The 72,089-nt window shown below is 45.9% G+C and overlaps 2 protein-coding genes and 2 pseudogenes across 2 annotated transcripts; 2 read left to right on the top strand and 2 right to left on the bottom strand.

The window, feature by feature from the left end:
• The first annotated feature begins 39,623 nt into the window (after positions 1 to 39,623).
• LOC123398691 (basic blue protein-like) lies at positions 39,624 to 40,570 on the top strand. The gene is made up of 2 exons (XM_045093142.1): positions 39,624 to 39,923; positions 40,024 to 40,570. The coding sequence occupies exons 1-2, from the start codon at positions 39,758 to 39,760 to the stop codon at positions 40,377 to 40,379; spliced, it is 522 nt and encodes a 173-aa protein (XP_044949077.1). The 5' UTR covers positions 39,624 to 39,757; the 3' UTR covers positions 40,380 to 40,570.
• Positions 40,571 to 42,214: 1,644 nt separating this feature from the next.
• LOC123399016 lies at positions 42,215 to 46,079 on the bottom strand. The gene is made up of 6 exons (XM_045093451.1): positions 45,891 to 46,079; positions 45,438 to 45,564; positions 44,716 to 44,888; positions 44,208 to 44,514; positions 42,621 to 42,793; positions 42,215 to 42,534 (listed from the first exon to the last, which is right to left on the bottom strand). Exons 1-6 carry the CDS (start codon positions 45,919 to 45,921, stop codon positions 42,383 to 42,385), a joined length of 963 nt encoding a protein of 320 aa, XP_044949386.1. The 5' UTR covers positions 45,922 to 46,079; the 3' UTR covers positions 42,215 to 42,382.
• A 589-nt stretch (positions 46,080 to 46,668) lies between these two features.
• On the bottom strand, positions 46,669 to 47,528 carry LOC123397645 (annotated as a pseudogene).
• Positions 47,529 to 52,566: 5,038 nt separating this feature from the next.
• Positions 52,567 to 54,140, top strand: LOC123397055 (annotated as a pseudogene).
• Positions 54,141 to 72,089: the final 17,949 nt, after the last annotated feature.

The following is a 72,089-nucleotide window of genomic DNA, read 5'->3' as shown; positions in this document are numbered from 1 at the left end:
AAAGTTTCATTCAAGTTGATCTTGGGAGGAGCGCATCTAACTTTCAAAGCATTAATATCACAAGACATCCTATCAACGCTCTTAGCCAAATCGTCTATTTTGAGTAGTTTTTCCTCTATGGATGCATTGAAAATCTTTTGAGAGTTCATGAACTCTTTGGTATTACTCTCTAAATAAGAGGGTAATTTGTTATGATTTCCATAAGTGTTGCCGTAGGAATTGCCATAATTGTCAGAGGAGTTACTAGGAAAAGGCCTAGGAACATAGTTTCCTCTAAAAGCATTGTTGTTGCCAAAATGTTCCTACCAACAAAATTCATGTCCAAACTAGCGTTGCTACTCTCAATCAAAGAATATAGTGGCATGTCATTAGGATCTACGGTAGCATTTCTACTAGCAACCAAATTCATCAACTCGTCCATCTTAGCACTAAGCGAGTTAATTTCTTCTATAGCGTGCACCTTTTTGCTAGTAGGCGACCGTTCTGTGTGCCACTGAGAGTAGTTGGTCATGATATTGTCTAGGAGTTTTTTAGTGTCTCCTAACGTGATTTCCATGAACGTTCCACCTAAGGCGGAGTCCAAGATATTGCGAGAAGCAAAATTCAAGCCAGCGTAAAAGATTTGTATAATCATCCACAAACTCAAGCCATGAGCGGGACAATTTCTAATCATAAGCTTCATCCTCTCCCAAGATTGTGCAACGTGTTCATGATCAAGTTGCTTGAAATTCATGGTATCGTTACGTAAGGAGATGATCTTAGCTGGCAGAAAATACTTGGATTTGTAAGCATCTTTGCATCTATCCCAAGAATCGATACTATTTTTAGGCAAAGAAGAAAACCAAGTTTTTGCGCGATCTCGCAACAAGAAAGGAAAAAGTTTCAACTTAATCACGTCATTATCCACATCTCTTTTCTTTTGCATATCACAAAGCTCAATGAAGGTATTGAGATGGGATGCGGCATCTTCACTAGGAAGGACAGAGAATTGCTCTTTCATAACAAGATTCAGCAAAGCTGCGTTGATTTCATATGATTCCGCACTAGTGGCGGGAGCAATCGGAGTACTAATAAAATCATTATTATTAATGCTCGAGAAGTTGCAAAGTTTGTTGTTTTCAGACATGATGTCTTCAACAAACAAACAAGCACACAAGCAACCAAGAAACCGGCAAAGGAAAACGGGAAGGGCAAGAGAAAACGGCGAAGGAGAAAGGCGAATGAAAATGGCAAATGTGAAGTGGGGGAGAGGAAAATGAGAGGCAACTGGCAACAAAAGTAAATGCAAGAGAAGAGTTTGTGAGACCTACTTGGATAGATCTTGATTTCTCTTCCCCGGCAACGGCGCCAGAAATACTTCTGCTACTGCAACAAAAGACCTTCCAACGGCGCCAGAAATACTTCTGACGTTTGCTGGGTATCCCTGGCAATGGCGCCAGAAATAGGCACGTCGACAGGAGAGTAGTTGGCTTGATCTTTCTGTTGCGGCTACGCCTTAAGGGACTTCCTAGGGAAGTATGCAAAGGATTTCCCCCGTGGCCTTGGAGCCTTGCGTTGGTGTTCCCTCGAAGCGGAAAGGGTGATGTAGCGTAGCGGTAGTAAGTATTTCCCTCAGTTTGAGAACCAAGGTATCAATCCGGCGGAAGAGTATCTCAAGATCCTGCACAAACACAAAAGCTTGCACCCAACGCTATGAAGGGGTTGTCAATCTCTTATAGATTGTTTGCCAAGTGAGAATTGAAAGCAACAAAGTAACAAAGCAAAGTAAAAGCGGAGTTGTAAATGATGGATGTGAATAAACCCCGGGGCCGTAGTGTTTACCAGTGGCTTCTCTCATGAAAGCAAGTAGACGGTGGGTGAACAAATTACTGTCGAGCAATTGATAGAACTCTGCAGAGTCGTGACGATATCTATGCAATGATTATTTCTATAGGCATCACGTCCGAAACAAGTAGACCGATACTGTCTGCATCTACTACTATTACTCCACATGCCGACCGCTATCCAGCATACATCTAGTGTATTAAGTCCATAAGAACAGAGTAACGCCTTAAGCAAGATGACATGATGTAGAGGGATAATCTCAAACCAATGATAAAACCCCCATCTTTTTACCCTTGATGGCAACTGCTTGATGTGTGCCTTGCTGCCCCTACTGTCACTGGGAAAGGTCACCACATGGCAAAACCCAAAACTAAGCACTTCTCCCATTGCAAGAATCATAGATCTAGTTGGCCAAACAAAACCCAAGACTCGGAGAGACTTACAAGGATATCAAATCATGCATACAAGAAATCAGCAAAGACTCAAATATATATCAGAGATAATCTAATCACAAGTCCACAATTCATCGGATCTCAACAAACACACCGCCAAAGAAGATTACATCGGATAGATCTCCATGAAGATCATGGAGAACTTTGTATTCAAGATCCAAGAGAGAGAAGAAGCCATCTAGTTACTAACTACGGACCCGTAGGTCTGAAGTGAACTACTCACGAGTCATTGGAGGGGCGATGATGATGATGAAGAAGCCCTCCACCTCCAAAGTCCCCTCCGGCAGGGCGCCGGGAAGGGTCTCCAGATGAGATCTCGCGGAAGCGGAAGCTTGCGGCGGCGGAAAAGTATTTTCGAGGCTCCCTTTATTTTTTGCGGAATATTTGGGAATATATAGGCGCAACTAGGTCAGGAGGCGGCCAGGATGGCCACAAGCTTGCCCACCGCCGCCTCCCCCTGGTGGAGGGGTGGGAGCTTGTGGGCTCCCTGGGGCCCACCTGGCCTGGCCCAAAGGCTCCCTGGACTTCTTCCGTTCGGGAAAAAATCATTTCGGGGTTTTTCTTCCGTTTGGACTCCGTTCCAAAATCAGATCTGAAAAGAGTCAAAAACACGGAAAAACACGAACTGGCACTTGGCACTGAAGCAATAAGTTAGTCCCAAAAAAAGATATAAAAAGGTACATAAAACATACAAAGAAGACAAGATAACAACGTGAAGCCATCAAAAATTATAGATAGGTTTGATACATATCAATAGTGACGTTGGCAACCACAACAGGCACATCCTCGCAAATGCCGATAGGGAAAGCAGTTGATTTGTCGGCCATTTGCAGAGAGATTTCAGTGGGTGTCAACTTATCCAGTTCAAGCCTATGATAAAGAGATAGAGTCATAACACTAACACCGGCTCCAAGGTCGCATAACGCAGTTCTAACGTAGTTGCCTTTAATGGAGCAAGGTATAGTGTGGGCACTCCGGGATCACCTAGTTTCTTGGGAGTTCCACCCTTGAAGGTATAGTTAGCAAGCATGGTGGAAATCTCAACCTCAGCTATCCTCCTCTTATTAGTCACAATATCCTTCATGTACCTAGTATACGGAGACATTTTGAGCATATCTGTCAAACACATTTGCAAAAAGATAGGTTTGATCATTTCAACAAAGCGCTCAAAATCCTCATCATCCTTTTTCTTGGATGGTTTGGGAGGAAAGGGCATGGGTTTTTGACCCATGGTTCTCTTTCTTTACCATGCTCCCTAGCAGCGAAGTCATGCTTATCGTATCTCTTGTTCTTAGGTTGTGGGTTATCAAGATCAACAGGTTCAATCTCCACATCATTTTCATTGCTAGGTTGAGCATCATCATGAACATCACTATTGACATTATCATTAGGCTCATGTTCATCACCAGATTGTGTTTTAGCATCAGAGACAGAGAAATCGTTTGGACTCTCAGGTGTAGCAGCAACAGGGTTGCTAGCGTGCAGGTTCCTATCATCTCTCTTCTTCTCTCTAGGATGACTAGGTGCATCAGTGCTAACTCCTTGAGAATCTTGTTCAATTCTCTTAGGATGAACCTCGGGATACAAAGGTTCCTGAGTCATTCTACCGCCTCTAGTGACGACTCTGATAGAATTTTCATTCAACTCATTGAGCAAGTCATTTTGAGCTTTAAGTACTTGTTCTACCTGAGTAGTAACCATAAAGGCATGTTTACTCAGAAGTTTAAGATCATTGACATTTCTGTCCACACAAGCACTTAAATGACTAAGCATACGAGCATTTTGTTCCAATTGTCTGCTAACATAATCATTGAAACTTTGTTGTTTGCAAACAAAGTTATCAAATTCATCCAGGCATAAGCTAGCGGGTTTATCAAAAGGAATATCACTCTCATCGAATTTACTTCTACTACCTGTATCGGGTTATCAAGACCATGGATCTCTTCGATAGGTGGTAGATTTTTGACATCTTTAGATTTAATGCCTTTCTCTTGCATAGATTTTTTAGCTTCTTGCATATCTTCAGGACTGAGGAATAGAATACCTCTTTTCTTCGGGGTTAGCTTAGGAGGTGGTTTGGGAATAGTCCAAGCATTCTCATTGCACAAGATGTTATTCAATAGAATCTCAGCTTGTTCTACAGTTCGTTCCCTAAAAACACTACCGGCACAACTATCTAGGTGGTCTTTGGAAGCATCGGTAAGTCCATTATAGAAGATATCAAGTATTTCATTCTTCTCAAGAGGGTGATCAGGCAAAGCATTCAGTAGCTGGACGAGCCTCCCCCAAGCTTGTGGGAGACTCTCTTCTTCAGCTTGAGCAAAATTGTATATTTCCTGCAAGGCAACTTGCTTCTTATGGGCAGGGAAATATTTTCCTGCAAGGCACCCTATTCTCTAGTGAGTAGACCATATCCTGGGGGCTACGCACACAACCAGGAGCAAGAGAAGTGAACCAGGTCTTAGCATCATCCTTTAGCGACAAAGGAAACAGCTTGAGGATATAGTAGTGGCGGATCTTTTCCTCACTAGAGAATAGGGTGGCTATATCGTGCAGTTTGGTAAGATGGGATACAACCGTTTCAGACTCCTAACCGTGAAAAGTTTCAGATTCGACCAGAGTGATTAGCTTAGGGTCGACAGAGAATTCATAATCCTTATCGGTCACAAAGATAGACGAAGTGGCAAACTTCGGGTCATATTTCATCCTAGCGTTCAGAGATTTGTTTCTTTCCACTTGCGCAGTAAGTTCTCAACATCATAGCTATCCTTACACGCAAGAAAGTCCTCAGCTATCTCTCCCTCCATAACATAACGTGTATCAGGCGTATCAGGCAATTCAGGCATAGGAGAGCTAGTTCTAGCAGGCAAAATAGCAGGTTCTACTTCAATAGTATCAACAGTTTCAGAAGTATCATCACATCTAGCAACAACTCTAGCAATTTGTGCATCAAGGAATGCACCTAGTGGAAAAGCAGTATCAAGCATAGCATCATCAGGCAAAGTAGTATCAAGCATAGCATCATCAGGCATAGTATCAACATAACATCATCATAAGCATCATGGGCAGCAGAAGTAGCATCATCAAGCACATGCGACATATCAAGATTTCTAGCAAGAGGTGGTGTCACAAACTTACTCATAACTGAAGGTGATTCAAGTGCAGAGCTAGATGGCAGTTCCTTACCTGTCCTCGTAGTTGAGGGCAAGACTTTAGTTCTTGGATCTCTCAGATTCTTCATAGTGACCAGCAGGCGTAAATCCCAAGTGACTCAGAGAATATAGCCGTGCTTCCTCGACAACGGCGTCAGAAAATAGTCTTGATGACCCACAAGTATAGGGGATCGCAACAGTTTTCGAGGGTAGAGTATTCAACCCAAATTTATTGATTCGACTCAAGGGGAAGGGAAAGAATATTCTCAAGTATTAGCAGCTGAGTTGTCAATTCAACCACACCTGAAAGATTAGTATCTGCAAGCAAAGTATCAGTAGCAAAGTGGTATGATAGCAAAGGTGCCAGAAAAAGGTCTGTTGACGGCAGACTATTCCTGACTTGATGTATCAATGGCGCCAGAAAAGTCTTGCAGAAGGTAATAGCAAAGTAACAAGTAACAGGAGTAGTGACAGCAGTAGCAAGGAACAGCAGTAGTGACAACAGTAGCAAATAACAACAGTAGCAAGTAACAGCAGTAAAATACTCGTAGGCATTGGATCGGTGATGGATGATTATACCGGATGTGATTCATCATGTAACAGTTATAACACGGAGAGATATGTAACTAGCTCCCATTCGTCAATCTAATGTAGGCATGTATTCCGATGTAGTCATACGTGCTTAAGGAAAAGAACTTGCATCACATCTATTGTCCATCCCTCCCGTGCCAGCGGGGTCCTAATGGAAACTACGGGATATTAAGGTTCTCCTTTTAATAAAGAACCGAACCAACGCATTAACACTTGGTGAATACATGAACTCCTCATACTATGGTCATCTCCGGGAGTGGTTCCGGCTATTGTCACTCCGGGGTTGCCGAGTCATAACACATAGTAGGTGACTACAACGCAAGATAGGATCTAAAACACACATATATTGGCGACAACATAATAGGTTCAAATCTAAAATCATGGCACTTGGGCCCTAGTGACAAGCATTAAGCATGGCAAAGTAGTAGCAACATCAATCTCAGAACATAGTGGATACTAGGGATCAATCCCCGTCAAAACTAACTCGATTACATGATAGATATCATCCAACTCATCACCGTCCAGCAAGCCTACGACCAGATTACTCACGAACGGTGAAGAGCATCATGGAATTGGCGATGAAGGAAGGTTGTTGATGATGATGGCGATGATTTCCCCTCTCCGGAGCCCAAAATGGACTCCAGATCTGCCCTCTAGATGAAGAACAGGAGGTGGCGGCGCCTCCATATCATAAAACGCGATGAACTCTTCTCCTTGATTTTAATTCGGGCGAGACGGACTAAATAGAGCTGAATTTAGAGGCGGTGGCGCAACATGGGCCCCACAAGCCTGGTAGGTGCGGCCTGGGGGGTGGCCGCGCCTCCTGGGCTTGTGGCCCACTGGCTCACCTCCTCCGGTGGATCTTTCGCAGATATTTTTCATTAATTCCAGAAAAATTCTCCGTAAATTTTCAGGTCATTTCGAGAACTTTTATTTTTGCACAAAAACAACACCATGGCAATTCTGCTGAAAACAGCGTTAATCCGGGTTAATTCCATTCAAATCATGCAAATTAGAGTCCAAAACAAGGGGAAAAGAGTTCGGAAAAGTAGATACGATGAAGACGTATCACCGCGCGGCGGATATCGTTATTTTCTCACCTTCACTCACGATTTGAGTAGATATGGCTATGTCTACTTGATGAAGCACAAGTCTGAAACGTTTGAAAAGTTCAAGCAATTTCACAGTGAAGTTGAAAATCATCGTAACAAGAGGATCAAGTTCCTACGGTCTGATCGTGGGGGTCAATATCTGAGTTTCGAGTTTGGTGCTCACTTAAGACAATGTGGAATTGTTTCACACTTGACACCGCCTCGAACACCATAGCGTAATGGTGTGTCCGAACGTCATAATCGTACTTTATTAGAGATGATGTGATCTATGATGTCTCTTACCGATTTGCCGTTATCGTTTTGGGGTTATGCATTAGAGACAGCTGCATTCACTTTAAATAGGGCACCATCAAAATCCGTTGAGACGACACCATACGAACTGTGGTATGGCAAAAGACCAAAGTTGTCGTTTCTTAAAGTTTGGGGATGTGATGCTTATGTCAAAAAGCTTCAGCCTGAAAAGCTGGAACCCAAAGCGGAAAAGTGCGTCTTCATAGGTTACCCAAAAGAGACAGCTGGGTATACCTTCTATCTCAAATCCGAGGGCAAAGTGTTTGTTGCTAAAAACGGAGCTTTTTTTGAGAAGGAGTTTCTCTTGAAAGAATTGAGTGGGAGGAAGATAGAACTTGATGAGATTGTCAAACCTCTAATTCCTCTAGATGGTGGCGCAGGGCAAGGGGAAACCCATGTTGCTGCGGCGCCGGTTGAGGAGCAAGTTGATGATGATGATCATGCAACTTCGGATCAAGTTGCTATCGGACCTCGCAGGTCGACAAGATCACGTACTGCTCGTGAGTGGTATGGTAATCCTGTCTTAACGATTATGTTGTTGGACAACAATGAACCTGCGAATTATGAAGAAGCAATGGTGGGCCCGGATTCCAACAAATGGCTGGAGGCCATGAAGTCCAAGATAGGATCCATGTACGAGAACAAAGTGTGGACTTTGGAAGTACTACCTGAAGGCCGCAAGGCTATTCAGAACAAATGGATCTATAAGAAGAAAACGGACGCAGACGGTAATGTGACCGTTTATAAAGCTCGACTTGTGGCAAATGGTTTTTCACAAGTTCAAGGATTTGACTACGATGAGACTTTCTCACCGGTAGCGATGCTTAAGTCCTTCCGAATCATGTTAGCAATAGCTGCCTTTTACGATTATGAAATCTGGCAGATGGATGTCAAAACGGTGTTCCTTAACGGATTTCTGAAGGAAGAGTTGTATATGATGAAACCGGAAGGTTTTGTCGATCCAAAGAATGCTAACAAAGTATGCAAGCTCCAGCAATCCATTTATGGATTGGTGCAAGCATCTCGTAGTTGGAATAAGCGCTTTGATGAGGTGATCAAAGCATTTGGGTTTATACAAGTGGTTGGAGAATATTGTATTTACAAGAAAGTGAGTGGGAGCTCTGTGGAGTTTCTAATATTATATGTGGATGACATATTGCTGATTGGAAACAATGTGGAGCTTTTGGGGAGCATAAAGGATTACTTGAATAAAAGTTTCTCTATGAAGGACCTAGGAGAAGCTGCTTACATTCTAGGCATTAAGATGTATAGGGATAGATCAAAACGCCTGATAGGACTTTCACAAAGCACATGCCTTGATAAAGTTTTGAAGAAGTTCAATATGGATCAGTCCAAGAAAGGGTTCTTGCCAGTATTACAAGGTATAAAATTGAGTAAGACTCAGTGCCCGGCAACTACGGAAGATAGAGAACAAATGAGTTCCGTCCCCTACGCTTCAGCCGTAGGTTCTATCATGTACGCAATGTTGTGCACTAGACTACACGTCAGCTTAGCCATAAGTATGGCAGGCAGGTTTCAAAGTAATCCAGGAGTGGATCAGTGGACGGCGGTCAAGAATATTCTGAAGTACCTGAAAAGGACTAAGGAAATGTTTCTCGTTTATGGAGGTAACAAAGAGCTTGTCGTAAAAGGTTACGTCGACGCAAGTTTTGACACCGATCCGGATGACTCTAAGTCTCAAACCGGATACGTATTTATTCTTAATGGGGGTGCGGTAAGCTGGTGCAGTTCCAAGCAGAGTGTCGTAGCAGATTCTACATGTGAAGCGGAGTACATAGCTGCCTCGGAGGCAGCAAAGGAGGGTGTCTGGATGAAGCAGTTCATGACAGATCTCGGAGTTGTGCCGAGCGCACTAGATCCATTAACTCTGTTATGTGACAACACTGGTGCCATTGCCTTAGCAAAGGAACCAAGGTTTCACAAGAAGACCAGACACATCAAATGATGCTTCACCTCATCTGCGACTACGTCAAAGGAGAGGACGTGAATATTTGCAAAGTGCACATGGATCTGAATGTAGAAGATGTTGGGGAATGTCGCATGGGAAACAAAAAATTTCCTACGCGCACGAAGACCTATCATGGTGATGTCCATCTACGAGAGGGGATGTGTGATCTACGTACCCTTGTAGACCGTACAGCAGAAGCGTTAGTGAATGCGGTTGATGTTGGGTAACGTAGCATAAATTCAAAAAATTTCCTACGCATGTTCAGATCTTCCTATGGAGAGACCAGCAACGAGAGAGGGGTAAGAGCATCTTCGTACCTTTGAAGATCGCTAAGCGGAAGCGTTGCTAGAACGCGGTTGATGGAGTCGTACTCGCAGCGATTCCGATCTAGTGCCGAACAACGGCACCTCCGCGTTCAACACACGTGCAGCCCGGTGACGTCTCCCGCACCTTGATCCAGCAAGGAGGAGGGAGAGGTTGGGGAAGAAGACCAGCAACACGACGGCGTGGTGTTGGTGGAGAGACGAGGTCTCCCGGCAGGGCTTCGCCAAGCGCCGGCAGAGAGGAGGAGGGAGAGGAACAGGGCTGCGCCGAGAGAGAGAGATTAAACCGTGTCTCAAACAGCCCCGAACCTCATCTATATATAGGGGAAGGGGGAGGGGGCGCAGCCCTTAGGGTTCCCACCCCTAAGGGGTGCGGCAGCCCTTAGATGGGAAAGGGGTGGCGGCCAGGGCAAGGGGGAGGGGTGGCGCACCCCTCTGGTGGGCCTAAGGCCCACCTAAGTTAGGGTTCCCCCCTCTTTTTCTTTCCCCTGCGCCATGGGCTGATTGGGGAGGCGCACCAGCCCAACTAGGGGCTGGTTCCCACCCCCACTTAGCCCATCTTACCTCTTGGGGTCGCAGCCCCCCTTCGGTGGTCCCGGTGGTCCCGGTACGTTACCGGTGATGCCCGAAACACTTCCGGTGTCCGAAACCATCCGTCCTATATATCAATCTTTACCTCCGGATCATTCCGGAGCTCCTCGTGATGTCCGGGATCTCATCCGGGACTCCGAACAACTTTCGGTAATCTCATATAACAATTCCCTATAACCCTAGCGCCATCGAACCTTAAGTGTGTAGACCCTACGGGTTCGGGAGACAGGCAGACATGACCGAGACACCTCTCTGGCCAATAACCATCAGCGGGGTCTGGATACCCATGGTGGCTCCCACTAGCTCCACGATGATCTCATCGAATGAACCACGATGTCAAGGATTCAATCAATCCCGTATACGATTCCCTTTGTCTGTCGGTATAGAACTTGCCCGAGATTCGATCGTCGGTATACCTATACCTTGTTCAATCTCGTTACCGGTAAGTCTCTTTACTCGTTCCGTAGCACGTCATCGTGTGACTAACTCCTTAGTCACATTGAGCTCATGATGATGTTCTACCGAGTGGGCCCAGAGATACCTCTCCGTCACACGGAGTGACAAATCCCGATCTCGATTCGTGCCAACCCAACAGACACTTTCGGAGGTACACGTAGTGCACCTTTATAGTCACCCAGTTACGTTGTGACGTTTGATACACCCAAAGCACTCCTACGGTATCCGGGAGTTGCACAATCTCACGGTCGAAGGAAAAGATACTTGACATTAGAAAAGCATTAGCATACGAACAATACGATCTAGTGCTAGGCTTAGGATTGGGTCTTGTCCACCACATCATTCTCCCAATGATGTGATCCCGTTATCAATGACATCCAATGTCCATGATCAGGAAACCATGATCATCTATTGACTAACGAGCTAGCTAACTAGAGGCTTGCTAGGGACACATTGTGATCTATTCATTCACACATGTATTAGTGTTTCCTGTTAATACAATTATAGCATGAACGATAGACGATTATCATGAACAAGGAAATATGATAATAACCATTTTATTATTGCCTCTAGGGCATATTTCCAACAGTTGATGTAGTGGAACGTCCTCACGTCCCTCGATCCGCCCCGCGAACCGTCCCGCGATCAGTCCCACGATCTATTACCGAACAGACGGCACCTCCGCGTTCAGCACACGTACAGCTCGACGATGATCTCGGCCTTCTTGATCCAGCAAGAGATACGGAGAGGTAGATGAGTTCTCCGGCAGAGTGACGGCGCTCCGGAGGTTGGTGGTGATCTAATCTCAGCAGGGCTCCGCCCGAGCTCCGCAGAAACGCGATCTAGAGGTAAAACCGTGGAGATATGTGGTCGGGCTGCAGTGGCAAAGTTGTCTCAAATCAGCCCTAAATCCTCCGTATATATGGGGGGAAGAGGGGGAGCCTTTCCTTGGGTCTCAAGAGGCCCCAAGGGGGTCGGCCGAGCCAAGGGGGGAAGGTCTCCCCTTCCAAACCGAATCCAGCTTGGTTTGGAAGGTGGAGTCCTTCTTCCCTTTCCCACCTCCTCCTTTTTTTTCTCTTTGATTTTCTTCCTATGGCGCATAGGGCCTTCTTGGGCTGTCCCACCAGCCCACTAAGGGCTGGTGCGCCACCCCCAAGGCCTATGGGCTTCCCCGGGGTGGGTTGCCCTCCCCCGGTGAACACCCGGAACCCATTCGTCATTCCCGGTACATTCCCGGTAACTCCGAAAACCTTCCGGTAATCAAATGAGGTCATCCTATATATCAATCTTCGTTTCCGGACCATTCCGGAAACCCTTGTGACGTATGTGATCTCATCCGGGACTCCGAACAACATTCGGTAACCAACCATATAACTCAAATACGCATATAACAACGTCGAACCTTAAGTGTGCAGACCCTGCGGGTTCGAGAACTATGTAGACATGACCCGAGTGACTCCTCGGTCAATATCCAATAGCGGGACCTGGATGCCCATATTGGATCCCACATATTCTACGAAGATCTTATCGTTTGAACCTCAGTGCCAAGGATTCATATAATCCCGTATGTCATTCCCTTTGTCCTTCGGTATGTTACTTGCCCGAGACTCGATCGTCAGTATCCGCATACCTATTTCAATCTCGTTTACCGGCAAGTCTCTTTACTCGTTCCGTAATACAAGATCCCGCAACTTACACTAAGTCACATTGCTTGCAAGGCTTGTGTGTGATGTTGTATTACCGAGTGGGCCCCGAGATACCTCTCCGTCACACGGAGTGACAAATCCCAGTCTTGATCCATACTAACTCAACTAACACCTTCGGAGATACCTGTAGAGCATCTTTATAGTCACCCAGTTACGTTGCGACGTTTGATACACATAAAGCATTCCTCCGGTGTCAGTGAGTTATATGATCTCATGGTCATAGGAACAAATACTTGACACGCAGAAAACAGTAGCAACAAAATGACACGATCAACATGCTACGTCTATTAGTTTGGGTCTAGTCCATCACATGATTCTCCTAATGATGTGATCCCGTTATCTAGTAACAACACTTGCCTATGGCCAGGAAACCTTGGCCATCTTTGATCAACGAGCTAGTCAACTAGAGGCTTACTAGGGACAATGTTTTGTCTATGTATCCACACAAGTATTGTGTTTCCAATCAATACAATTATAGCATGGATAATAAACGATTATCATGAACAAAGAAATATAATAATAACTAATTTATTATTGCCTCTAGGGCATATTTCCAACAGCAGACCCACTGACTAAACCTCTTCCACGGGCAAAACATGATCACCAGAACTGTATGGGTGTTCGATTTGTTACAATGTAAATCGCATGGCGATGTGTGGACTAGATTATTGACACTAGTGCAAGTGGGAGACTATTGGAAATATGCCCTAGAGGCAATGATAAATAGTTATTATTATATTTCCTGTTTAAAGATAATCATTTATTATCCATGCTATAATTGTATTGAATGAAAACATAGATACATGTGTGGATACATAGACAAAACAATGGCCCTAGCAAGCCTCTAGTTGGCTAGCCAGTTGATCAAGGATAGTCAAGGTTTTCTGACTATGTGCAAAGTGTTGTTGCTTGATAACTGGATCACATCATTAGGAGGATCATGTGATGGACTAGACCCAAACTATGAATGTAGCATATTGATCGTGTCGTTTTATTGCTATAGTTTTCTGCGTGTCAAGTATTTGTTCCTATGACCATGAGATCGTATAACTCACTGGCACCGGAGGACTACCTTGTGTGCATCAAACGTCACAACGTAACTGGGTGACTATAAAGGTGCTCTACAGGTATCTCCGAAGGTGTCCATTGAGTTAGTATGGATCAAGACTGGGATTTGTCACTCCGTGTGACGGAGAGGTATCTCGGGGCCCACTCGGTAATCAAACATCACACACAAGCCTTAAAAGCAATGTGACTAAGTGTAAGTCATGGGATTTTGTATTACAGAACGAGTAAAGAGACTTGCCGGTAACGAGATTGAAATAGGTATGCGGATACCAACGATGGAATCTCGGGCAAGTAACATACCGAAGGACAAAGGGAATGAGATACAGGATTATATGAATCCTTGACACTGAGGTTCAACCGATAAGATCTTCAGAGAATATGTAGGATCCAATATGGGCATCCAAGTCCCGCTTATGGATATTGACCGAGGAGTACCTCGGGGCATGTCTACGTAGTTCTCGAACCCGTAGGGTGTGCACACTTACGGTTCGGCGATGTTTTAGTATAATTGAGTCATATGTGTGGTTACCGAATGTTGTTCGGAGTCCCGGATGAGATCACGGACGTTGTGAGGGTTTCCAGAATGGCCCAGAGATGAAGATTGATATATAGGATGACTTCATTTGGATACCGGAAGGTTTTCGGGCATTACCAGGATTCTACCGGGAGTGAGGAATGGGTTCCGGATGTTCACCGGGAGGGGGGCAACTATGACAGCCCGATGCCGACGTTCCAGAAGCTTCCCCTTTTCTTTCCGTTTTCGTTGTGTGGGTATTTTCAGTTGCCGCATCATCATCGCATCATCTGCATTGCATCGGCATCTCCGTTGCCGCCAGTTTTCAAACTTGCATACGTTGTTAGTTGCCGGTTCTCGTCGTTGTCCGTTCTGGGCCCGACCGCACTCACACGCGCCCACGGCATCGTTTAAATCTTGTTTTAAAAGTGTGTTTAAAACTTTCTCTGATTGGGTTGGAATTTGACGTGCGGTCTTATTTTAATATAGCTAGGCCGCCTGTCAAATTTCGTCGTAATCGGAATCCGTCTGGTACACGAACGGTCGACCGTAGAGGCATCGTATTCGGTCTATCGTCAGACGTTTTTCCGGTGTTTTAAAATCACGTTGTCGGTTGCCCGTTTTCCCTCTCATCTTTGCCTAGCCCCTCTGCACACTGCGTCGACCCTACGCGCAATCCAGTCCGAAAACCTCCCGGTGCCCGAAACACACGGTTGTGACCGTTGGATCCGGTCCAACCCCGTAATACTACAAACCATCATCGGTTTGTCCATTGGAATCCCTAACCTAACAATCTCGACCGTTCGATTTCAATCGAAAGGATGAGATAGTCTCATCCTGTCATATCGTGTGTGTATAAATATTTGTAGGAACCCTAAAATCGAGGAGGATTGTCCCATCCCTCACTCGGCCGCCGCCAGGCCCGACCTGCCTCCTCCTTCCTCGGGATCGCCTCAATCCAGATCCACCCGCATCCTCTCTCTAGCTGGCGCTCGATCCAATTCGGACCAAGGCCACGGCCTCCTTGCGCCCGAGCCGTGGACACAACTGACCAGGAGCCCGAGATCCTCCTTGTGCTCATGGTATGTTCCCCCGAAGCCTTGCACCGGAGCCTCCCCGTGTCCAAGAGCCCAAGCCTTCGAGTCCCCGCTGCCTCCTCGACCCCACGGTCCGCCGCCGGCCGGAACCTTGCCGAAGATGAGTGCCTCGCATCTTCGTTCCTCTCCTTCCCGTGCTCTCTCTCCCTCCTCCTCACCGCATCTTCTCTCTTGTTCTGTAGCAGACCGCCATGGATGGCCGCGCGAAGCTGCAGCGCCAGCAAGCAAGCAGCCGCGCCGGAGCCGCAGCTCGCCGGAGCTGTGCTGCTCCTCCCGTCCGGGGCCTCCTCGGCCAGACCCGCGCCCCCGCCAGTCGCCACGGACCTCCCGAGCCGCACGCGCTTCCTCTGTGCCAAGGCTGCAGCCACGCCGCCAAGCTCGGGGACCTCCGGTTCGAGTTCAACCCCATCTTCGGCCGTCGCTGGCGACCGCAGCAGGAAAGCCATGGCCGCCCTGCAGAAACTCTCTTGCTGTTGCCCATCGGATCCATCGGTGCTGCCAAGGCCGGAGCAGTCGTGGTGGGATCCGCCCGGATCCGGTTCCCCTCACCGCCGGACCTTCAGCACCTCGTCGGCGCCGCTTCCCCACCAGCAAGGCACGCCGCCGCACCTGCGCTTGCAACCCATCCAAAGGAAACAGCAGCAAGTCTCTGTTTCATGTTCAGTTTCGACAGACAACGACATGGTATGGTTCTTTTCGTGCGAAACCATTTCTTACTGCAATTCCCTCCGTAGCCCACTGGCTAGCACCTCTCGTTTGCATCCAGGCGGTCTCGGGTTCGAGACTCCAGCGCCCCATTTTTACCTCTGTGATTTGTGTTCTCCTGTGCTAGTTAGCAGAGTTTGTATATGTACTTTTCTTTCCCTATTCTAGCAGTAGCACTTCACCATCGTAGTGGCAACCGAGCCACTGCAGCGCCAGTAGGTCGAGGGTTCGAGCCCTCGCGCGCCCCTTTTTATTGTGTTTTATTTCAACCTGTTGCACTGTCGCATAGATAGCTTAGGTAGCTTACTCCCCCTCTCAGGGCAGAGAACCGAGCCTAGCTCAGTGGTGTTTTCCCTCACTTGTTGCAAATAGGTAGTGGGTTCGAGTCCCCTACTCCCAGGTTATATTTTTCCCTTGTATTTTTAGTTGCTTGCTATAGTGTGCCACTGTCAGTGGGCCCAGAGCCCACATGCCATACTAGGGGCCCTGGTGTGTATGACCAGTGGGAACCCTTGAGGATTAAATTAGTTTTGTTTGCTTAGTTTTGTGTTGTATATCCAAATCTGGAATTTTCCAGAAGAGGAATATGCCAAATCTGGCATATCAAGAACAACCCATGATCTTGTTATTAGCTGAGTTTGATCTTGTGTAGTTTTTCCTTTGATGTTATTGGTGTTTTCTGCATGCATATATAGCAGTGTGATATATGGATTTGGGGTATAAGAACCCAGTAAATCCAATGGAGGTAGTAGTTTCCAATTTTGGGCAGTCCTGCGGAAGTGTCAACTCATGATGAGGTGGCACTTGTTTACCGATGTAGGATGGTTTAAGTGCATCAATAGGGGTTGAGCATCCCTGCATCATATTGGGTAGTGCATCCGGTTGTGCATGTGTTGTGGTGAATATTGTATGTTGATTCTTGTTTCCATTTGCTTCGTCTCGTTAGAGTTCCGCAAGCCTGTCGGAAAGTGAGGATCCGTTCGACTACGTCGGTTCGTCTGCTTCACGGAGGCATTCTTCTTCTAATCGGGTTCTCAGGCAAGATGATCATTTCCCCAGATACCATTACTACCATTGCCATACTAGTATTACCGCTTCTATCGATTATGTCTCGTTGCCTACCACATGTTAAATATCAGCCTCTCAACAATGCCATGATAACCTTCAACCTGTTCGACCTAGCAAACCACTGATTGGCTATGTTACCGCTTGCTTTTCCATGTTGTTAGCGTTGCTAGTTGCAGGTGCAGTTGCTTCCATGTGATTACATGGGTTCCTTGTTATAGCACCCTATTAAATGCTATTTAATTTAATGCACCTATATACTTGGTAAAAGGTGGAAGGCTCGGCCTTTCTAGCCCGGTGTTTTGTTCCACCTTTGCCCCCTTAGTTTCGGATACCGGTGTTATGTTCCATAAACGAGCGCTCCTAACACGATCGGGGTTGTTATGGGGACCCCCTTGATAATTCGTTTTAGATTAAAGCTGGTCCGGCAAGAGCGAACATTGGTTCTACATTTGCCCAACATAATAACTTTGTTAATATTGAAATGCATAGGGCTTCATGAACCCGAGGAGTAATTTTACATAAACAGGGGGGCCAGTGCTGATGGTGTTGGTCCCAAACGGTCTGCCTGCGGGGCCACCACGGGGAAACTCGAGGTTTGGCACCCGTAGCTAGTTCCATCCGTCGTGTCCTGAGAACGAGATACGCGGCTCCTATCGGGATCGTCGACACGCCGGGCGGCCTTGCTGGATTAGCTTTACCTTTGACGAGATATCTTGTGCATCGGGATTCCGGTGATGCTTTGGGTAATCTCAGAGTTGATGTTTTCCACTAGGGAATCCGACGAGATCGCGAGCTTCGTGATTGAGGATTTCTATGCGGCTTGTGGTAATTTGTGATGGACTAGTTGGAGCACCCCTGCAGGGTTAAATCTTTCGGAAAGCCGTGCCCGCGGTTATGTGGCAACGTGGAAACTTTGTTTAGCACTGGTTCTAGATAACTTGAAGTTAATTAATTAACATATGCCAACTGTGTGCGTAACCGTGACCGTCTCTTTCGTGAGTTCCTTCTCCGATCGAGGACACGGTGGGGTTATCTCTGACGTAGGTAGGTGTTCAGGATCATTCATTAGATCATCAGTAGTTCACGCTCGCTAGGCGTAGATCTTCCCCCTCTTACTTCTTGTACTCGTAAGTTAGCCACCAAATATATGCTTAGCCGCTGCTGCAACCTCACCACTTAACCATACCTCACCCATTAAGCTTTGCTAGTCTTGATACCTTTGGAAATGAGATTGTTGAGTCCCCTGTGGCTCACAGATTACTACAACACCAGTTGCAGGTACAGGTAAAGATTATTTGATGCGAGCGCGTTGATTGTTCATTTGGAGTTGCTTCTTCTTCTTCTTCATCGATCTAGGTTGGGTTCCAGGCCGGCAGCCTGGGATAGCAAGGATGGACATCGTTCTTCTTTTGTCGTTTGTTTCAGTCCGTAGCCGGACCCTGCTCTTACTCTTGATGATTATGTAATGTACTGATGTGACTCTGATGTAGCACGTGGCGAGTGTAAGCCAACTCTTTATATATCTCTTCTTTTCAGTACATGTACTTGTAACGATATCCATTCTTGCGACACGACGAGATGCGCTTCTATCCCTGACGAGGCCCTCATGCCAAATTGAGGATAGGGCTGCATCTTGGGCGTGACAAGTTGGTATCAGAGCCGTACCGACCTAGGAGCCCCCTTGATTGATCGAACTTGGCCGAGTCGAGTCTAGTGAAAAACTGCTTTGAGTCTAGTTATATATCGGAGAGTAGGATTCTTTTTTCTCCTCTTCTATGCTCTGGTGAGGAATCTTGACGTAATATTTTAATTCTACTCCTCTTCTCACTCAAATTTTTTTAGGATCACGCGGATATTTTTGAGATCTATATGATACCGATGTGACGGAGTTATATCTTGGTGCCTCCTGTCTGACTTGATTTTCTTCCGGGGAGTTGAGCTCCAGGGGATTCTTGAGCACATCGTTATCATTTAGATTTCTTAGTATCTCAGAACGAAGGATGTTCGTAATTGCTTCAATACTAGTAGTGGCGAGATAACCCCGATGTCCCCAGTACTGGTGCAGATTGTTCAGGAGTACTGCCATACTTTGTATCGTTGTGATCACGAGGGTCTGTTGTAGATGAAGGTCCGAGATTCTGGTCGTGTGTTGACAGATGTGATACAAGTGACGGGTTAGTATAGGAGTTGTGTGTTATTACTCCTTGTATCCGTGTACCAGATTGCATGACCAGATATTTCGGGAATTCATAGGTGGGAATTCAAGTAGCTGCTTATAGGACAATCTTCCAACAAATGCATGATGTTAGGTTGGGGTTCGACATCTAGTGGATTCGTTTGTTCACGGTCGACTTACAGCGGTACACGTTGTGTCTTAAAGAGTCCTTGTAGCTTGCTACGACTCGGGGATGCTTCGTATGTCAGGTGCACTGCCTTGCACTTGATGTCTACTGTAAGGTTCGAGCCCGTGCGATCCTGGCCACGAAAATATCGAACGGAAATCTTTCTCATGAGTTTGTTCTGGCTTCTTTCATAAGCCACACCTTTTGTTTTTGTTGAATGTGGTAATTCAAGTTGCTTCCATGTCAAGTGGTGATTTCAGATCTTTCCTAATCTGTGTTCTCATATTTTTATGTCAATGCCAATTCTTTTGCTCTATCAATTATCATGTCCATTCCTTTTCAACCAGAGTCATCATATCAATACTTTTCCAACCGGTGTGCTTCTCTGCAACTGAATTCAATCTTCTCCAGTTGTTGCAGATTGTTCTCTCATTTCATATGGATTCATCTCATCTAGCCCAAGTTGTCTTTGTTTTTCCCCACCCTCCCGCCCTTTTCTCAGTGATTCAATTTCCATCCAAGAGTTTCTTTTCATTGTGCGTCCGCTATGTGTTATTTTCTCTCTTATCCGGTGATTCGTTGTGAAGATTCTCAGGAGCTTCGTGTTCATCTTTGTTCATTCTTGTCATCTTTCCGATGAATTTAATTCAGTTGTCTGTGTTCATCATATCCTAATTATCCTTGTAATTCTTTTTCATGTTGGAGATTCTTTCAGGCTATCTTGGTTATTCATTCCTCTCTGTTCATCCGGAGTGTTGAAGATATCTCGGAAGTTTCGTGTTTTTAATTCTTTTAATTCTTTCGAGGTGTTCAACCTCATCTAGTTTTCTTTTTACCGGTGCAATATCTCCCGTTCTAGTTATCTCTTCAACGGTGGTTTCTTTGAGTGGGCCCATAACCCACAGGTTCTTTCCCAGGATCTTTCCTGGCTCTTTTAATTTCTTTCCGGAGATCTTTAATTCTTTTCAACTATGACGTAAGAATGATTTTCATCAGTCATATCCCTTCTTCAAGGCCTATTTGAATTAATTCTCATATGGCTCAACCTTTCATTCTTTCTTATTCCGGAGTGTCTCAGTTATTCGTGGGTTGTTTCTCATCATCATTCTCAATCTTGCTCCATTCTTGTGAAGATTATCATCTCAGCTTCGTGTTTTCCTCTCAATTGTTTCTATCGTGAGTAATCCCTTTCGTGCTATCCGGTGCATTTCTGAGTTGTTTTTATTTCTCGTTCCTTCGAAGTCCATCATTTCAGAAGACTTCTTCGTTCTCAGCTTTCAGCTTTCATCCTCAATTCTTCTCAATTGTTGTCTCTTCGTTCGTCTCTCAATTATTCTGGTGCCTTGTTCTAGTTTGCTTTCAGGTGGCTCATGATCTCTTCATTATCTTGCATCTCCATTAATTCGTGGTGTTCCCATTCAATTGTGAATTCCGGTGCTGCCTTCAATTGTGCCTCAAATGGTGCTTATCTCTCTGTCTCTCCAAGATCATTTCAAGAAGAATAAGTTGTATGCTAATCCGTTGATTGTCGTCAATTTAACTTGATGAAGGATTAGCTTAACATAATTGTTATTCTTGTTCTTCCTTCTTCCAACAGATTTAAATTCTTCTTCCGGAGTGGCATGATATCAATTCGTTTCTCAAGTGTTCTTATTTTTTCTTTTCCGTAGTTGTAAGTTCTATCAAGTTTCTCTCCGTGAGGCTTCATCTAAATCTTGGCAAGGTCATAATCTTATTCTTTTCTACCTTCATATCTTTGCATCATTCATTCGTATACGGAGGTCCTTCTTGGTGGTTCATCAAGGTTTCAATCCATTCTTAAGTGTTCTTCAAGATTCTTATTGGAGTACCTCAAGTATCCGTTCTCTTGCATTCCCAAGTGCATTTGTTCTTCCTTTATCCTTGAGGTGGTATTATAGCCTTCTTGTTAGTGTAGGAGCCTCGAACAGTTTTCCTCTCAAGAATGAGATAATTAAATCCACCAATTCTATGATCATGAGAAAAAAAAATTCAACCCAGGAGTTCTTCATTGAGCTATCTTGGTTTGGATTTCACCTAAAGCTTTCCCTATGGATTATGCTATCATGATGCTTGTCATTAATCCGAGTTCTCAATGTATCCTCTTGGTGTAAGAAATTTTTCATATCTTGTTTCTCCCAATCAATCCTTGTTTCTGTCAGTGGCTAGTTGTCACTTCATTAGTTTGAAAAGGTTTCCATAAGCCCACTACTATCTTGTTCTTTTCGTTGTTGTTTTTCCAACAACTCCGTCCAATTCTTCTTGCAAGAATGCTTGCCAAGTTCATTGGAGTTAGTAGTTGTCATTCTTTCTTCATTATCTTCTTCCGTATGAGCTAGTTCCTATTCTATTGTTCCGGAGGCATTGTGATGTTGCTCATTCGGGTCAATCTTGTTGTTCTATCAAGATCATGGTGTTCCCTTGCTCTATTTAGTTGTTTGTTATGAATATTGTCTAATTCTCTCTTCTTATCGAATTTTTTGTCCCATTTTCCTACCGAAGTGTTGCCGAAATTTTCCGTGAATTCTTGCTCGTCTCTCATATCAGTCCTCATCTCTTCGCAACCTTCAAGGATCGTTGGTTTCACTCATTTGTCAAAGAAGCGACTAAGTTGTTACCTCTTCTTCCTTCTCACCCTCTCCCCCTTTCATTCTTGGATCTCGGGGCGAGATCCTCTTGTAGTGTAGGAGAGTTGTGACAGCCCGATGCCGACGTTCCAGAAGCTTCCCCTTTTCTTTCAGTTTTCGTCGTGTGTGTATTTTCAGTTGCCGCATCATTCGCATCATCTGCATTGCATCGGCATCTCCGTTACCGCCAGTTTTCAAACTTGCATCCGTTGTTAGTTGCCGGTTCTCGTCGTTGTCCGTTCTGGGCCCGACCGCACTCGCACGCGCCCGCGACATCGTTTAAATCTTGTTTTAAAAGTGTGTTTAAAACTTTCTCTGATTGGGTTGGAATTTGACGTGCGGTCTTATTTTAATATAGCTAGGCCGCCTGTCAAAATTTCGTCGTAATCGGAGTCCGTCTGGTACCCGAACGGTTGACCGTAGCGGCACCGTATTCGGTCTATTGTCGGACGTTCTTCCGGTGTTTTAAAATCACGTTGTCGGTTGCCCGTTTTCCCTCTCATCTTTGCCTAGCCCCTCTGCACACTGCATCGACCCTACGCGCAATCCAGTCCGAAAACCTCCCGGTGCCCGAAACACACGGTTGTGACCGTTGGATCCGGTCCAACCCCGTAATACCACAAACCATCATCGGTTTGTCCATTGGAATCCCTAACCTAACAATCTCGACCGTTCTATTTCAATCGAAGGGATGAGATAGTCTCATCCTGTCATATCGTGTGTGTATAAATATTTGTAGCAACCCTAAAATCGAGGAGGATTGTCCCATCCCTCACTCGGCCGCCGCCAGGCCCGACCTGCCTCCTCCTTCCTCGGGATCGCCTCAATCCAGATCCACCCGCATCCTCTCTCTAGCCGGCGCTCGATCCAATTCGGACCGAGGCCACGGCCTCCTTGCGCCCGAGCCGTGGACACAACTGACCAAGAGCCCGAGCTCCTCCTTGTGCTCATGGTATGTTCCCCCGAAGCCTTGCACCGGAGCCTCCCCCTGTCCAAGAGCCCAAGCCTTCGAGTCCCCGCTGCCTCCTCGACCCCACGGTCCGCCGCCGGCCGGAACCTTGCCGAAGATGAGTGCCTCACCTCCTCGTTCCTCTCCTTCTCGTGCTCTCTCTCCCTCCTCCTCACCGCATCTTCTCTCTTGTTCTGTAGCAGACCGCCATGGATGGCCGCGCGAAGCTGCAGCGCCAGCAAGCAAGCAGCCGCGCCGGAGCCGCGGCTCGCCGGAGCTGTGCCGCTCCTCCCGTCCGGGGCCTCCTCGGCTAGACCCGCGCCCCCGCCAGTCGCCACGGACCTCCCAAGCTGCACGCGCTTCCTCTGCGCCAAGGCTGCAGCCACGCTGCCACGCTCGGGGACCTCAGGCTCGAGTTCGACCCCATCTTCGGCCGTCGCTGGCGACCGCAGCAGGAACTCCATGGCCGCCCTGCAGAAACTCTCTTGTTGTTGCCCATCGGATCCATCGGTGCCGCCAAGGCCGGAGCAGCCGTGGTGGGATCCGCCCGGATCCGTTTCCCCTTGCCGTCGGACCTTCAGCACCTCGCCGGCGCCGCTTCCCCGCCAGCAAGGCACACCGCCGCACCTGCGCTTGCAACCCAGCCAAAGGAGACAGCAGCAAGTCTCTGTTTCATGTTCAGTTTCGACAGACAACGACAGGGTATGGTTCTTTTCGTGCGAAACCCATTTCTTACTGCAATTCCCTCCGTAGCCCAGTGGCTAGCACCTCTCGTTTGCATCCAGGCGGTCTCGGCTTCGAGACCCCAGCGCCCCATTTTTACCTATGTGATTTTTGTTCTCCTGTGCTAGTAAGCAGAGTCTGCGTATGTACTTTTCTTTCCCTGTTCTAGCAGTAGCACTTCACCATCGTAGTGGCAACCGAGCCACTGCAGCGCCAGTAGGTCGAGGGTTCGAGCCCTCGCGCGCCCCTTTTTATTGTGTTTTATTTCAACCTGTTGCACTGCCGCATAGATAGCTTAGGTAGCTTACTCCCCCTCTCAGGACAGAGAACCGAGCCTAGCTCAGTGGTGTTTGCCCTGACTTGTTGCAAATAGGTAGTGAGTTCGAGTCCCCTACTCCCAGGTTATATTTTTTCCTTGTATTTTTAGTTGCTTGCTGTAGTGTGCCACTGTCAGTGGGCCCAGAGCCCACATGCCATACTAGGGGCCCTGGTGTGTATGACCAGTGGGACCCCTTGAGGATTAAATTAGTTTTGTGTTGTATATCCAAATCTGGAATTTTCCAGAAGAGGAATATGCAAAATCTGGCATATCAAGAACAGCCCATGATCTTGTTATTAGCTGAGTTTGATCTTGTGTAGTTTTTCCTTTGATGTTATTGGTGTTTTCTGCATGCATATATAGCAGTGTGATATATGGATTTGAGGTAGAAGAACCCAGTAAATCCAATGGAGGTAGTAGTTTCCAATTTTGGGCAGTCCTGCGGAAGTGTCAACTCATGATGAGGTGGCACTTGTTTATCGATGTAGGATGGTTTAAGTGCATCAATAGGGGTTGAGCATCCATGCATCATATTGGGTAGTGCATCCGGTTGTGCATGTGTTGTGGTGAATATTGTATGTTGATTCTTGTTTCCATTTGCTTCGTCTCGTTAGAGTTCTGCAAGCGTGTCGGAAAGTGAGGATCTGTTCGACTACGTCGGTTCGTCTGCTTCACGGAGGCATTCTTCTTCTAATCGGGTTCTCAGGCAAGATGATCATTTCCCCAGATACCATTACTACCATTGCCATGCTAGTATTACTGCTTCTATCGATTATGTCTCGTTGCCTACCACATGTTAAATATCAGCCTCTCAACAATGCCATGATAACCTTCAACCTGTTCGACCTAGCAAACCACTGATTGGCTATGTTACCGCTTGCTTTTCCATGTTGTTAGCGTTGCTAGTTGCAGGTGCAGTTGCTTCCATGTGATTACATGGTTTCCTTGTTATATCACCCTATTAGATGCTATTTAATTTAATGCACATATATACTTGGTAAAAGGTGGAAGGCTCGGCCTTTCTAGCCCGGTGTTTTGTTCCACCTTTGCCCCCTTAGTTTCGGCTACCGGTGTTATGTTCCATAAACGAGCGCTCCTAACACGATCGGGGTTGTTATGGGGACCCCCTTGATAATTCGTTTTGGATTAAAGCTGGTCCGGCAAGGCCCAACATTGGTTCTACATTTGCCCAACATAATAACTTTGTTAATGTTGAAATGCATAGGGCGTCATGAACCCGAGGAGTAATTTTACATAAACAGGGGGGCCAGTGCTGATGGTGTTGGTCCCAAACGGTCTGCCTGCGGGGCCACCACGGGGAAACTCGAGGTTTGGCACCCGTAGCTAGTTCCATCCGTCGTGTCCTGAGAACGAGATACGCGGCTCCTATCGGGATCGTCGACACGCCGGGCGGCCTTGCTGGATTAGCTTTACCTTTGACGAGATATCTTGTGCATCGGGATTCCGGTGATGCTTTGGGTAATCTCAGAGTTGATGTTTTCCACTAGGGAATCCGACGAGATCGCGAGCTTCGTGATTGAGGATTTCTATGCGGCTTGTGGTAATTTGTGATGGACTAGTTGGAGCACCCCTGCAGGGTTAAATCTTTCGGAAAGCCGTGCCCGCGGTTATGTGGCAACGTGGAAACTTTGTTTAGCACTGGTTCTAGATAACTTGAAGTTAATTAATTAACATATGCCAACTGTGTGCGTAACCGTGACCGTCTCTTTCGTGAGTTCCTTCTCCGATCGAGGACACGGTGGGGTTATCTCTGACGTAGGTAGGTGTTCAGGATCATTCATTAGATCATCAGTAGTTCACGCTCGCTAGGCGTAGATCTTCCCCCTCTTACTTCTTGTACTCGTAAGTTAGCCACCAAATATATGCTTAGCCGCTGCTGCAACCTCACCACTTAACCATACCTCACCCATTAAGCTTTGCTAGTCTTGATACCTTTGGAAATGAGATTGTTGAGTCCCCTGTGGCTCACAGATTACTACAACACCAGTTGCAGGTACAGGTAAAGATTACTTGACGCGAGCGCGTTGATTGTTCATTTGGAGTTGCTTCTTCTTCTTCTTCTTCATCGATCTACGTTGGGTTCCAGGCCGGCAGCCTGGGATAGCAAGGATGGACGTCGTTCTTCTTTTGTCGTTTGTTTCCGTCCGTAGCCGGACCCTGCTCTTACCCTTGATGATTATGTAATGTACTGATGTGAGTCTGATGTAGCATGTGGCGAGTGTAAGCCAACTCTTTATATATCTCTTCTTTTCAGTACATGTACTTGTAACGATATCCATTCTTGCGACACGACGAGATGCGCTTCTATCCCTGACGAGGCCATCATGCCAAATTGAGGATAGGGCCGCATCTTGGGCGTGACACCAACCCACCCGGGGGAAGCCCAAAGGCCCTAGGGGTGGCATACCAGCCCTTAGTGGGCTGGTGGGACGGCCTAAAGGGACCTATGCGCCAAGAAAGAAAAAACCAAAGAAAAAAAAGAGGTGGGAAGGAAGAGAAGGACTCCACTTTCCAATCCTAGTTGGACTAGGATTGGAGTAGGACTCCTCCTCCTCCCTAGCCGGTGCACCCTTGAGGGCTTGGCCCTCAAGGCAAGCCTCCTCCCCCTCCCTCCTATAGGAGTAGATCCTTCACCACCACCGGGGCGCCATCACGCTGCCGGAGAACTCATCTACTTCTCCGTGTTGCTTGCTGGATCAAGAAGGTCGAGATCATCGTCGAGCTGTACGTGTGCTGAACGCGGAGGTGCCGTCCGTTCGGCACTAGATCGGAAAGGATCGTGGGACGGATCGCGGGACGGTTCATGGGACGATTCGCGGGGCGGATCGAGGGACGTAAGGACGTTCCACCACATCAACCGCGTTTCTTAACGCTTCCTGTTGTGCGATCTACAAGGGTATGTAGATCCAAATCTCCTCTCGTAGATGGACATCACCATGATAGGTTTTCGTGTGCGTAGGAAATTTTTTGTTTCTCATGCGACGTTCCCCAACATGCACACTGCCCAAGGCAAAGTTCTCCCCACGGGCCGCGTACGCCCTCGTCTGCTTTAGGGGCTTAGGCATGGCAAACGCAGGGTTTCTATGGTCATCCCCGGCTCCTTCACATGTGAAGTTCTTCGGTTGGCTGGTCATCTTGGCGCGCGTCCATTCGCGGGACATCCTCCAACACAAGACCATCCTCATGACGATGGAGGCGGGTTGCCCCTCTTGCTCATCGGGGCTTTGGACCGCCGATCACCTCATTTTCGACTCCCCGTTCGCGACACAGTTTTGGTAGTGCGCCGGCTTGTCCCCAGAGGGCGCTACGGTCAAGTCTCTTCATCTTTTCGACGCCTCACACTCGGTCGGTGCTGCCTCGCGTGCAGCCTTCGTCCTCCTCTGTTGTTGGCGTCTCTAAAAGAGGCACAACATCATTGTGTTCACAGAAGGCTTGACATCTCTTGTTGTAACCCTCAAGGCCTGCCGCGAGCCGCGACAATGCGGTCCTCTGGTTTAAGACAGATGACCCAGTCCACATCAACGTCTTGCTCGAGCGTTCCCTCTTGGCACAAACGTCTGTGCATCCAGTCCAGTATATGTGTCATGCCGTGCGCCATGAGGGGTTACAAACTTTATCAACAACATGACCACACGAATGGGCTCCTGGAAAAGAAGAAATTTCTTATTGATATGAGTAGTCTATCATCCCTAATAAGCCAGGCTATCACAATGTGCTTAGGGTAACCTGGCGTGTTTGCTGAGTGTGTGAGCCCCTACGCCGCGGTGTCTTGTGGTTTTGTTTTGTTATTTTTTTTATTTTTCCCTTCTATGTAAAGTGGTCACTCGAGGGGTGTTTGCCCCTCATATACGAAATATATTCACGTGGTGGATGGGCTCCCCGTCCTTGCCCGGTGAAAATTTAAAAGAAAACTTCCGAGTGTGGAGTGGCCAGATTATGCAACCTTAGGGGTTATATGGACTTTCTTTCGCTGAAAAAACACCCTTAATGATGAGTAGTTGGGTAGATGCTCCGTATTTTTGAAACTTCTTGTTCAAATTCAAAAGCAAAAGTGAAGACGCCAACCATCATTAGATTTTTCTTTTTATATACAATTGCAAATCTCAATCGGCTCTTACATACAATTGTAAATCTCAGTCTACTGAGATTCAACCAAATTTTAATCAATGTTATATTTGTGAGATTTGAGAGTGGGGTGTCACCCAGCTGGCTTGGCTCGCTCGCTCGGTGCGAGCAAGCCCACCCAGGTTCCACTCCCAAGATGATCGGATACTTAGGGAATTCTTTCTATAAAAATATGTCTCCAAAGACTAGTCCTGGATGGTCTTGTTTTTTTTTATATTTATGAGATCTCACCTGAAGATCCATGGGAAAAAAATTAGACTTCTTTTTTCTTCCTTCTTACATGTTCTCTCTTCTAATTGAAAGTTGTCAAGTTTGAGTCGACTGCGATCTAGCAACACACATCTGCGATCTCTTTTTCGACTTCTTGTGTTTCTTGTATCAGAAGAAAGCAGCTCGAGGCTGCGACCATGACAATTGGCAAGCCCTTGGTAATACTGCTCTCTCTCTCTCTGTCTAAGGTAGTCTCTGTATCTCGTCGCCTCCGCCGCCGTCGCACGTCCTCCCCTTCTTCGCGGCAGGGGCGTCGTCCCTGACCGGTATCGTGGCGGTGTACAGGTCGGACACCCGGCGGTACCTCTTCCTCGCCCTTGTGTCCAGCTCCAGCGACGCTGTCTCCTCGACGACCCACTCCACGGCGACGCCAGCCTTGCTCGGCGAGCTCACCGACGGCCCCGATGAGTACATTGTGGATGGCGCCTCCTCGTCGTCCCCGCCGAGCTGCAGGAGCAGTTCCGCTGCCGCCAGCTCCGCGGCCGAGAAGAGGCCCCCGAGCCAGAGCTCCAAGCCCAGCCCGCGGCCGACGGCGAGCGACGACATGGCCGGCGCAGCGATGTGAGTGGCGGAGCGGCCTTCCGCCTTGGCTCGCTCCCGCGGCGAGAGGAGGTAGGAGTAGGAGTAGACGAGTAGGAGGGGGTCGAAGGACTTCGGTTCCTTCCGGCCGGGTGGAGGTGGAAGAGAGGAGCCGTAGGCTGCACCTGCACCGCACGCCCCGCTTTGTAGCGGAGGTGCCGGCGACGCGCGCAGCCGCGTGGGGTCCGGATAGGGGTAGCGGTGGACGACGGACTTGGGTCCCGTGTCACGTGAAGCGATCGGCCAACTTTACGTTTCGTGCAGTGTACACACCTATCACCAGCAGCGAAGCCGGCCTCGTTCACACCGACGGGTTCCTTCATTGCCGGCAACATAGATGCACATACCCATATACAGATGTCATTTCACAGGAAATTCCAGGGACTTGTCCGTCGTCGTCGTCGTCAAGGTCCGCAAGAAACTGCCGTCAAGCTGCTGCTGACGTTATGCCTTTGCTAATAAGCTTTGTTTCTTTAAGGAGGATGTATCCGGTCTCTGGACAATGCATTCAGTCATATTTTTAATTATTTATAAAGCCTTTATAAGGTAATAGATCGGTATCTTTGAAGCCACCATCTTAACAATACCGGTCGCTACTTCTATGATCCTATCCCGTGATGAATGAGTGTCAAATATCCGAACCTAATACCAAACAAACATCATATCAACACCTAACATTTAATGCCGAATGCCCCCATCCAAGCCACAATACCTGAACTGGGTTACACATCGATCTGACGCACTTTCAACGGGCACCACATCCTCAAGCTGCAAGGGTTGTTACCTCCTTCATCCATCAACCTATCCTCAGATCAGATAATAATGCATCGATCTTGCCAGCTGGCCTCTCTGTCATCGACGCCGCCACAACGTCAGACAGCGTCGCCCATCTGCACGAGTGCATCGCCATCCATCGGACACCGAGTCTCCACTGCGCAAAGCCGTCGAGATCATCCGCCATCCATGTGTAGGATGAAGGACCGCTCCACCACCTACCGACGCCCAACCACCAAGTTGTCCACATGTTCGTCCAGCCGATTAATGTTTCCAAAGATGATGCCCCCACGAGGGTGACAACGAAGACATCGCCATCATCCAATCCAGGAGGCCCCTCAACGCCTGCAACGAGGGCTACGACACCCAAGGACGCCGCCGTCAATGGTAACCTCCTCCAGATCTGAGGTTTTCCCTGGAAACAATTGAGCGAGGGACATCCCCACCATCGCCTCCAGCAAGGAAAACGGCAACCACAGGCACCATCGACGATGGTGGCATCCTCACCCACTTCAGCAACTAGGCCATCATCTCCTCCTTCACTTGATCCGCTGTCAGGAAGCCACCGCGAGGCAACACCCACCGACCAGATCCCTTTGGACCGACGATGAAGACAACCAAAGGTAGAGGAGGTCACATCACTGCATGACCGACGCCATGGCCACACGCACGTCGTCCTGAGGCACCCGCTTAAGATCCATCGCCACAGCCAAGCCTCCAAGCCGCGACGGAGGGATGCCCCGCCATTGCCATCATCCCCCGCATGGGCTTTGCCCAACCGAGATCCGACGGCATCGGGAGGGGAGGCAGAGGGAAGGGGAGGCGGAAGGAAAGGGAGGCGGAGGGGATCGGGAGGAATTTGGATGGGAGGGGAGGCGGAGGCGGACGTGAGGCGGCTAAAATGTGGGAGAATTTCATTTCGCCGGCCTCTGCATCAACTAGGAATGCATACTTCCTTTTAAGTATAAGTACTAGGATTTTTAATGTTGATTATGTACCAAGCCTAATCCTCAATAAATACATGAATGTCAAAAAAGCCTGACCCTTTAGAATAAATAAAAAGCTAAATTCACCTTCGTAAGGATTTGAACCAAGCATTATTTTATTGTTTTGCAGTTTGCTTTGCACAATCAGTCGCCAAGGTCTTCGTCGCCCATAAGCATGTGGGTTTGTTTCTTTCTTTCTTTTAAACATCTGTAAATATATCATAAAATGTGATGTTCATGGAAATACAAATGATATCACACATAGTCGCAAGCCACAGGTGGTCAACATCGCGTGTGGGTTTGGTACGAGAATGCTCATCCGTCCGGTCACGAAGAAAAACAAAATGGAAATAATCGCAACACGTTACATCCAGCAGCTACGTCATGGTCCATGGCCGCCATGCTTTTGTAAAATACTAAAAGAACTGAACACCCTTTGCTGCGCTATTAGATTAAAAATAATAACCATTTTATTTTAGAATATAATATGTATTATTTTTTAATGTCAAACCTTATAAATTTGTAGGTAAATACATCAAAATCTATAATATCAATTTGTTGTGATTAAATTCATCATTAAATGAATTTTCAGATTTTTATTTAATATTGTGGATGTTGATATTTTTGCTCTCAACATGGTCAAAGTTGAAGAATTTGACTTTCGAAAAGACTAATACTCCTTATATTTTGAAACTAATGGAATATTTCATTTGATGTGTGAGGGTGATGGCATAGTGTGTTTTGTTATTATTTATAATTTAATAATTTGATGGACCTTTCGCGGTCAAGATTCTATATTATGTGCCAACCAACCTTATATATGTGAAAAATTCTACGTCGACGACTGCATAAGTGTGCTTGATATGTTTTTATAGACTGGTTAATGTTGGTTGATATAAAAAACTGTTGGTTCAATCAAAATAGTAAACCAAATCCATTAGGAAGCATAGTGTATTTGTCTAAAAAATTTAAACGAGTGGGTTTTGAGAAACTGTTGACCCGGTCAAAATCGGATGACCGCCTGGCTGGCTACTAAGAGCATGGTTAATAGTATAGCCAACTAGCGGAAATTGCTTTTGGCTCCCGAGCTCCATGGAGCCCTTTAAATTTGAATCTCAAATTTCATGAAAATTCATATTTTTACATTTCAAAAAATTCTGAAAAAAAATACAGGGATAAGTGAAGGCGTAACACACATGTGTGTAAATTTTCAGAAAAAAATACATTGAAATGAGGGTTGTGCAAAAAAGACAAATCTGAAGCTTTTTTACACATGACACTATTCATCATTTCAGGTCATGAATTTGTCTTTTTTGTGCAAATCGTATTTCAAGGTATTTTATCATAAATTTTTGCACACATACGCATAACATCCTTCTTTACTTCCATTTTTTTCAGATTTTTTTGAAACCGAAAATTTTGAATTTTGAATTATTCAAAAATTTCGGCCTCCATGGAGGCCGAGCTCCAAACATCCGCACTCAGCCAACTGCTGGCTATAAGCAGTCTTATAGCCCATCTTATAGCTAAATTGTACAATAGTTAGCTGTAAAAGAGTACTACTTTTATCATATATGACCCACCTTTCATTTTCACAAAGCACCTAGGAGCACGTGCTAGAGCTGGCTCTTCACGAAGAGTCCGCTTCCCTTCTCTCTCCTCTTCTCTCTCATCCAACTCAGCAAAAATATAGTATTTTAATCCTTACAGCATGCTGACTGTACCTTATTGTACTTGCTCTAAGCTTATCCCGAAGGTTTCTTTTTCATTAAAAATAAAATAAAATATGACAGTTCTTATTTTTATTTTATTTATTAGTATACTTTTTAATTACAGGAAAGTCGCACACGCCATATTATAAAAATGTGGCTCCTAATCACATGCTAAAATAGTGGATACTTTCTAATAAATCCTTGAATCTGAATGAATCTCGGCTAAATGTATTGGCTGTGAGGACCAGCATTTGAATTTGAACCAAGTTTTTTTTGGTGGGGAAGAATTTGCGGGTTTCGTAGGATTTTTTTCCCAACCAGTGGTTCTCTTCATGTGGTTTTCCAGCGCCTCAGATGTCAGGGTTTTAAAACGTAGCAAAAATAATAATAGATAAGGTTGTGAGTTTTAAAACCAATTGAAAACAAAACAATTTGAATGTACGGCTTTTTGGATGCTCAATGACGATTTTGCAGGAATTTATGCAAGACATGAAATAAAATATATTTTAGTTTTAACGTCTTGCTAGAAATCAAATGGAAATTCAGCGTAGAAAGGTGCATATCTTTTTACGGCGTTCAATGCAAAATCTCTTTTGATTAATCCAATGTACGAATGTGTAAGATATGTTTGACTTCTTACGGTGTTGCACAACTTCTTCTTTTGATATCGTTGTATTTTTCTTTAAAAATATTCTTAGGAAAATGATTTAAATCATCCGACCGATAACAACGCATATGTCTCCAGCTCGGTGGTCGTCGGATCAATTTTAACTAGATGATGTCCCGGCGCGGTGCTGCGGGAAACTTGCTAAAAGAATCATGAAAGTTGCTAAAAAACATTTATAACTTATGTTAACGGATGTAAACTTATAAATGAAAATGAAATATAAAGAGTAGAAAAGAAGAAAAAAATGCAGTAAAAAGAATGTCATTTTTATCAAAAATGTGAATGTGAACCACATATGTATGGTACATGCGACTAACATATATATTGTCAATATAGAATCTAATGCAGAAAATAACTTAAGTGTAACATGCATGAATTAATGATGTGGTGCTTGCATGTATAGAGTAATAAAAAAATATAAGTTATGACTTACATGCATGAGTTGCTCATGTGACATACTTGCATGTCTAGGAAAAATAGGTAGCCAATTATAGCTATTTATATATAGATGATGTGGTCCTTGCATGCATAGAGTAATAAAAAAACAATATAATTTATGACTTACATACATGAGTTGTTTATGTAGCATATTTGCATGTCTAGGAAAAATTGCTAGTGGTTTGTAGCTATTTAGAAATAGAAGATTAGATGGCTCGGGAGCAACCTATTATACTAGCCTAATTTTCGTAACTGAGCTGTTGTTACAATCCCCCCACCGCAACAAGTGATCTGTTGCAGGATCTGGATCCGGATCCTCTTGTGCTCTTTCGAACTTCCCGTCAAACCGACGCCTCCATTTGTTGCTCCGACCGTCGCAGCAACTCACAAACGAGGCCGCCGACAAGCACTCCACTGAGATCACCTCTCCCGTCTCCCTACTATGTCTGCTCGTGACCAGTGGCCATGGCCGCTCGAGCGTGCACGCCGGAGCTCTGCTCCGACCGCCGTTGCCGATATATGTCGCTCCGGTCCCATGCTGCATCGCCTCCACCACCACCTTCATCGCATACATAACACCCCTTGTCCCTTTCCAACAAGACCGAGCTTCTGCTCGAGGGCATGACCGCAAGCAATGCAGCATGGTGGTTTTCTCCAACAAGACATCTGTTGCAAGAAAAAATTGCAACAGAGATAAGTTTAAAGAAAAATCTTAAAAATCTTTTGAAACAAGACCTTTGTTACAAAAAAATATCTGCAACACAACTTTTGTTACAAATATTTCTACAACAAGTGTTGCAAAACGGTTCCTAGAGCATATACACCCGGACCCGTGATACTCGTCCCAAAAACCCGGCCAGGTCGCCCTGCCACTGGCCGATCACGAAATTTTGCCCAACCGGACCCCCCAAATGGGCCTCAAATGCCCGGGATGACCAACACCCTTCATATCCATCCCCAATATGAGGAGGATATGGGGGAGCCCGGGCGCGCCTGGGCACGTCCGTCACATCGGGCCCTACAACCCTACCCCACCACAGATTGCACCAAATTCTCGAAACCCTTCCTCCTCCTCCCGCCACCCTCAAACGTTTCCATTCCTGAGCCCTCGTTGTCTGGCACCCGTGATCTCCATCCTCACCACATGTTTCGATCCGTCGGCGTGATGTCTTCCTGCATGTCCTTGACCGTCGCGACGGAGACGCAGACTGCCTCGTCCATTAGGGTCTCTCCCTCCGCTTCATCTTGCAAGCTAGAGAACATCGTCTGTAAGATCCGCCGTCACTAGAGCGAGAAAGGGAGGCAGAGTTGGCATTGCAAGTACGTGCGGGCATCATCGAGGAGATGTCTCCCCGGGGGCTCCGGGCACCCCGCACCCCATCCATCCAAGCACCAATGCGGAATGTGTCGTCCGGCAACCTTGGGACCAAGGAGGATCCGACGGCCAGCTGGGCCATTCCAGAGAGCTTTCCGGAGACGCAGAATCTGTGGATCAACGAATGTGAACCGGCAGAGGTCGTTCTGGAGCGGATGAGCACGAGCACCGCCGTCGCCCATGTTGCACTCAACATGTTCGACAGAATGACTGAACAAGACCGTATACGTTTTCTCATGTCCGATCAAATGTTTATTGTTTTGCATAGATCACTAGTTCCCACATGATGAAAGCTTGCAAACCATGATCGTGTAGGACGCGTTTGTGGCAAACATGATCAATGACAATGAAGATCGCGACCGACATGGACTATGAGTTGGAGGATACCACCACATTTGTACTTGTGGCAACATCCGATCCCATTCAGGGCAAGAAGAAGAAGAAGGGCAAGACGGCTAAGGCAAGAGGTCTGGCTTTCACACGATTTGAGGACATCTTGTTGGTCAAATCTTAATTGGAAACAACGTTGGGTCCAATAAGTGGCACCGAGCAAAAGGGAACCACTTTTTGGGAGAAGATTTGAAAGGACTATCATGAACGCAAGGATTATGTGGAGCAGCATCCTATCATGACCACCCGCAATGTGGCATCTCTCCAACATCGATGGAGGGTCATTCAAGGAGAAGTGAACATGTAGATCGGGTACTCCTCACAAGTTACCAAACGGCCTCACAGTGGGATGAGAGTGGCAATTCATGTAAGCTCAATTGTATCATATTATTGTCATTTCAATATGTGTATGTGTTTTCATTCGTGTGCTTATACGTGTGTTGTATGCTAGATGACAGTGGCGGACACTTTGTATCATGAGGTCAAGAAGAACTGTGATAGCTTGGCTTATTAGGGATGATAGACTACTCATATTAATAAGGAATTCCTTTTTTCCGGGAGCCCATTCGAACAGAACTCCCAGGTAAAACGTGCTCGGCTTGGAGTAGTTTTAGGATGGGTTCCGACCGGGAAGTTGATCCCGGGTGTGAGGATAAAGTACGCAGAAAAGACTAGTATTGATATGTGGGGCCAGTCTATATCCCGCTAGGAGTAACGACCGTCGGCGGGTGTGTCCACGGTGTTACAAGTTGGTATCAGAGCTGACCCTCGCGGTTACACGGATGTTTGCGGACAGGTATGCGGTCATGTTGTTCTCAACGTTTGTGATCCGTCGTGGCACACGGCATGGCACATGTACTCGACTGGATGCACAGACGTTTGTGTCAAAAGGAAACGCTCCTGTGGCCCGACGAGGACGTCGGTTCCTCTCACAAAGTGCACAGAAGAGACTAGTATTGATATGTGAGGCTAGTCTAGATCCCGCCAGGAGTAACGAAGTGGGACTCGAGAAGGCCAAGACATTTGTGAAGATTGAGCTCAAGAAGGAGAGGTTGCAAGCCGCACGGGATGCGAAGGATGCGAAGATCATGTTGACGGATGAACCACTTAGCCGCGAAGAAGTGGCTTGGGGAGAAGAAGAAGGATATCAAGGACGGTAGGGCGCGGGAGGTGGCGAGGACGGCTGCGGCAGCGAAGCACGCGACCTGAATGCAAGCGGAGCATGAAGACTGGATGCAGGCGGAGCTGGCTGCCTAGACGGAGCAGGACAAGCTAGACGAGCAGGTCGCATGGATGGACGCGTCCGACCAGTGATCCGACGAGCATCCCTTCTCGTTCCGACATTAATTTCATTTTAGCATGTCCAATTTGTTGAACTGTGCTTTAATTTGCTTTCTTTGGAATGGTTGAATTTGAACAATTTGTATTGGATGATCGACGTGCATGATTATGAAGATTTCATTTGAGGTATGTGGATGTGCGACGCAGCATATAAGGACCGTCGGACGTTGTTCGCGGGCGTGTCCGGACGTGACTGCAAACGTATAAGGGTCAGATTTATCAAGTCGGGTTGTAGATCCTTTTACAATATAATTTTTCCTGCAAAATTGACAACGATGCTGGACCCGAAGATAGCGTCGGATCAGGCAGCTCGTAGACCGGCGGAGTTTTAAACACCAACGCGTAGCACGCCCATATTCATGTATACATATTAATTTTTACGGTTTTGCTGAAACTCAGCTAGCTGAGTTTCAACTATGGTCTCAATCACTTTTCACCTTTCATATTTGCTAGATTCATTTTTTTTTTCATTATCTCGGGAGCTGCTGGGTGCCTGGTTCGTCTCGTACGAGCAACAGCCCATGTGTGAATTTAAGCCGAGCCTTTGCTCTTTTGCCTGAGCTAAAATACGTGGGCTTTTCTTATTCTTCTTTTTACCCGACCGAAAAGGGGAGATGAGGATCAAGGAACGTTGCTTGCTTTTTGCATGTGTTGTCATCTGTTCACTATATAGCTTCTAGGGACAAGTTTTTTTCTTTTTGCAGGTGAAAGGGTAAGATCTTTGTAATAACTTTTTAAAACAATTTTTTCATGATTAATTACTGTTTTTGTTTTTGCTTTATTTCACTATTTTTTTTCTTATTTCACTATATACTATGCATTGAAAGCGGGGCCATTTGTTGAAGATCTATATTTTTTTCTAATTTCACTATATATATATAGTAGAACATTGTTTCACTATTTTCTTTTTTATCAACTTTAGTATATTTATTTTGTTTTAGATTAATATTCATTTGTTACTTGTGATTTTAAATTGATTTCTTAGGTTTTTCAAGAGGGGGCGCAACTGTATGTTTCTAAGGTAGGACGTAATTACATGTTTTTTAAAACGGGGTCGTAACTGCATGTTCTTAGGCGGAATCGTAACTGTATGTTTTCAAGAGGTGTCACAATTGTACGTTTCTAAGGTGGGCCGCAACTGCATATTTTTAACGCGGGGTCGCAACTGCATGTTTTCAAGAGGGGTCACAAGTGCATGTTTTTAAGGCGGAGTTGCAATTGCATGTTTTTAAGGCAAGGTCGCAACTGCAAGTTTCTAAGACAGGGTCGCAACTGCATGTTTTTAAGGCAAGGTCGCAACTGCATGTTTCTAAGATGGGACGCAACTGCATGTTTTTAAGGCAATGTCGCAACTGCATGTTACTAAGAACGGGGTCGTAACTGCATGTTTTTAAGGCAGGGTCGCAACTGCATGTTTCAAAGACGGGATCGCGATTGCATGTTTTTAAGGCAGGGTCGCAACTGCATGTGTTAAGGCAAGGTCGTAACTGCATGTTTTTAAGGCAGGGTAGCAACTGCATGTTTCTAAGACGGGGTCGCAACTGCATGCTTCCAAGAGGGGTTGGTTGCATGTTTCTAAGGTGGGTCTCAACTACTTGTTTGTAAGGCGGGGTCGCAACTGCATGTTTCTAAGGGAAGGTCGCAACTGCATGTTTTTAAGGGAAGGTCGCAACTGCATGTTTCTAAGACGGGGTCGCAACTGCATGTTTTTAAGGCAAGATCGCAACTGCATGTTTCTAAGATGGGGTCGCAACTGCATGTTTTTAAGGCAATGTCGCAACTGCTTGGTACTAAGACGGGGTCGTAATTGCATGTTTTTCAGACAGGGTCGCAACTGCATGTTTCAAAGACGGGGTCGCGGTTGCACGTTTTTAAGGCAGGGTCGCAACTGCATGTTTTAAGGCAAGGTCGAAACTGCATGTTTTTAAGGTAGGGTCGCAACTGCATGTTTCTAAGGCGGGGTCGCGACTGCATGTTTCCAAGAGGGGTTGGTTGCATGTTTCTAAGGTGGGTCTCAACTACATGATTGTAAGGCGGGGTCGCAACTGCATGTTTTGAAGGGAGGTCGAAGTTGCATGTTTTTAAGTGGATTGCAATTGCATTTTTCTAAGGCGGGATCGTAGTTGTAAATCATATTTTAGCCGATTACAACTATGATGAACATTTCTTAAATTTGTGAATATTGTTTTAAACTCGCAACTTTTTTAACCTTTTGCAATTGTTAATCTCATGAGGATTTTTTTTAATTTTTCCTTTAAAAATCCATCTTTTTAATCATGATATTTTATGAACAAATTCAAGGATATTTATTTCTAAAATTATGATTTAAAAAGGGCAGAATTTGAACATGACATTTTGAAATTTTGAACTTTGAATTTCATGATTTCAATTTCAACATGAATTAGTTGGCACGCTCTAAATACTCTGCATACACATCCACACGACCCAACTCCAATGTTTTCTCACATGAAACATCATATTGTTTTTTGCATCAGAGTGTCAACCAACGGAAGGAAGCTCGACCTAGTAAAGAAAAACTACGACGAGGCCCATAATTAGACAACACCCACGACACAAGATACAACAGATAAAAATCGAAGGAAACGAGCGGGTTGCTGACCAACTAAAAATTCCTATTTAAATTAAAAATACGCCAGGTGACGTCAGCCGACTGAGACCATAACTGTGTCTCAGCCGGCTGAGTTGCAGGCAATCCCTAATTTTTAAACACAATACAAATGAAAATCATATTCAAAGTTGTACATGGAAGACATGAAAAATCTAGCGGGCCTTACATTTTGTGAACATGATTATTCATCGGCATGATCGGATGACTTCTAATAGAACCTGAATAGAAAATGTTCTGTATGTTCAAATCCTATGATTTTGATGCAAAACTTTTGAATTCAAAGTGGCCATATTTTGCGTACGCAAGATGATACTCTAATACTGTTTTCTCCTCTGTGAGTACAAAAATAAGTTTAATTATGCCACACGTGTTAGCCCGTGAGTGATAACGGGCATGGCAACTTGCAACAACCCCGGGAAACATAGACAGAGGCGCGTGATGAAATGGAAGAACGCCACCTAACTTGTGCAAAAACACATCTTCTACTGAAAAAGTCAGAAGTCGTACGTCCTCCCCTCGGAGGAGCTCTACTCGTCTCCCCCCACCAATCACCATGGCCTCCACCGGCATCCTACTGCTTCTCCTTGCGGCGGCGGTGGCAGGCCCACGCCACGCCGGCGCCACGGAGTACACCGTCGGCGACTCCAACGGGTGGACCAACGGCCCCAACTACCTGACCTGGTCGCAGAAGTACAACTTCACCACCGGCGACACTCTCGGTACGAACCATTATCGTCGTTAGTCCCCAGCACAGGATGTATCTCTTCGTCGTCTCATCCATGGTTGCCGCGCGCGATCGCCGGCGGTCGATCGATGCAGCGTTCAACTACGTGCCGCGGCAGCACGACGTGCTCCGGGTGACGCGGGACGCGTTCCAGACGTGCGAGCCGACGGCGGGGCAGACGGTGCGCAAGTGGGCGTCGGGCCGCGACGTCGTCGACCTCGCCGCGACGGGGGACTACTACTTCATCTGCAACATCACCGGCCACTGCCTCGGCGGCATGAAGTTCTCCGTCGCCGTGAGCGCGCCGCCTCCTCCGCCACCGTCACCGCCTCCCCCACCGGCCTTACCCACTTCCATGCCGCCGCCTCCAAGCTCCGGCGCATGCGGACGGCGCCTGGCGAGGATTTCCGGCCTCGCTGTGATCGGGCTGTGGATCAGCTTGCTGTCATGACGGTGATGGAATCAGAACGTTGACTTTACTTGTGATCGTCTATGCTTTCCTGAGTTTACTGGATGACCTTTGCGCTGGCATTGATATTATTGGAGATGAATTTTGCATCTGGCGTGTCTGTCGAGTTCATGATAATCTCAAATTGGCAGTTGCGCACACCAGAAGCGGAGTTTTTCTTTTAAGAACGTAGAATGGGGCAATGGTTCCTGCATTTCATTAAAAAAAAGTTGATTCAACTTATAAAAAAAAATCAGACCCGAAAACCTAACATTCTCGGCTAATCATAATTAGGAAATACCGAATGAAAACCTAAAAAAATGGGAAAAGGAAGCACTAGAACTTGGGATAGGGACAAGGCATATATAATAGTGTGGCTCATGAGATAGCTAAATATAGTTTTTCAAATAGTTTTTCTTGTACTTGGGCTGATGATCCCCCATTTGGCTATACTCAATGCTTGTGAACGATGTAATAGTACTTAACAATCAATAAAGCTAGTCATGAAGGCCTTTCCTAATAAAAAAGACATCTTCGGAGCGAGACACCAGAGTGTTCAAGCCTAAAGAAGTTTGCCGTGGCTCAAGTGCAACCAACCGTCAGTCGTCGAAGGGATACCGTCTGTATCAAATAACTCTTCCGTCTCGGCCTCAAAGAATCATGTGCTAACATTATCTTGTGGGAACCATCCTGAGAGGTCCAACTTTGACTTCCACGCGATCCTCGTCAAAGAACTCAACGCCTCGATCACTTGCGGTGAAAGCGGTTTTTTTACATGTCCAGGTATGCTTGCATCTTTTGCTCCGGATTGCTCACCTCCGGCAGCTCACCAAAAGCCTCCAACATCCTATGCTTTGCGTGCTTGGATGTCGGGATGCGTTGCACACCTTGTTCTTCTTATCTAGACGCCCACTCTGCTGCCCGTCATTCTTCTCCCCATGAGAAGACACTGGGGTCCCAAGCAAAGATTGTGGGAGCGGACAAGTAACCTTGCTGAGAAAATCCTTCATAGATAATAATGTTGCTTTAGTTTGTGCCACCTTCGCAACAACATCGAACACCTCGACCATAGGCTCAACCAGAACGTTGGGTGTGTTGAAACCGAGCGGCTCCTCTAAACTCGGCATCGGACCTACAATGGAGTGCATCATGGAGCCGCCAGGGCTTGGCGACCAAAGCTAGCCTCCGAGCACATAGGATCTACATATTCCTCATTCCCTACTGATAAGGCACCATGGGTCAACCACATATCATCATCCCAAGCAGGACAGTCCACAGGACCGATGATGACAGGCAAAACCTGAGTAGAAGGTGGCATTGCTTCATCGAGCATAGGATCATTATGCCACGGATCGATGCCCACCGGCCTAGCCGACAACATAGCAGCAAGGAGATCCATCTCGACAGGAACGTGGGGAAAGATATAGTAGTCCACACGACGAGCCGAGCGATTTCCAAGGAATGGCGCCAAAAGAGCCTTAGCGTACGAATGCTGCCTAGCAGCATCGCTGGCCGGCATGTCACGACGAACCCCAACACTGAGAGATGAGGACCGAAGGGAGACACCGACGAGGAAAGCTTCGGCGGAGGGCCACGACATTAACTGGCAAGATGAAAATCCTTGTAGCTTGCGGCTGAACAACGTAGACACCGTCCGTCTATCCATTTGAGATAGGCGGCACGCTCAGCCGCACTAACCACCAGGCTCTCCAGCAGCGGCATAGCCCGGCCACCCCTGGAAGCAGAGTTTTACAGAAACTATGAATCTGGCAAGTGCAAGCCGACTGTTGCAGCTAGCATCCAGGCATACTGAACTATTATTTCCAAATTACCCCCACTATATCTATCATTACCCACGGTGTTCACTTTGTCTTATCATACGATCGTCACAAGTTCTTAGATACCAGCCAGTAGGATGAAGGACGCAAAGGGCATTGTATGTTCATCATCAGGCCACGAGCTGCTAACTAACTAACAAATCAACACCCAAGCTGGCCATCACTACACTAATTCGACAATCCAACGACGGTGATCCCCACCTCGATAGCGCAGCTCGATTCCATGAGGTAGCCTCTGGACCGGTCCATGATGATGCTAAGCAGACAGAATTTGGAAAAACCCCATCGATGTAGATGATCAGACGGAAACACCACCAGTCCTGCAACCACGGCAAGATTGATAGATATATATAAAGATCAACTCAGAACAAACAAAGGGATAGCCAGGCAAGACAGTTGAATGAACCTAGGCTTCTGCGGATGTGGTCCACCCCGAACTTTTGGTCTACGACGGACAGAGCCAGTTCAACCGCCGGTCCAGATTTGCAGGGGTGATCGTCGTCCACGGCGTCCCGGTACAAGTACACGGAGAGCCAACCAGTGCTGCACTGTTCACCACGTGGATATATGCCGAGGTACCTGGGGATAGTATGCAATACACCAGTTCTAAGAAATTTCAACTGAAAGAAATCGGAAGAACATATAAAGCTATAGGTAAATATATGCTGCTGGCAAACATTTTAAGTGACAGTGAAGTTATATTTTGATGCTTTGATAAGTTAACACTCATAGGTAAAACGGGAGTAGAGTTATCCAACCCTTTCCATGCTTAGAGGTCAGCAAAAAAAATGCAGTTGAAGTAATTATAAAATCATAATTGCACGAAAGACTGTCGCACAAACATCTCCCAGTCCATAAAGATAAGAGATAAGTCCATATTACAACCTCGAACTATCACCGAAGTCTAGAACACAACCGTAAACTACGAAACTGTCTAATTTACAACCCTGAACTTCCAAAACCGGATAAAAGACAATCCTGGGCTGGTTTTTGACTCATTTTGACTGGCTTTGACCAGTCAACAACCTAATCAGCGGCATGTCACCATCTCTGTTTAACCTTATCCCCCAAATCTCTCTCTTCTGAACCCATCTTCAGGAAACCCAGCCATCGCGTCCTCTGGTTTGTGTGAGAATATTGTAAGGTGTGACGCTTAAGTTCTTAAGTTATGTGTCATTTTCACATATTTTCTTCTTTACAACATATGAAGTGCCTAATGCTAGCCAAATGCTACATAAACATTCGACCAAAAAATGAAAATGCCCAGAATTTTTTGAAACAATTCTCAAAAATCCAGTCAATCCTTACATTCAACTTCGGAAAATTTCAACATGTTTCGCCATGTAGAAAGAAAAGTTAGAGCGAAAAAATCGAATTCAAAGGCATTTTTGGGTCGGCCAAAAATAAAAGTTCCCAGAAAAAACTGAAACAAATCTCAAAAATCCACACAACTACTATATTCAACCTGAGAAAGTTTCAACAAGTTTTGCCAAGTATAAAAAGAACTAGAGCCAAAATTCCAATTCAGAGCCTTTTTGGTTCAAATTTTGGCAAAAAAAAGTTTTCAGAAAATATTCTATAAAATACACACAACCCTTACATTTAACCTGTGAAAGTTTCAAAAAGTTTGGCCCACTGGATAAAAGAATAGAAGAAAAATTCAGATTCAGGAAATGGTGACACGTGGCGTACGACTTGGTGCTGAGTGCTGACTAGGCTGTTGACTGGTCAAAACCGGTCAAAGTTAGTCAAAAACCAGCCCAGGGTTGTGTTTTCTCCGTTTCCAGAAGTTTAGGGTTGTAAATTAGACACTTTCGTAGTTCAGGGTTGTGTTCTAGACTTCGGTGGTAGTTCGAGATTGTAATATGCACTTATCTCTAAAGATAAACCCCCTTGGCAAAATAAAATGTAACCTAAATGCTTTTGGGTAGTATGAAATTAGTACTCTCATTTGGTATATGCTAGGTCAAAGGATAATGAAACAGGTCAGTACCACTTATGTCCTCCCAATTCAAATGTGGGCGAACAGATGCGATCCTTTGAATTCAATTGAGGAAAGTCCTTTATTATCGTGGTGTAGGTCTGTTTGATGAATCTATTCTTCTGGATGAAGAGGTTCTGAACTGTGGTATCCTTCGTAATAGCTTTCCTTTCGGGGGAAAAGACATCAATTTGTAATATCTTCACACCAAAGACACAGCAATCAGCATCCATAAAATCAGATGATTTCAGTAGTTTGCTAAGAGGAATCAAGCATTCGAACTCCGAATTTGGGTGCATGACATCGAAGCTGGAGCTAGCTGCATATACGTGAAGGTTAGAAGATTAGAGGAAGAAAAATAATTGTATTTGAAGTCGGTACAAAACAACTGGTTAATGTAAAATTGTATTTGATCATATTTTAAAATCTATAGATGTTAAATTTGAAGGGTGGAATTAGGATTCTACGTGGATCAAAACTTACAGACTTGTAGTTCAAGCACAGAATGTATTGACAGTACCTCTGTATCCATGATACATCCCATTTGAATGATTGTATATTGACAATTCAAACACTGCAACCAACTTGTACCCCGGCTCCATGTTGACGGAGTCTCTGCGCGTCCCAAGAGAGAGGGACACATACGAACGAAAAGAACCAGCTTTCTTGATACGTGGGGCCACCCCCAGGAACCTAGAGATGAATGAGATAATAAGGAAAACAGAAATAAGTCGGCCTAAAGAAGCCATAGCTCTAGCAAAGACGAAACATAATTTCTTCAGTTATTGCACCCTATCAAGCTTCAGAATTTGATTGTTTGTTTATGGGATTTTGATTGCTAATTACTAGTAGAATTCACTCAAATGTTATTTTGACTAAGCCACTTCCTACATGACGTTGACGTGTGATGTTGACTCCGTATGCATGATATTTACTCCCTCCGCTCCTAAATATAAGACTTTTTAGGGATTTCACTAGGGACTACATATGGAGCAAAATGAATGAATCAACACTTTAAAGCGTGTCTATATACATCCGTATGTAGTTCGTAGTAAAATCTCTAAAAAGACTTATACTCCTTCCGTCCTAAAATTCTTGTCTTAAATTTGTTTACATATGAATGTATCTAGTCAAGTTTTAGTATTTAGATACATTTATTTTTAAATAAATCTAAGACAAGAATTTTGGGACGGATGAAGTATTTAGGAAGGGAGGGAGTACATAGAAGACAATGATGCGTACCAGGTAAACCCGGTGCAGTAAAAAGGGGCAGAGCAAACCGACATAACACCCCTTCTCCTAAGTTGGTTAAAGTTATGAATCTTCCATACGAAGGTGGGATCGTGGGCCTGTCCCAGCAGTGGAGGAGCTGAAATTTGCACAAGAGCATCTTCTCAACAGTGCAGAACAGAGAGAAGAAAAAGAGTATGTGCTATGAACAAGTTCAGGTCTTGTTAAATGTAAGTTGCCAAACAATCAGGAATTTAGGGTACGAGATGAGATGAGTTATTGAAGGTTTGGTTCGAGACGGGACGAGTTATAAACTACTCCCTCCGTCCCAAAATAAGTGTCTCAACTTTATATTAGCCTTAGTATAAACCTGTACTAAGCTTGCGACGCTTATTTTGGGACGGAGGGAGTAACAATCTGGATTTGAAAGATTACTATAAATTACACGAACAAATGTGCACATACATCCTGAATCAGAAACGCAGGAATTGCCCATGGCTCTGATCCTTCCTGTGATATCTTCCTCCGAAACTGAAATTCAATCTCCACTTCGTGAGCCATCATATTCATTGTGCAGGGTGATCAAGCACAGAAAATTAATCTTCAAGTGCAGTACTAACATATCTTGATCAAATAATTACAATGGCATATAGAATAATCAAGGATCACAATAGATAAATGTGAGAGAAGCGGGTTTTGCAGCTTCTGCCTGCGTATACAGGTTCGAACCTGTAACAATGCACAGTAAAGATCACAATGGAACAACTTAGCTGCACGATCTTATAGAGATCCGATACAGAAAGGGGCTGGCCTTATTGCTCGTCAGCCGAGAAGGTAGGGTTCATGAATAAATCTCTGGGGTTAACACTACAGCGCATCAGAAGTTCAGAAATCGGAACCACCGGGAGGGGCTCACCAGAGGGAGAGGCGGCAGACTCGAACGGGGACGGGGCACGGAGTTCCCTTTCCCTCGGCGCTACCGTGGCTCCGAGCTTGGCTAGCGAGGGTATGTACGGGGACGGATGTTGATGCAAGGTGAGACGGTCATGACGTCGATGGTTTGGTGCGGCTTGGTGGTGAAGTTGCGGCGGCAATTTATTGGGCTGCGCGGATTGTTGCCGATGTGGCCAAAGTTATCCTGAGTTTAGCTGGACTATTAAAAGGCGTTGCAACGGGTTAAAAAGTGTTAGAGTTTAATTAACATGTGTTAATTATGGGGTAATCTCCCCTCGTAACTGCCATCTCTTCCGAATCGATGCCTCTTCATTGCATCTCTTCTCCTTGTATATATATCCATATTCATCTAATGAAAAGGGACGAGGATTCATTCTAACACGTTATCAGCACGCTCTAACCGGTAGCACATAGGAGACGACGACAACAAGGCCGCGATGCTCTTTGGCACGGTTGACGCCCCTTGCATTGACGTCGCTCCTGCCGGCGTGACTTCTTTCGACCAGGGCGTGGCAACCATTCCTGCCCCCCGGCATCATCAGCGCCGAGCACGGGGATGACACCGTCAAGCCGTGGCCGGACCCGCCCGCTCGTGCCCGCGTCTGGCCATGGCGGCGCTCGCACTTGCCCGCCGATGCTGTGGTCGGCAGCGCCAGGATCTGGCCACGGCGCTGCAGATCGCGTCCACCGCGCCGCGCCTGCCCGTGCCCAGCGCCCGTCCGCCAGGCCGCTTGCGCTGCGCCACGAGGCTCGTCCCATTGCAACGGCGGCGCACGGCCCCAGCCTCGACGGCTTCCCAACGCGGCCTCGGTCTCCTTCCCGTATCGTCCGCCTACGGCGTCGTCTTCGTCGACTCCCAACGCGAGGCGCACATGCCACCCGCGCCACGCCCTGCACAAGGCCGTGGTCGTGCCCGCGGCCCCGAGCCCGCCCGCGCCTGCCCGCGACTGCGCTCGCCCGACCTCGCTCGGCCGCCGTTCGGCGGCGCGACGACCGTGGCCTTCCGACCTCTCCCTGCCGACCACCAGCGGCGCCATGCCTGTGGCCGCCCATCCGCGATAGCCGCCGGATCCCCCGCGCAACGGCCTTCCAGCCCAGGCCGGCAAGCCAAGCCAATGCGCGGCGGTGCAGTACGGGAGAAATCCCCACACGAACTGCTCGTGAGAAAGAGATAGAAAATCTTATCTCTTTGCAAGTTTTGCACTCTAACCCTTGTGGTTTTACCTATTATTGAATAGGCCAAAACTTGTTTTGCAGTTAATTCTAGCAGTGATTTTATTCCTGTTATATACCGTTAAATCTGGTACATATATTACAGAACCATTTTTTCTGTTAAGTACCAATGTATTTCAGATCTTAAGTTGGTGTGATATATTTTCACGTTTATCACGTGTTGAGATTAATTACGTCCATTTACAATTGAAATTCTAATCTCTTGCAAAGATAATATGAGTACCTATGCAGTACTATTATTTCGTTGAATACGAGATATTCCGGAATATTGTTGAATACGAGATATTCCGGAATATTTCTATGATGTATCTAATTTCATGTTTAATACGTCTTTTTGCAATTGAGATTTTCAATTTCTTGCAAATAGAATCAATTCATCTTCATTGAGCCTTTGGCTTGATACAAGCAAGAATTGATGTGCAAAATCCCAAGTGTTGTTTTTCAAATTGATGTTTTTGGGACCATAAGGTAGTGTGTAGATCTACTGTTTTGCAGATTATCACCACTACTGATAAAGCCTACATTTTATCGTTTCGATATTATGTTTGCTTTACAAAGTGCTCTCCCACACATTTTACTAATTGATGACATAAGGCATTACGAGTAAGTATCTACTGATTTCATCAGATTATACTCTCACTGTTGCGAGAGCTACTCCATTTTGGAGATTATCTTCAAGGTGTCATATTTAGCAATTTGAGATTCACACTAATGGTTTCAAGATGATTTCTTGGAATACCCATTGATTTTGTTAAGTTTATTACAACGTCAACCATGATGGTCTTTAATTTACTAACCGTAAATTGATTATCTCTGGTTTACCCATAGCGGTAAAATATGGCTATAGAATTTGAGGCACTCGCCCTCAATGGCCACCATTGCCCTATCTGGCCATAGACAGCATGATCGCTCTTGTCTCTCGTAGGATAAAGTGTGCAATCCAGGCCTCTGGTAAGGATCACACCGCTAACAGAAAAATGGTGTCATCATAAGGCATTAGATTCAGATCTTAGCATCTGGGTATTATGTATTAGCAGTTCCTGGGATACAATGAACTCAAGGGAAAAGGCTTGAAGCTCACTTCAACCTTCAACCTGACATCACTAATGATGACGGGACCCTATGGGCATGGAGAACGTGTGGTTGATTATGCCTCAACTGACATGTTTGGAGACTATGAGTAGTCTCTCAATCTCTTGAGTGCTCAATATTTATTTATGTCCATTTATGATGTTGTATCAACAACATAAGTATTGTTGTCATCATATATTGTATATCACAATATATTGTATCAGCACTTTGGTACAAATACATTTATATGTATTATATATATCTGACTGTGATTTTCATATTGAGAATCTTCATGTCTATATATAGATTTTTACGGGAGTTAATCCAAAGAAAGATAATATGTGCCTTGTGGACATATGCACTACAAACTCTATACTCAGGGAAGTCCAATGTTTTCCACTCTCGTTGAGAGAAAGGAGATATTTCAAAATCGCTAGACGCGATGAGGTATTTGTTGGCTCAACTCGAGTCATATTTACTATCCCTCTGGATACTTGAGTAATGTCAGGATGCTTTATTGCTCCTGGTTTAACTCGTACCCTACTAAACTATAGAGGTCTCCGTCAAAATAGTTTCCATAGCGAAACTTATGATGACAACAAAGAGAAATGACTTCTCTTTACCATATGCAACGAATATGGCAAGCACATTCTCTATGTATCATTTAGATTGTACTACACATACTACAAACCCGTAGCACGTGTTGCGTACGAGATAGTTTTCCAAAGTGTCTTGTACATGACAAACTTGGCATACTCGTCTTGGCCATCGAGACATTTGGTTGAAACAGAAACTATCAACAATTCCAGTAGTTTATAATTATTATGATGCTAAATTCTAACAGTATTTGGATTTTGTGTGCACTACATGTCACATAGGGAAGCTAATTTTAAGGCTCGCGCACCTTGAAGTCTATGCTGAACCACTCAGACTCCTTGAATGCATCAAGTCGAGGTAAGTGGCTCTTCCCATCCATTGACTAGACCATTCAGGTATTCCATGGTTCTAAAAGCAATATCTATACAATTGTCTCAAGTGTGATTTATCCACATGAAACCATTGGCTCATTATCCTGACATCGATTTCAAGCAAATCGAATGGATAACATTGCAAAATTCACCTTGAGTGCCTTTTCTATGGCCATTGGATTGAATTTTAGCAATTTATCCTAATGGCTAGACTCAAAATGGTTTGGTAGAATCCTTTATCCAAAGAATTAAGCTCATTGCATTGTCTTTACTTTGGAATTGTAACTTACCAACTTTAAGTTGGAGTCATGCAGTTTTACACGCTCATGACAGAACTGCATAATATTATTCCCTTGTATCTTTAATATGTGGAAATCTACCAAGTATTTCCCATCTGCGGTAATTCGGTTGCATACCGCTATCACCATCCGGCATACATCATTGGCCCCTCAACATATAGTTGGGATCTATGTGAGGAATAATTGTATTTCCGTCAATACCTCAAGCCCCTCACATGGGGAGTTATTCAACGTCAGTATGTTGATTCAATGAGGAATATTTCCAGGCATTAGGGGGAGAATTCAAGTACCATAAAGAATGCCAGGAAATTAGTGGAATGTTCAACACATTTCTGCCTCAAATCCACGTATTCAAAGAACTGAACCATGCGTTCAGAAGGTTTACAACACATTGCAAATAACCTGCCAGATTCATTTACTGACTATAAAGGTGTCACGCAATCCTATAATCCTGCAAAAATACATTGGAAAGAGTGGAGGTACCAACTAAAACCACTCAACTCCCCGTTCAAAGCAACAGGGGGAGAAGTACGATGATGGTATTATCAGGATTCAGCTTCTCGCAAGCAAGGATATCTTAAGGCATGTGAATCAGTAAATGCAAGTCAACTTCACGTTGACAGACACCTAATGGGTAGTATATACCCAGTGGATGGGAAACCTCCACAAACCCAGGTCATAGTGCACACAATGACCGGGACATCGGAATACCTGACTCAATCGCATTGGGAAATCGCGAGTAGTCACCATGGGTAACGATATTTCCATCAACGATATATTGATATATAGATTCTGGAGAAACATATAACCGTAAGTCTGCAAGTGTCGACACGTATTTCTCAACTAGATTGCAAAATCCTTTCAAATGATTCAGATCCAAAGACCATGGCCATGGCATAGTGTGAACAACACTCGGACTGAACTCAAGCAAAGGTTGTAATCTAGGTAGAAATAATCTTGCTCAATAATGGGAAGGTATTCATAAGCAATACCTACACCAGTTTTTCTTCTGGAAACAGAATTGAGAACAACAAGGTGGTGAAACATAGAGCAAGTATTGTAGCACAAGGGTTCATGCAGATACCCAACTATTCTCTAGAGGTGGAATCTCTTTCTGATAACTTATATCATTGGCAGTACAAAATCATCTATCTCCGCAGTTGATAGATGTAGTGATCACATATCCATGTGGATCACTAGATTCAGACAAATATGATTGATTCCGATGGAATCTCACTTCTGAATCGAAATGCAAAATGCAACATACATTGTGTAAAAATCAGTAAGTCACCATACACTTATTGTTGTCGGTACATATGGTACAACCGACGTAGTGAGTTCCTTATACACAAGGATTACTCCTACAATGATGATTACCCATGCTTGTGTGTCTACAATGACGACACATGTAATCATCTAAATGACGGAGTTTAAAATGAAGGATTTGGGTAAACCAAAATACTGCTCGTTACTACAACTTGAGCACCTTCATTCATACATTTGGTATACTATGTTGTCTATATCCATAATATATCAGGGAAATTCATTATGGACAAATATTATCCATCCATAGCTCTCATGGTAGTTCATTCTCTAGACATAGACCAAGAGATGATGGAAATGAGATATTGGGACTCAACGTTCCATAATGCCATTGGATCCACCAAACACAGTTGGTTGGTACTCAAGAATATCTTTCGATATCTCCAAGGCATCAAACATCTTGTCCTGGGTTTTCAGTTTCACAGAAATGTGAGCACCGATATTATTGGATACATCGATCAGATCCCCACTATGTCAGATCGTAGACAAGCTTAGTGTTCATACTAGGTATGGTAGCTCTCTCATGAAGAGTCTTAAAAACAGACCTCATGGCTACATCCACCAACCATTATCTCAAAGATAATGTTGCTTGTGTTGCCCGGATGCAAACAGGTTACGTAATAAGCAATATCGCTATATTGCATTTCTTGCAAATCAAATCATGTGACTGATTTGGTCACAGAATCTCTACCAACTTTTACATTCCAGAAACATGTTAATGGAATTGGTATGTGACGACCGGCTTCGAAATTTGCAAGAATCAGGGGGAGTATCTTCCTGAATTGTTCCTGTTCAATGCATCATATTATACTCTTTTTCCCTCCATGAGTTTACTATATAGGTTCTCATGAAGGTTTTTAACGAGGTAATATCAAACACAAGATCATATATCATACTTTCAGTTTTCCCCACCGGGGTTTTTAGGAAAGTATATACGACATATTTATTGTTCTCTTGATTCTATGAGTTTTCTCGTATTGAGTTAAAGGAGACAATAACCATATATGTTGCGACATTTTCTCCTTATTTTTCCCACTGGGTTTTGAAGGAGTTTTGGCAACATATCAAACACTATACTCCTCATATTTTTCCCACAGGATTTTTGGAGGAGCCTCTAATCAAGATGATGATTCTGGATGGACAAGGATAGATTAGGGGGAGTGTTAGAGTTTAATTAACATGTGTTAATTATGGGGTAATCTCCCCTTGTAACTGCCATCTCTCCCGAATAGATGCCTCTTCATTGCATCTCTTCTCCTTGTATATATATCCATATTCATCTAATGAAAGGGGATGAGGATTCATTCTAACAAAAAAAAAGCGATAGACAGATATTTTTTCCTTACATCCCCCGCGTCATCCTCAGCGGCAAGAAAAAAAAATCTACTCCTACCAGTCATCCACTCCGCCATGGCGCCTTCGTCCCTCTCCGTCCTTCCCGCGCCGCCCCTCACCCCACTTCACCCCCGCCGTCTCCGCCATCCAACCGCCGCGCCCGCGCCGACCACTTCCCAACCCCTCACGCACGTCGTCCGTTGTGCCCGCGCGAAGGCGGCGTCGCCGGCGCCGGCGAGGCCCCTGCCGCCGCCGAAGCTGGTCCGCTGCCCGGCGCAAGACCGGCAGGCGGCGCGCGCGAGCCGGCTCCGCTTCGCGCGCAAGCTCCTCACCTTGCTCCTCTCCAAGCCGCGCGGCTTCCTCCCGCTCCGCATCCTCCTCCAGTGCCGCCGCTTCCTCGGCCTCCCGCGCCGCCGCCCGCTCGTCCCCTTCGTGCTCCGCTACCCGACCCTCTTCCGCCTCTTCCAGGCCCCCATCTCCCACCCCCTCTCGCCCTCCCTCTCCACCCTCGCCGTCGCGCTCACCCCCGCCGCCCACGCGCTCGCCGCCGACCTCGCCGCCCTCCGCGGGGCCGAGCTCGCGGCCGGCCTCGCGGACAAGGTCCACCGCCTCCTCCTCATGACCCCGCGGCGCAACCTCCTGGTGTCCAAGCTCGCGCACATCACCCCCGACCTCGGCCTCGCCATGGACTTCCGCGCCACGCTCTGCCCCCGCCACCCGGGCATCTTCAACTTCGCAAACACCTCCCACGGCCACGCGCTCCAGCTGGTCGACCCGCCGCCGCCGCACCCTTCACCGCTCCCTCCGCTATTCCGCCCCGCCGTTCGGCCCGACCGCCTCGTCGACCGACCGCGGAGGTTCCCGCACCTACCGCTCCTCCGCGGGCTCAACCTCCGTCGCGCGCACCGAGACTACCTCCTACGGTTCCACAGCCTGCCCGAGGCCTCCCCATTCGAGCCGCTGGAGGAGGGCGCGAGCGCGGAGACGGCGGATCGGCGGGCGTGCGCGGTGGTGCGGGAGGTGCTGGCGATGACGATGGAGAAGCGGGCGCTGGTGGACCACCTCACGCACTTCCGCAGGGACTTCGAGCTGCCCAACCGGCTGCGCGCGCTGCTGGTGCGCCACCCGGAGCTGTTCTACGTGAGCATCAAGGGCGTGCGGCATTCGGCCTTCCTGGTGGAGGATGGCATGCTGGTTGGGAGGGACCGGCTGGAGGAGCTTGTCCGGGAGGGCAAGAATATGAGACGGGCTCGAAAGAAGGGTGTTTTTCCGGTTGATGGCGGCCACACTGATGAAGATGATGAGGAAGATGATAATGTAGCAGAGGGTTCATCAGCGGTGGATGGTGAATTCGGGGACCTGTTTGAACAAGACAGTGTCGCTGGGGAAGACTGGAATGAGGTGGGTGATGGAGGCGGAATCGAGGGCGACGAAGAAGAGGATCCTGAATCGGATGCCATGGAGGAGTTTTGGGTGAAGAAAGCTGCAGAGGAGGGGCTGCTGACAGTGGCAGCGAGCATGATGTTTGGTGAGGAGTGTCGAGATGCTAGGATTTTTGCACATGGTGTTAATGAGGACCACGGATTGCTCGAGCGCATTGTTCTCAGCAATCTTCAGTAGCCGGATCTGGGGCGGTGGCGCACGGGGACGGAGGTGAGCATTGGAGGAGTTGGGGCCGGTGGCGCACGGCGCCGTGGCAGGGGGTGGTGGCGAGCTGGCGCCGGAGATGGGAGGTAAGGTCGTGGAAGGTCTGGTGTTTTTTTTCTCCCCCACATACCGATTCAACTTCACTTATCAATTGGATTGTTGGTTAATTTTAGAAAATATCAAGGACTTTTTTTAAAATCACTACGGTGGGTTTTCCGACGGAAGCGATAGCCTCTTTATTATTAGGTAAAGATATATAAACTTGTTTTGAATCTAAGCAACTATTGTGCTAATTCTCAATCATTTGAGAATTTCTTACTCCTTCCGTCCAAAAATATCTATCATAAAAATAAACGTATCTAGATGTATTTTAGTTTAAATATATTAATTTATATATATTTGTGGGATAAGTAATTTTGGACATAGCAAATACTACATTTTAAGGGAGAATTTCTTATTTACGTTAACGTTTAGAAGCTGGATTGGAGGTTGAGATCCATTGAAAATCCACGATTTTTCTATGAAGATCGTTTGGTGTTTGAGGGGCGCAGCCGGACGTCGGACATTGGCAGGGTGGAGCCGGACTAGCCCCGCTGGAAGATCGTTTTATGTTGCATGTAAGAATTTGGATTTTAAGGTTTTTAATCTGAGGTATCCGATTGTAAAATGTCTTATTTAAATTGTGATCGGTCGGTGTTCGCAGACGCACGACGCGACCAGGGTGTTTAAGGGGTTGAATTTTCGAAACCTGGCTATAGATGCTCTAATACCACAAATCTGTAGAGAGGGAGTTGAGAAACACAATTCTCCCGCGCGCTCTTCAACAAGGCCGAAATTGGTCAACCTTCCTTTGTTTAAACTGAAGCCGAAGGATCAAGAGGCATGGTTTCTCCATCCGCTCCATAAGATAGTACTTTCTTCGTCCCTAAATTTTTATCTTAAATTTGTTTAAAAATGAATGTATCTAAATATTAAAACATTACGAAATACATTTATATCTAGACAAATCTAAGATGAGAATTTTGAGACGGAGGGAGTACTACATAAACAAACCTACAGAGGAAAACCAGGACCCAAAAGCCTAAAGCTGAGGACACACCACCCTTCATATATGAACCCGAAGAATAAAGGCAATACAAGAAAATTATGCTACATGAAGAGACCATTGCAACAAGGCAAAGAACAGTTTCTTCTTTATACAAATAAATTTGTAAGAACGACTAACAATAAGAGTTACATTAGAATATACTCAAAAAAGATGCATTAGAACAATTAGCTAAGAGCATCTTCAGGCACGACTTGCAAATTCGGACCCTCAAATGTCCGAGGATGCACCCGGTCAGTGATCGGACGTGTCTCTTATTTGTCTGTTCGTGCATCCACACTCCTTATTTTATTCCTCATATGTCTGTTCACTTGCACGTATTGATGAAGAGAAAAAGAGAGAAAAAAGAATGAATAAAAAAAAGATGATTTGGGATGGGGACGTGTCCTATATGGCAGACTGATCGGCGCACCCGGGCAAGTCCGCGAGCCCTCATATCCTCTTCGTATTTGAGATGGATATGAGAATTCACGAACAGCCCGTACATATAGGGACAACATGAGGGGTCCGACTGGGTCGCTCTTTTCCTTCTCTCTTCTCTTCGATCAATGACCGAGCACCTCTGCAGACACATGAAGGGTCATTTAAGGGGTCGGGTTGTAAATGCTCTAACTGCCCATCCATTGCAACATCGCATTTTAGAGGTTCAACATCAATCTTGTCTTACATATACCTTACACCCATCATATTTTAGATTTCTGTAAGATTTAATTTGATTTGGCTATGGGTAGGGTAAGGTGAATAAACTTTTGATTTAATTGAGATTATGATGAAATGTTGATTTGATTTGATTGAATTAATATAGGATGTCGCCTCTTTGTACCAATGTTAGTCTCGGGGCTACCGCGTTTGTGTTTTAACAAATCCTATGTGTTGTAAGAAACCCGAGACCAGATCCACTCCTAAGCCTGACCGATGACGCCCGACCTGAGTCTTAGGAGCTACTACACTTTTTGAGATGAGGTTTAATCCTTACCATGGTTTTTGCAAACCTATTCTAGTCTAATGGCCTATTGGATCAGCGGTTTTTAGTTCACATTTGTATAAGTGCTACCGAGCATGATTTTGATCCTCAGATCCGTCGCTTGCGTCCGACCTAGGTATCGGTGGACTACTATAGATTGTGTTTTCTACTAAATGTTAAAAAAATCTTTTTCCCAGCCCAACATGATAAGGACATCAATATCATTGTTACACCCACAACCCGAGCTGCTATACATATTGGACTAGTTACTAGAGCTCGTGCATGCCAATTGAATTACTAGGTGCTTTCGTTTTTTGAAAATCCTTTTAATGTTCATGAACATATGATGTTGTCTAGGTTAGATACTTTTGTTGTACTTATGAATGAAGGACCTAGCATGGACAAGAAGGATGTCCGTTGGAGTGGGATCAAGCATGGAGAAGAGGATGCACGCGTGGAAAAGAACAATGAAGCTTTCACTAGTGATTTTCGCACTTTGAAGCCATCATAAGGAAAGTATGAAGGCTTGGACGAAATATTCAAGACCTCACTTTATAAATTTCGTCCATAGGCTACTATAGGTGTTGTGCCACCTTATTTTTGGGTGAGGCCCATGTAATTTCGAAATACCATATTATAGGCTATTTTTAGAGTCCCTATGTATGAGGAAACTGAGTTAGGAACAGTTTCGGACCCCTCCTCCAAGGGGTCACGAAATTTCTCCTCTATTCCCCCATATATACAGCCCTTAGGGAGCCGTTTAGACTTGGGTTTAGTTTAGATTATAAGTTCGCCATAACTGCAACTTTGCGTTCCTTGTTTGTGTTCCACGACCAGACAATGGTGTCACAGAACCCCCACTTTCATCAATAAAGCTTTTCTCTTATATTCGCAATGTACAAATTGCAATCTTAGTTTCCTGCTTGTTCTTTGTTTGCGTGCAGTAAACAGACCCTCGTGGTCAGGTTGATCATGCTCCGGCGTGGTCAATAACCTCTCGAAGTTATTTTAGCGATTGCTAAGGCGCGACGTCCTCACATATTCGTAATCAGATCGTCAAAGTCTACTCCACCAAAAACGATAACCACCATCTTATCAAAAGACAGAAACAACTTTGCCTTTATCACAACATTTCCGTGCTGAGGTGCACCTCGGTCACTACGAAACCAAAAAATGCTAAGTGTTATTTCTAGACTGCATGTGCATATCATATATTTGTCCCATACGCACCTTAATGGCTACTGGTTATATTATCATGCACGAGTTTAAAAGGCATGGTGAATATTTACCTCGATGTCGGCTCCTAAGAAATCAGGCATGTTATTTACAGCCACGTTGATGGCGAATTTTTGTCCAAAAGAACCCCTAGCCGAGTGCATTTGTCGAAAAAGACCACATGTGCACGAAATGGATGAAAAAGACCCCCACCCCTCCGTGGCGGTAGGTGCGTCAGGCGACACGTGCCACCTGCCGCCACCGGCCGAGGCGGCTGGGGCCTGCCGCCACGAGCCCAAGCGGCCGACGCCACAGTCCGTTCCCGCGTCGCGGCAACGTAACGGCGACAGAGAGGTGGGCCCTGCCGCCTCGGCAACTGGCGGCCCGATGGGACCTGCCGCCTCGGGACGAAGCGGCCTGTACTGTTGCTGCGCTGATTGCCACTGACTGCGCTGATTTCGAGGATCGTTGATTCCTACGCTGAGACAGCCTCCACCGACGAAACAGTGCCACAATTTTCCCGCTCTTCACCGACGAAACAGTGTGAAACTTTTCTTTATAAACGAACTGCGTCGCTGCCTCCTCTTTCACTCTCTTCTCCTGCCGTTGCCTCCTATGTCACTCTCTTCTCTTTCTCTTTCTCACTCTCTTCTCAAGAACTACTCCATATGAAGGTTTAAGTTGCGATTTTGGATGGTTTAAAGTTAGATTTTGAAGACGTTGCAGTTGAAGAAAAGATAGATCAAGGTAAGAGCTTTCCATTTCTGTTGGTCTTGTTTGCATGCATGATGTTTTATTTTGTTTTTATTAGTTTCTAAGTATGTGCTTTTTTTTGTCTTAGGGAGTGTATTATCACTTTTGTGGAACTATTTTGAAGACGTTGTAGTTGAAAAAAAGATAGATCAAGGTAAGAGGTTTACATTTATGTTGGTCGTGTTTGCATGCATGATGTTTTATTTTGTTTGATTAGTTTCTAAGTATGTGTTTATCTTTTGTCTTAGGGAGTGTATCATCACTTTTGTGGAACTATTTTGTCATGCGATATGAACTACTAAGTTGAAGATCAAGGTATGAGACTCTGTTCATATTTGTGTTCATGTGATAATAGGTCGACTCTGTTCATATATTACCGATGATTTGTCCGTGTTTGCATGCAACTGGTATTTAGAAAGCAGCCGGAAAAATGTGTATGTAACTAGCATTTTTGTTAAAATATGTAATAATATGTTAACTCCATTAGTATTATTACATGCAAGACGCGTGTGTAATATATTTGTTTATGTGATAATTTGTCAACCCCGTAGATATATGACTCGTGATATATATATATATATGCATGCAGTATGTATTTTAAAACTTTTGCTAGCACGGAAATAATTATGTGTGTAATATTTTTGTTCATATGAAAATAGGTGGAATTCGTTGATATTATACTGGTGATATTTTGTATTCGGAAGGATATCCTTATTAAACCAGAGGTATGAATGACATATTGTAATTCATCTTGTATTTATTTTATAGATGTAGTGTCACGACAAATGGTACAATATAAATTATTATGCGTAGATGTACAATCGTCTGTGAGTATTTGTTAAATTGTTATATGTAAAAAAAGATAAGTAATGGATGTTGTTATTACAATATAAATATAATAATATGATTTTTAATGGACTAACGATGTAAATATGGCTGCTCGTTAGGTACTATGGAAAATTTGTTAGTGTTTTATGGGAACATCGTACGTGAGGGTCCTTTTGGTGTGGATGTGTCTAGGTGCGGGATGACTACGGTTGTAGTAAGAGACATGGTTAATGTAGAGTATGCGGCAGTTAGAAGGTGCATCCGAGCGGTGTTTGGTTCAGCGATGAATGGTAAAAAAATGAGCATGGAGGCTTTCGTGGTTGAGCGAGAAAATCGTTGGGTTCTGCGGCGGGTTACTGGTGAAAGAGCATGGGCGTCCTACATGGGTTTTGCAAGCAATCCCAATAACTCCATGTATGGACAACCCATGGTTTATGTGGAGTTCATTTCTGCCAGTGATGTCGCCGAGTGCAGTAGCGGTGCCGGTGAGGCCGAGTTGGCCATAACTGTAGCCCCCGACGCCGGCCCATCGGAACCAAGGGGTGGCCAACAAGTGGCCATAACTGTAGCCCCCAATGCCAGCCCATCGGAACCAACACGTGGCCAACAAGTGTATGACACGGGATATTGGTCTGCGGTCGTTGACATGAGCGAACATGTCGAGGGATTGCCGGAGGCGCTAGATGATGACGATGATGGTCATTCTTCTGCCTCTTCGGAATCAGATGATGATGAAGTTGTTCCTCCTGAGAAGGCGGTCGCTGCAGCAATGTAGTGCCCCAGATGTAACCTTGCCATATTTGGAACCTATTGCATGTGGGTCCAACTTGTCAGAGTTTTGGTGATATCAATTGTGCCATGACTTCTTGTGATGACTCCTTGTTGTTTCTCTTCCTTCCCATGCATGCATAACATATCATTGCTTGCCCTTGTCTTGTGTTGTTGCCATATGATCTTAGCATTTCATGTGGTGGTGGTGATCTTGTGGTTGCACCTTGTGATGCCTTGTGATGATGTGCATGTGATGTATGGTTTATGTGGCGTGTGCATGTGATAGTATATGCTTAGGTTTCAAAACCATCTCCACCCCTCCTCTCTATTTCTCCTATGTCAAGATTCTCTCCTCCCTTCCCTCTTTTAAAAATGCCCATGTATAAGTATATTTTGTGGAGGATGCCAAGATGTGTTTTTGCTGTTTTGTATCTTAGTTTTAAGGGTGCAAACAAATCTAAAACAGTAAATGAATTGCTGTTTTGCATTTATTCAAGTTGCTCCAAATATTTATTTTATATTTTATTCAAATAGGTCATAATTCCTTATGACCAGGGGCATTTTTATTTTGTTTTTATCCCCTACAGAAAACCCTGTGTTATTTCTCTCTTCTTTGTTATTTCTGTAAAACAAAAAGCACTAGGTCTTTCTTTTCTTTTAAGTGCAGCCCAGGTGGGCTCTCTCTCTCACTTGGCGGCCCACCTTCCTTCTCTCCCGCAACAGAAGCCCACCCCGTGCCTCCTTCTTCTTTCACTAACGCCGTCGTCTGCCTGTGTGCTTTCCGTTGGAGCTACGGAGAGAGGGGACTCGGGAGGCATGACGGCGCATTCCCGTCGAGGCCCCATAAGTACCTTGGCATCCGTTCCCTTTCCCTAGGGTTCCGTGCCTCCCTCTCCGCGCCGCCGCCATCTCCCCCATCTCTCTTCTCCCCTCCCGGTAAGTCTCTGCAGACTAGGGTAGCAGAGAGAGAACCGACCTCCGCCGACGATCCCCTGCCTCCCGTCAACTCCGGCACCAGCGGCCATGTCCAGGGGCACAGGAGATCGCCCTGCACTCCGTTCCCACCATCGCTGAGGTCGAGGAACACCCTCCTCGACGTCCAGGGGCTCGCCACCGCCTCGGCCGTGGTGATCTTCTTCCTCCACGACTACCTGCAGCAGGGAGCTTCTTCGGTCGACGTCTTCCCTCCGGATTCTTCTCCAAGCAGTCCGGTAGCCCCATCTTCTTCCTGAGGTGAGCAGGTTCGCCTCCTCCTCCCTTCTCCCTCGATGGATCCGGCGGTCTGTGTTGCAGGGCGTCCCTGAACCGAGCAGTAGCGTAGCCGGTGATGTGCGTATGTATCTTGATGTGCTCATGGCGTAGCTAGGTGGGAGAGCTAGCTCAGGGTAGCAGCCGGCAGTAGCGTAGAGGAGGTGTTCGAGGTGCCGAAGTATCACAACAGAGAGCCACGGCAACCCCCTGTCGCCGGTGCATCTCGGTGCAGAGCAGAGTACGCAGCAGAGGCATAATACTTTGCAAACTACCCTAATTTGTCAAGCTTCCATATCGTAGCACAGTGGTGTGTGCCTGTGAATGAACCCGAGAGATGCAGGGATCGAATCCCAGAAGGTGCTCCCCCTTTTTGTGGTTTATTTTCCTGTGTGCTAGTAGTTTAGCTGCAACAGAGGGACATCTCTGTAAGCCCCCCTTCTTTGTCGAATTCAGTGGCAACAGCAGGGTGGTAAGGGAAGCAGAGCATGTCCAAGGGATCTTGGGTTAAAAACCCAGCTCCACCCTTTTAGTTATTTTTTGTACTTCCTTTGCTTTATTTCCTGTTTTAGCTTGATGGTTTAAGGCTGATTTGAACATCAGATGTTGTAGTATTTTTTTGTTAAGATCTAAACAGTATGTGTTGCTTTATGAACTAGCTAACTTGTAGTTTCATGAGCTTGTGTAGGTGATGTAGTTTGTGTATGTAAGTAGCTTCCATGTTTAGGAGCTTTACTTGTGTACATATGTTCTAGTGGATAAGAGTGCAGTATGTAGGTGTGATGTGGTGGTGGCCTTGTGCAAGCATGTGTATGTGTGTGAAGGGTCCCCGGCCCCCCCTCACCACATATCATGTGTGAGTGTGTCCTAACTAGTGTGTGTATGTATCTTATGAGGGTTATGATGTGTGTATGTTTGCCATGTGATGCAAGCTTTGTTTAGCATGTGTAGGTAGGTGTGTTTATCTTGAGCTTGATGTGCTTGTGTGTGAAGTGGAGTAGATGTGTGTGTGAGAGGCACTCCACCTTTGCAAACAAGCCTTGCACCTCCACATGACCATATGTGAGAGGGCATGGTATGTTGCTTGTGTGGATAGCTTGGTAGTAGTGTTTATGAAGTTGATGTGCATGACACAAACATGGGGTTCAAACCCTCATGTCACTTTGTCATTGTGCACATGAGCTCAACCTTTGTAGTTGTTGATATAGTGGAACTACATGAAATGATGCCCTATTCACTAGGAATGATTTGGAGTAGTTTCCTCTTCCTTAATTTGTGGTCACTTGTTCCAAGTAAGTGCCCACATATTATATATGATTTTGGGGTAGAATCTCCCAACGAATCCAGTGGTGAAGTTAGTTTTGCCATTGGGATACTTCATGGAGTTGACATATTCAGATTTGTTGCAAGTTTGCTCTTTGATTCCATGGAATAGGTAGAGCCCAAGGGCATGAGCTTTTGTGTGATAGTAGTAGGGGTTTTGCTCTACGCCATAGTGGTGTCATTTATCACTAGGTGATACTTGTGTGCAAACTATGCCTAGACAAAATGGGCATGTGGCTGAAAATTCCAGTTTAGTGAAATCTGGAATTTCACCAAGTGTGGGAATGTGTAAACATTTACCTCTCCTGTAGATGAGGTTGTTCTGGTCATTGTGTTGTGATCTAGCCTTAGTTCAGTGCTAGGCATTTGGACCTGATATGTTTGTGAAGCTCCCTGTCAAATTTAATCTCATTTGGAGTCCTGTAGGTTATGTTTTGCTTGCTGTCAAAAAGCTTCAAAACAAAGACAGAAAGTCAGGTGCAGGAATTGTCACCAAGTCCCTGAGATATGATGGTTTTGGAAAAGTTTGTAGCCTTGTATCTTCTTGTGTTTAATTCCTTTTGCTGTGATTCTTGCTGGTGCTTGTAGTGTTCTTGGTTGGCTATAGCCACATATATTATTTGTCATATTTGGAGGGCTGTAGCTATGTTGCATGTAGCTCACAAAGAGCTAGATGCAGATTATGGCAGATTGTGTAGTATAGTCATTTTGATGATTGTGGGTGATTAGTTGATGTTGTGGTGTTCTTCCTTGTTCCAATTCATTCGTGTTGGGTTGTTACATGTCTTGGCAACCTGGGAATACCAGATTTATGCCATTTGAGTGTGTGGTGTTGATTTTGACACGTAGGGCTTCTTATCTTGTTTCGTTGATTCCCGTTGATCCGTAGCTTCAATTGTAATGTTCTTTATATGGTTTTGCATCGTTTTCACGAGACACATCTGATCATGTCATTCTCATGCATGTCAAAATAGCTTAGTGTACAGTTCTGTCCAGAAACTTATAGTAGTTTCTTTTGCTTGTGCTAGTGATAGAAATAGTGATGCATGCTCATTTTTCATCTCATGCATCATGTGCTTGTTGCATCTTGTGGTGTTGTTGTTCATTGGTTGTTATTCTTATGATGGGTAGCACCGGGATTTGAGAACGAATATGTGGAGTCAGGAGAGTACGTGCAGGACGAACCAGAACCATTCCAAGCTGAGGATATCACACGCAAGATGATATGACCTTGATTCCATCTCTAGACTTGTTATGCTAGTTTGCGTTTCCATGTCATATTGCTCGCTGCCTACCACTGAATTAAATTGCCTCTTGACATGCCATAAACCCATACACTGAACCCTTCCTAGCAAAACTTGTATGGCTATGTAGGCTTTGCTCAGCTACTAATGTTAGCGTTGCTAGATACAGGTGCTTTGACTCATGTGATAACATGAGCTTGATATCATTATCTTAAATTCTGTTATTTAATTAATGCACCTATATACTTGGTAAATGACGGGAGGCCTAGCCTTTTGCCGGGTGCTTTGTTCCGTTATTGCCGCCTTAGTTACCGGCTACGGGTGTTTGATTCCATAATGATCGCTCCTAACACGTTCGGGGTTGTTATGGGGACCCCCTTGATAAATCGCGTAGTGCTAAGGCTTGTCCGGCAGGACCCAACATTGGTTTTAATCTGCTAATCACATAATAAGATGCATAGGGAATAGCTACCCCGAGGAATTTAATCAACAACCCGGGCCAGTGCTCCTCATGAGTGTTGGTCCCACCTGAGCGATGTCCGGGGCCCCACTGGTCACCCAGAGGTTTAGCCATCCCGACGTCTAGCTCATCCGTCGTGTCCTCGGACTGAGATACGCGACTCTTATTAGGGTCGTCGACACGACGGGAGGGCCTGCTAGCCTTGTCTTACCTTAGCGGTATATCTTGCATACAGGAATCCCAGTGAAGCTTTGGTATCCCCCAGAGTTGAGGTTTTTCTCTAAGGAATCCGACGAGATCACGAGATTCCTGATAGAGGATGCCTTTGCGGCCTGTGTACGTTTGTGATGGACTAGTTGGAGTACCCTTGCAGGGTTTAATCTTTCGGAAAGCCGTGCACGCGGTTATGTGGCAACTTGGAATATTTTGTTAACATTCTTTATTAGAGAACTTAAACATAAGCTAATAAAATTGCCAACTGTGTGTGTAACCGTGACTGTCCCCCTCGAAGATCTCTCTCCGATCGGGAACACGGTGGGGTAATGAATGCCGTAGGTAGGTGTTCAGGATCACTTAGTGATCAAGTAATCACGACCGCTAGTGTGGACCACCTTCATAATTGTTTTACGAAAGTTAGCCACTAAATCAAGCTTAGGATGCTGCAACCTTATACACTCCACCCTTACCCTACCTAATAACATGACTAGTTCTGGCACCAAGGTCTTAGATTGCTGAGTCCTCGTGGCTCACGGATTCCTCCGAAACTCCCAACAGGTACAGGTACCCCAGAGACAGATGATCCCGACGGCACTCAGCTGGCGTGGCAGTACGACAAGGAGACAGACCGCCTCTACGTGAACTATCCACAGGACTGAGGCGTGGTCGTGATTGTGGGCCTGCAGCCATGGTAGCATAGCATTTCTACGTTTTGTAGTCCGTAGCGGAACTACCTTGATTGTATCTGTGATGTACTCTGAGTTATTAATGAGAAGACAATTGAATCCCGAATTGTCTACTTTTATTATTATTTGTGCTGTGTTACTTGCTTGCGAAATGCTTAGATGCGCTCCTTTCCTATTCGGGGCCTCGACCCCCAGATCGGAAAGGACCGCATCTTGGTCGTTACAAGTTGGTAATCAGAGCCTTACGACCATAGGAGCCTTTGTGTGATCGTACTTGGCCGAGTCGAGTCTAGGAAATGTTTTGAGTCTTAGTTATATCGGAGAGTAGGATTCTTTTTTCTCCTCTTCTATGCTCTGGTGAGGTTCCCGTCTTAGGAAATCTTTAACTCTACTCCTTTTCTCGCTCAAATTTTTTTTAGGATCACGCGGGTATTTGTGAAATCTATATGATTTCGATGTGACGGAATCCTGTCCTGGTGCCTCCTATCTGCTCTAAGTATGAGGGGAGTTGAGCTTCGCGGGATTCTTGCGCACATCGCCGTCATTCAGATATCTGAGTATCTAAGAACAGAGGGTGTTCGTTATTGCTTCAATACTGGTAGTGGTGAGATAACCCCGATGTCCCCAGTACTGGTGTAGATTGTTCGGGGTATTACCACACTTGGTATAGTTGTGATCACGAGGATATGTTGTAGATGTAGGTCCGAGATGCTGGTTGTGTGTTGAAGGATGTGATACAGGTGACGGGTTAGTTTAGGAGTTGTGTGAAATACTCCTTGTATCCGTGTACTAGATTGCATGACCACTTATTTCGGGAATTCATAGGTGGGATATCTAGTAGTATCTTATAGGACTATCTTCCTACAGACGCTTGATTGAGGTTTGGGAAATCTCGGTCATATGTTTGTTCCGAGCAGTTCTAGCTCACACTTGTTTGCAGTGGTCCTTATCGGAATTTTGTCGTCCATCACTTCGAGGATGCATTCTTGCTATGTTGTTCGAGTGCAATGCTAAATTCTGTTCAGATATTCTGTCTTTTGATTCAGCAATATCTTCAATTATCCTATGGACTAATATGATGTCCGTCTTTAGGATGGCTCCACCGACTCGTCAGACCCCAGGGCGTGAGGATATGCCGCCTCCACCACCTCCTCCTCTGTCGCCGCCTCCTCTTGCAGAGGCCTGGCAGGCGATGATGGCAGCTACTAATGCAAACACCCAGATGCTGTTGCAGTTGATCGAGGAGAGAGCCAATCATCAGCAGGGCAATTTCCAGCAGGGTGGCAATCACTTCGCCAACCTGAGTCAGTTCCTGTCAAACCAGCCTAAGACGTTCACTTCTTGCGACCAGCCTTTTGATGCAGAAGATTGGATCCGTGATATGAACAAGCATTTCGAGTGTAGCAATGTGCGTCCGGAGGACTATGTCAAGTTTGCAACGTTTTAGTTGAAGGGACATGCTTCTATATGGTGGCAGCAGCTCAAGGACTCCAGAGGCGACAGGGTGATGTCTTGGGACGAGTTTTGTCGTGACTTCAGGTCCCACTACATCCCTTCCAGTTTTGTGGAGGAGATGCGTGAGAAGTTCAGGCGTTTGAAGCAGGGCAGCAATTCTGTGTACAAGTACAATGTCGAGTTCCACGAGCTGGCCCGTTACGCGCTGCAGGATGTCCAGGATCAGAAGAGCAAGATCTACCAGTTCAGGGGTGGCTTGAAGGAAGACTTGCAGTTAGCTCTTGCATTGCACGATCCTAAGGAGTTTGACAAGTTCTACAACCTAGCTCTGAGAGCAGAGGCAACCTTGCTCAGGGTGGAAAACTCCAAGAAGCGCTTCAGAGATTCCAGCTCTTCCTCGACTCAGGTGGTTCAGAAGCAACAGAGGTTTTGGGTTTCTCCTCCTCCTCCTCGGCACTCACAGCAGCTGAAGCACTCAGGTGGTCGTGGTTCTTCCCAGCCACCCAACCCTGGCTTCCAGCAGAGATACCAGCATCAGAAGCAAGGGCCTCCTTAGACTCAGTTCCGGCAGCCAGCAGATGTCACTTGTCACAAATGTGGACAGAAGGGTCACTATGCCAACAAATGTACTTCTCAGCTCCGTCTGTCGCCTCCTCCTCCAGGCAAACCTCCAAGAAACGCTCTTGTCAAATTCAACCCGAGATCAGCTCGAGTCAACATGGTGAATGCAGCTGAAGCAGACAACTCCTGTGATGTGATCATGGGTAACCTCCTCGTCAATGATATTCCTGCTAAAGTGTTATTTGATTCTGGTGCTTCGCATTCGTTCCTCTCCATTCCATTTGCATCCAAGCATAATGTTCCTGTTGAAGAGCTTCCTAGTCCGTTGTCAGTAGTTTCTCTAGGCAAGTTCATGCATGCTAGTACTCATGCTCCCGATGTTTCTATCAAGATGGGCAATTATTCCTTTCTGGCGTCTCCGTATGTCTTGGGCAAGTCCGACATCGACTTGATTCTTGGTATGGACTGGTTGGCCATGAACAAGGCGTCAATTGATTGTGAAGCCAAAGAAGTCAATCTTACCCACTCTTCGGAGGATGTGATTATATTCGCGGCGCGCGATGATACAATCCGTTTGTTCTCCTTGAATGAAAAGGGCGAGATCAATCCTATTGAGCAAGTCCCAGTGGTCTGCGAATATCAAGATGTGTTTCCTGAAGAGCTGCCAGGCATGCCTCTGCACCGTGAAGTTGAGTTTGTCATTGAGCTTGAGCTAGGTACAGAGCCAGTGTGCAAACGGTCGTACAAGCTGGGTCCAGAAGAATTGAAGGAACTTAAGAGGCCACTTGATGAGCAGGAGCGTTTGGGTTTGATCAGACCAAGCTCGTCTCCGTGGGGATGTGGTGTTTTGTTTGTCAAGAAGAAGGATGGCTCGGACCGACTGTGTGTCGATTACCGTCCATTGAACAAGAAGACAATCAAGAACAAATATCCACTTCCGAACATAACTGAGTTGTTCGAACAGTTGAAAGGTGCTAAAGTATTCTCCAAGCTTGATCTCAGAATGGGCTATCATCAGATTCGCATTCGCGAGGAAGACATTCCGAAGACGACATTCAGGACTAGTTTTGGCTCGTATGAGTATATGGTCATGTCTTTTGGTCTGGCTAATGCTCCTCCGACATTTTGTCGATTGATGAACTATATTTTCACCCCATACAAGAATGAATTTGTCTTTCTCTATCTCGACGACAATCTGGTTTTTTCTGAGACTCGGGAAGAACATGAGAAACATCTTAGGTTGGTGCTTGATAAACTGAGAGAGTACAAGTTGTATGCCAAGTTTTCCAAGTGCGAGTTCTGGCTGAAAGAAGTGGTTTATCTTGGGCATATTATCTCTGCCGAGGGCATTAAGGTTGATCTGTCCAAGGTTCAAGCTATTGTTGAATGGGAACCTCCGCAGAATGTGAAGCAGCTTCAAAGCTTTCTGAGGCTTGCTGGATACTGCAGAAGGTTCATTGAGAACTTCTCCAAGATCGCCAAGCCGCTCTCTAGTCTTCTTCAAAAGGGTGTTAAGTATGTTTGGTCTCTAGAGTGTCAACTGGCTTTCGATACACTCAAAGAGAAGCTTATCTCCACTCCGGTCTTGGCTCCTCCGGATGATTCCAAGCCGTACCAGGTCTTTTACGACGCTTCTCTCCAGGGTCTTGGTGCAGTCTTGATGCAAGATAGGAAGTTGGTTGCTTATACCTCCAGGCAGCTGAAGCCTGCGGAGAAGAACTATCCCATGCACGATCTCGAGCTAGCAGCTGTTGTGCACGCCTTGATGACTTGGAGACATCTCTTGTTAGAACGTAATGTTGAAGTTCTCACCAATCACAAGAGTCTCAAGTATATCTTCACTCAGCCTAACTTGAATCTTCGGCAAACACGTTGGGTGGAAATGCTCCAGGATTTTAATCCGAGTGTTGAGTACATGCCAGGCAAGGCAAATGTAGTGGCAGATGCATTGAGTAGGAAGGCATATTGCAACAGTCTGATTCTACAACCTCTACAGCCGGGTCTTTCTGAGTCTTTCAGGAAGTTTAATCTTCAGCTAGTACCTCAGGGTTTTCTTGCGAACCTTCAGATCTCTCCTACCTTGGAAGATCAAGTCAGAGGAGCTCAGCTTCTTGACGCTATGGTGAAGAAGGTCAAGATTGGCGTGGGAAAGAGTCTCCCCAAGTATAAGTGCTTCACTGTTGATGCCAGGGACACGTTGTTTTTCGAGGATCGCCTTGTCGTCCCGAAAGGTGATCATGGAAGAAGCTCATAACTCTCTGCTCTCTATTCATCCTGGAAGCTCCAAAATGTACCATGACTTGAAGCATACATTCTGGTGGACTCGTATGAAACGTGAAATTGCTCAGTTCGTAAACAAGTGTGATGCATGTCGAAGGGTGAAAGCACAACATCAACGCCCATCAGGTCTCTTGCAGCCTTTGCCGATTCCCGAGTGGATGTTTGATCACATTGAGATGGATTTCGTCACCGGGTTTCCGAAGTCCAAGAAGGGCAATGATGCTATCTTCGTCGTCATCGACAAGTTGAGTAAAGTGGCTCATTTCCTTCCAGTCAAGGAGTCCATTTGAGTAGCTCAGCTGGCAGAGTTGTACACCTTCAGGATTGTCTCTTTGCACGGCGTGCCTATGATGATCTCTTCAGATCGCGGAAGTATCTTCACTTCCAAGTTCTGGGACTCCTTTCAGTTGGCTATGGGCACGAAGATCCGCTTCAGCACAACATTCCATCCTCAGACTAGTGGTCAAGTGGAGAGAGTGAATCAAGTTCTTGAGGATATGCTGAGAGCCTGTGTTATCTCTTTTGGCATGAAGTGAGAAGATTGTCTGACTTTCGCGGAGTTCTCGTATAACAACAGTTATCAAGCTAGTTCTCACAAGGCTCCGTTTGAAATTCACTATGGCAGGAAGTGCCGTACTCCGCTCAACTGGTCTGAGACCGGCGAGCGTCACATCCTTGGGAATGATATGATAGAAGAAGCTGAGGAGATGTGTCGGATCATTCGTGACAACCTCAGAGCAGCTCAGTCCCGTCAGAAGAGCTATTACGATAGCAAGCACCGTGACATGTCTTATGAGCTTGATGACTTTGTCTATCTCAAGGTGTCGCCTATGAAGGGTATGCAGCGTTTTGGCATCAAAGGCAAGCTTGCGCCTCGTTTCGTTGGTCCGTTCAGAGAGGTTGGCAAGAGGGGCGACCTTGCATACCAGCTCGAGCTTCCGTCAACCTTTGCAAATGTCCATAATGTGTTCCATGTTTCTCAGCTTTGGAGGTGTTTCAAGACCCCCGAGCGCACTGTGCATCTTCAAGATATCGACCTTCAGCCTGACCTTTCTTATTGTGAGCATCCAGTTGCGGTTCTCGAGGCGACTGAGCGCAAGACCCGTAACAAGACTGTCAAATTTCTCAAAGTGCAGTGGTCTCACCATTCCGATAAAGAGGCTACGTGGGAACACGAGGATGACCTCCGTTCCGAATTTCCCGATTTCTTTCAGTCTTAGATCTCGAGGGCGAGATCTTCTTTCTAGTGTGGGAGAGTTTGTAGTGCCCCAGATGTAACCTTGCCATATTTGGAACCTATTGCATGTGGGTCCAACTTGTCAGAGTTTTGGTGATATCAATTGTGCCATGACTTCTTGTGATGACTCCTTATTGTTTCTCTTCCTTCCCATGCATGCATGCATAACATATCATTGCTTGCCCTTGTCTTGTGTTGTTGCCATATGATCTTAGCATTTCATGTGGTGGTGGTGATCTTGTGGTTGCACCTTGTGATGCCTTGTGATGATGTGCATGTGATGTATAGTTTATGTGGGGTGTGCATGTGATAGTATATGCTTAGGTTTCACAACCATCTCCACCCCTCCTCTCTATTTCTCCTATGTCAAGATTCTCTCCTCCCTTCCCTCTTTTAAAAATGCCCATGTATAACTATATTTGGTGGAGGATGCCAAGATGTCTTTTTGCTGTTTTGTATCTTAGTTTTAAGGGTGCAAACAAATCCAAAACAGTAAATAAATTGCTGTTTTGCATTTATTCAAGTTGCTCCAAATATTTCTTTTCTATTTTATTCAAATAGGTCATAATTCCTTATGACCAGGGGCATTTTTATTTTGTTTTTATCCCCTACAGAAAACCCTGTGTTATTTCTCTCTTCTTTGTTATTTCTGTAAAAGAAAAAGCATTGGGTCTTTCTTTTCTTTTAAGTGCAACCAAGGTGGGCTCTCTCTCTCACTTGGCGGCCCACCTTCCTTCTCTCCCGCAACAGAAGCCCACCCCGCGCCTCCTTCTTCTTTCACTAACGCCGACGCCTGCCTGTGTCCTTTCCGTTGGAGCTACACAGAGAGGGGACTCGGGAGGCATGACGGCGCCGTCCCGTCGCGCCCTTTCCCTAGGGTTCCGCGCCTCCCTCTCTGCGCTGCCGCCATCTCCCCCATCTCTCTTCTCCCCTCCCGGTAAGTCTGTGCAAACTAGGGTAGCAGAGAAAGAACCGACCTCCACCGACCATCCCCTGCCTCCCGTCGACTCCGGCACCGGCGGCCATGTCCAAGGGCACGGGAGATTGCCCCGCACTCCGTTCCCGCCATCGCTGAGGTCGAGGAACACCCTCCTCGACGTCCAGGGGCTCGCCACCGCCTCGGCCGTGGTGATCTTCTTCCTCCACGACTACCTGCGGCAGGGAGCTTCTCCGGTCGACGTCTTCCCTCCGGTTTCTTCTCCAAGGAGTCCGGTAGCCCCATCTTCTTCCCGAGTTGAGCAGGTTCGCCTCCTCCTCCCTTCTCCCTTGATGGATCCGACGGTCTGTGTTGCAGGGCGTTCCTGAACCGAGCAGTAGCGTAGCCGGTGATGTGCGTATGTATCTTGATGTGCTCGTGGCGTAGCTAGGTGGGAGAGCTAGCTCAGGATAGCAGCCGACAGTAGCATAGAGGAGGTGTTCGAGGTGCCGCAGTATCGCAGCAGAGAGCCACGGCAACCTCCCTGTCGCCGGTGCATCTCGGTGTAGAGC

Source organism: Hordeum vulgare, chromosome 5H, assembly GCF_904849725.1.
Source record: "Hordeum vulgare subsp. vulgare chromosome 5H, MorexV3_pseudomolecules_assembly, whole genome shotgun sequence".
NCBI lineage: Eukaryota > Viridiplantae > Streptophyta > Magnoliopsida > Poales > Poaceae > Hordeum > Hordeum vulgare.
This window is presented reverse-complemented; position numbering and strand designations above follow the sequence as displayed.

Coding starts and splice junctions, on each gene's coding strand:
- LOC123399016 (XM_045093451.1), bottom strand. CDS start 45,921: ATGGGCAATTCCTGCGTTTCTGATTCAGGAT. Junction 44,515..44,715: donor GATGTATCATGGATACAGAG/GTACTGTCAATA, acceptor ACGTATATGCAG/CTAGCTCCAGCTTCGATGTC. Junction 42,535..42,620: donor CCACATCCGCAGAAGCCTAG/GTTCATTCAACT, acceptor CCGTGGTTGCAG/GACTGGTGGTGTTTCCGTCT.
- LOC123398691 (XM_045093142.1), top strand. CDS start 39,758: ATGGCCTCCACCGGCATCCTACTGCTTCTCCTTGCGGCGGCGGTGGCA. Junction 39,924..40,023: donor CACCACCGGCGACACTCTCG/GTACGAACCATT, acceptor CGATCGATGCAG/CGTTCAACTACGTGCCGCGG.